The sequence below is a fragment of the Neovison vison genome, chromosome 2 (assembly GCF_020171115.1).
Source record: "Neovison vison isolate M4711 chromosome 2, ASM_NN_V1, whole genome shotgun sequence".
Lineage (NCBI taxonomy): Eukaryota > Metazoa > Chordata > Mammalia > Carnivora > Mustelidae > Neogale > Neogale vison.
This window is the reverse complement of record NC_058092.1, coordinates 212,923,713-212,991,494: the sequence shown is the minus strand read 5'-3', so window position 1 is coordinate 212,991,494 and position 67,782 is coordinate 212,923,713. Positions and strand designations below refer to the sequence as shown.

Below are 67,782 nucleotides of genomic sequence, written 5' to 3'. Positions count from 1 at the left end.
GCGCGCGCGCACACACACACCCCAGCGGCAGCACCACAGACCATCCAGCTCTAAAGCTTCCTGCCCTAGAGGAGGATGAGAATTGATGGCCCCAGAACTAAGGAATTGTTAATAAGGGTGAGAATGGGGAAGAAGTAATGCTCCCGGGCCCAGAGCACTCACCTAGTGTCCAGGACTAAGCCCTTCAAAACAGCCGTTTCTCCGGTGGGAAAAAGCAGGCGGTGGAAAGAAAGCAGAGGCCAACAATCCGCTGGGCCTGCCAGCCACCTCTGCTCCGGCTTGAGGATCTGAGAGAGCCCACGGACTTGGACTCAGAGAGCACCTCCTCCGCTCCTCTCCCCGCCTCTCAACGTCGCACACAACCCCCTCCCTCCAGTTCTGAAGCTGCCAATTTCATGCAGCCGCACGGGACCCTCCTGGGCCACTTCCCCTAGCTGGGCCAAAGTCACAGTGAAAAGTGAGGAGCCCGTAACCGGACACCGAAGCTGGGAGAAGACAAGGGGCAGGGTGGGGTGGGGGTTGGGAGTAGGGGATATGAGGGTGGCTGGGAAACTGGAAGGGTTCAGTGAAGGTCGAGGGCTTGTGCCATCGGACTTTACAGTCCCTGGTGTCTGCCAGAGCAGCTGCACAATAGGGAGGCAGTAGGAGCTCAGCTGCCAAGTCGCGCGCCAACCAACGTAGTCGCCCCGAAGCCCAGGGCTGGTTTCCCGGGGCCTATTGCAGTCTTGCCCATCCAGCTTCCCTACCACGGCGCTGACCAGAGACTTGGCGCTTCCATCCGCCACGCCACAACTGGTCTCCTCCTCCCTCCCCACATCCGGCAGGTGCTTTAGAGCGACAGATTATAGAGGTCCCAGCTGACCAGCAGCCGCAGGGAGAGGTGGGCGGGGCGCCTCCCGCGCGGACCTCGCTCCGGGTCGGGATTACAGGTTACATTTGCAAGGCCGCCAAGGCTGGAGGCGTTCGGTCTCACGGCCGCCACCAGCGCCACCGTGGCACTCTGGGCTGGGGGTGGGGAGGAGAGCGTTCCTGGAGGCCCGCCCGCCTTACCGGGGGTCTGCCAGGCCCCGCCCTAGCCTGCCCCAAGCGGCTTACAGAAGCCGTGCTGCAGTACAGTTTGCAGGGAGCTGAAACTGAACTTTGCAGTCGGGGAGGTGATGGTATTTAGACGGTATTTACTCGTCCCAGAAGAACCTGGCCCCCGGCCTAGCGGCCTGGACCTGGGCCTCCTGACCAGCCCCGAAGTTCAAGGCGGGCGAAGGCCTCCACACCACCCAGGGGGATCGGCTCCGCATGCGTATTGAAGGCCTGGAGATTCAAAACTCCCGGATGCTGCCCAGGACTCTCCCTCTGGACCTGAACTCGGCCAAACCCTTTCACTTAGGGGTTCCCTAGCCGCATGCACGTCACTCCTGGCCAGGGTGGGGGTGGGGCTCTGACGAGGTGGGCGAAAGCAGAGAAACTGTACACCCCATCTCCAAAACTCCAGCAGGACAGGAGCACACTTCACGCGATGCCTCGAAACTGTCGCGAGAATCAGAACAGGAAGTCTAGGAATTCAAAGCAGGAAAGGCCCGCGGGTTTCAAACAGGAAAAAAGAGTGGGCGGAGCCAGCGGTGGCTGATCGTTGTGGGTAATCCCTTATCTTAGGTCCTGGGTCCAACTGGAACTGTTGACCTAGAGCAGAAGTGGACTGTAAGAGAACTGCAGAAAGCCCCGAACAATAAAACGAGGGAGGGGGTAGGAAGGGACTTAAAATTGCGGAGCTGACTAATGGAGCAGCTCAAGCTGGTCTGTGGCTCTGAATTACAAAATGCCTTGAGGGTGGAGATACTCCCAGTGTATCCAGCGGAAGCCGTTGGGGATCCCAAAATGAATTGTTACCGGCTTCTAAGACTTGGAGCCAGTATTTAAACAACAAACTCAGGGGCGCCTGGGTGGCTCAGTCCTTAAGCGTCAGCCTTCGGCTCAGGTCACCATCCAGGGGGATTGAGACCCATTGCTGGGCTCCCTGCTCACTGGGGAGCCTGCTTCTCCCTCTCCCACTCCCCCTGCTTGTGTTCCCTCTCTTAGTGTCTCTCTTTGTCAAATAAGTAAATAAAATCTTAAAAGACAAATACAACTCCCCAGACCTAGAAACTCTTCACTTACCCTACTTAATTGTACCCAGTTGTTTACTTTTGAGTCTTCGCTGCTCTCTAAGTGTTTGGTATTAGGAATCGTGCCTAATTCTTCATTGTATCCTGTGCACCTAGCCCTGCACCTGGCAGCACAGTAAATTCTCGGTAAATATTTGTGTGGATTAAATATGAAAGACTTCCCGTGTGTGAAAATCAAGTTTAATTTGGATTTTCTGAGTCGCTGATTGAAGGCTAGATAGACGGGGAACGAGCGCCCTCTGGTGGGCTTGCTGTTGGTGACAATAACATGACCGTGCACACAGTAGGCACCGAAGATGGCGACTTATACAGATCTGCTTTTATTAAGTAAAGATTTATTGCACATATTGTAAAAACATTTTTTAAATATGTAAAAACACCACATATTGTAAGAATGTTTTTAGAAGGGATTTTTTTACAGAAGACAATTTGAAAGTCTAGATATGTTCCCAGATCCCCCATTATCTGACACTATCCATTCAGACTGCAAAACACATTCAATACATCTATTCCCATACAATTACAGCATATCCATACTTTGAAAATGTTGGCTCAGTTTGGGTCATGCAAAACTGTTGGGCCACAAGAAAAGGATTCTCTAGTTTAGATAATGTGAGTACTACAAGGAGAGGAGCCAGGTGGCCCCATCTTTGCATCTAGATGAGAGAGACTAGATTCAGATGAGGAGAGTGAAGTTAAAATTCTTGAAGAACAGATAGTCCTGCCTCTTTCTCCTCCCCACCCTTGACTGTAGATGCCTGGACTGGAGAGAGAATGACAACTAGAATCTAGTTTGCTTTCCACTGTGAATCATAGCCTATACTTCACAGGCTATCAGATCTTCATTTTCTTTCAGCCACTGACCCATGAAATAATTGTTAAGTATAATGACAGAATGAAATGCGTCTTACACAGATGAACAGCATAAGATGAAACAAGGTGTAAAGGATCAGTGTGTATCTTGTAAGAAACTACTTGGGAAGGGGACGCCTGGGTGGCTCAGGCCCAGGTAACGATTCCAGGGTCCTGGGATCGAGCCCCACATCGGGTTCCCTGCAGAGCAGGAAGCCTGTTTCTCCCTCCTGCTCTGCCTGCTGCTCCCGCTGCGTGTGCACACTCTCTTTCTGTCAAATAAATAAGTAAAATCTTTTTAGAAATTACTTGGGAGAACCCCACATTCTAACCTGTTACTTCATGAACACTGTTTTGACACAGCTGGTGAAAATAGTGGGGTTGCAATTTTGATGAAGAAGCAGAAATGAAACAAATGATCCAAACTGACCCATTAGAGATGGATACAGAGGTATTGTGCTTCCTGTGGACATTAGAATTACTTAAGTCAAAAAAGGCTCAACATAGATAATTAAGATGGAATAGCTTGTCTACACCTACTGTAAGGGCCTATTCAGCCCGAGCGGCCCCATCCTGGTTGAACTGCCCTTTTGTTATAAAACTTAAATTGACCTTGCCCCCCGCCAAGGGAACTTTTTAAAAAAGCAAGTCCAGGAAACCAGTCCCAGGTAACAAAGTCCAAATACAAGGGTGGGTCAGGTCAGGTGGAGGTATTCAATCAGTGGGGGCGCATACTGTCTCCTAGCTACCAAGGAGTATGGGCCCCCGCCCTTTGGGCACCTTTTGGGCACCAATTCTGAACTAGGTGATAGGCTGATTCAAATGTCTACTAGGGTAAATTGTAATTCAATTGGTCGCCTAGCATCACTGTGGAGTTTCCTGTGTGTGTTACAATCTCAATGGCCACCTGTGTGTGGCCAGGCCCAACCACATGGCCTTTGCTCTATAAAAGTTAGTCAGGAAAGCAGGGAGGGGTGGCTACGACCGGTCTGTTTGATGGTCGGTTTGATTCCTGATGCTTGGCGCGAAATAAAGCTTTGCTTGACTTTCGCTTTGTTATCAGTCTCGCTCCTTTAATCACGGACCCATTATTGGGGTACCCAATTTTGGGGGGACCCAACACTACTATAGGTGAACTTTGTCAAAGTGAAAAATACGTATAGGAAGATAAGTTTAAGTGAAAAGGAGAAGTATATGGATACTGTTTATCATATATGTCATCAATAAACACCTGAAGACAGGGGTGTCTTGGAGGCTCAGTTAAGAGTCTGACTTTGGCTCAGGTCATAATCTCAGAGCCCTGTGATCTAGCCAGCTTGGCAGGGAATCTACTTGCCCCTCTCCCTTCCCCTCTGCCCCTGCTTGTCACCCCGCCCTCCTGGCTCATGTTCACTCTCAGAAAAAATAAAAGTAAGTAGGGGCACCTGGGTGGCTCAGCCATTGGGCGTCTGCCTTTGGCTCAGTCATGATCCTGGGACCCTGGGATGGAGCCCTACATGGGGCTCTCTGCTCGGCGGGAGGCCTGCTTCTCCCTCTCCCACTCCCCCCTGCTTGTGTTCCCTCTCTCACTGTGTCTCTGTCAAATAAATAAATAGAACCTTTTTAAAAAAATAATAAATATATAGAATCTTTTTTAAAAAGACACCCAAAGACAACTTGAAATGAGGCAAATGGTTGTGTATAATGCTCACTATTTCTTTGTTTTGTAAAATTATTTTCCATAATAAAAAAGAAGAGTCTATTTTTATAGGTAAATTAGGATGCTGAGATAAATTTAGAAACATGGGACAGCCAGGTGGAAAGAGAAACATAATTCAGCTACAAATAATGTTACCAAAGAAAGCTGGAATACCCAGGAGACTAGCTGTCTGGAATAGCTAGAGGCATTAAGTCAGATTAAATGAGCTTTAAGACATGCAGAGAAAGATCAGGTGAAAATTTCTTTAATTTACTTTTCCTATATCCAAAGAGGCAACTCTCCCCACCCCACCCCCAGTGTCCCACCCACCTTTGAAATGGAGAATGTAGCTCCATCTGACCTGATGACTTGGCCACCTTAAGTATTAATAAACTTAGAAAGGAAGTTTAAATCATTTAGACTCTTTCTACACTTCTTGTTCTCTTTTTAACTGCCCCCCCATTTTGAAGTATAACAGAAAAGTGCATGAAATAGAGATAGAGTTTAATTAATTATTACAAAATAAATACTCATGTGATCACCATCTGGATCAAGAAATAGAACATTGTTAACTTCTAGAAACCCCCATCATGTCCCATCACAACCATTAATCCCTCCTTTCCCCCCTAGACAATGATTTCTAATGCCACATTTAAATTTTATCTGATTTTGACACCTATGTAAATTGCAATACATCTAGGAATGGAATTGCTGCATCCTGTGATATACATGCGTTCAACATTAGTAGTTATTACCAAACCATTTTTCCAAAGTGACTCTATCAAGTCACACAGTCCCCAGCAATTAATGAGAGCTCCCACTGCGCCACATCCTTGGCAACACTTGGTATTGTCAGTCTTTTAAATTTTAGCCATTAAGTAAATATTTTAGAGCTTAAGATTCTAAGATGGCCAGTCCACAAGGATTCCTTCCCTGGATTTTTTTTTTAATACTATATTTTGAAATAATTTAACATTTGCCTAGAATTTCCAAAAATAGCACAGAAAGTTCCCACCTACCCTTTACCCATCCTAACCCAGTAATAACATTTTATGTAACCATAGTATGATTATCAGAACCGAGACACGGACATTGCTACGATACTATTTTTTTAAACAGATTATTTATTTTTGGGGTGGGTGCGTGGGACAAAGGGGCAGAAGGAGAGGGAGACAGAGAATCTCAAGCAGACTTACCACTGAGCCCAGTATGGGGCTTGATCCCACCACCCTGAGGTCATGACCTGAGCCAAAATCACCAGTTGAATGCTTAACCAACTGAACCATCCAGGTGCCAATAAGTTGCTTTATAAATTACTATCAAAAGTCATTGAAGGGAGGGGCCCCTGGCTGGCTCAGTCAGTGGAGTGTGCAGCTCCCAGGGTTGTTTGATCCCCACATTGGACGTAGAGATTACTTAAAAAATAAAATCTTTAAGAAAAATGTCATTGAAGGGAAAGGAGGTTAGCTGTCAGGAAAGCTAATTACATATTTTCATGGTCTACATCTACCTGTTGGGGCAGCTGTGGGCAAGGCTGGAGCTCCAGGGTCACTGGTTGAGGTCCACTGTTCATTACGACACACTCAGAAGGAATGATGTGGTGTTGACAAGTGATGTTCTCCGAAGTAGCAGGCTCTTCAGTCTCGCCTTACTTTTTATTTGAAGACAATTTTCTGTAAGCGAGGCCAATGAGATAGCTTTCAGTTGGCATCTCTACAGTGATTCTTCCTTCCTTCCACCATGATTGTTTATGTCCAGATGATTCCCAGATTTCCATCTCTGCCCTAGACTTCTCTCCTGAATGTCACACCAGTATGTTCAAACTGATGAATCCACTTCTAATATTTTCTTCCAAGCCGCCAGGGAAGAAGGCCATAAACAGCTTCTGCCTGCATAAACTTATGGCTTCCAGAAAAAAAATCAATATATCAAATCACAGGGTAACATTTTATTGACTCTGCTTGAGTGATATGCTCGACAAGAATTAATGTCATGGCCAAGGCCTGGCCATTCTGGAGCATGAGTCTCCCCCTGTAGCAGACGCAGTCAGTACCCCAGCCATTTACCCTTGGCCACACCAAAGCTTACCTGCAGATGGTTCCTGTATAAGCTCCTGGGTCCCTCTGCCTGAGGGAGGCCTCCAGCCCCTAGAGGAAGCTTGGGTAGCAGTGCACGCTAAAAATGCCCGAGTTTACTCAAAAGCAAGCCACGTCTGATGAGGGCCAGGAGTTGAAGGATAAATACCTCTGCTTCCTTTCCTTCCAGTGGCATAATTCTGAGGTGTGTTCTGTCAGGTCTTCAAGGTGGCTCAGTGGAATTGAGCCCCGGTTACCCTCAGTGGTAACTTGCTCCCTGATGCACTCTTTGCTTTTCCTCCCTTCCCTCCCTTCTGTCTCGCTCGTTCTGTTTTCTGGGAGGGTTCCCAAATAAACATCTTATACTCAATCCTTGTCTCAGGATGTGCTTTCTTTTTTTTTTTTTTTTAAAGATTTTTATTTATTTATTTGACAGACAGAGATCACAAGTAGGCAGAGAGGCAGGCAGAGAGAGGAGGAAACAGGCTCCCCGCTGAGCAGAGAGCCCGATGCGGGCCTCGATCCCAGGACCCTGAGATCATGACCTGAGCCGAAGGCAGAGGCTTTAACCCACTGAGCCACCCAGGCGCCCTCAGGATGTGCTTTCTGAGGAACCAAAACTAAGACAGCTCCTGAAAGGCCATCTGTCTGGGAGCCCCATCAAGACCCTATGACCAGGAAAAGGTCTCAGATTCCAAACTACATGTATTTGTGACAGTATCCTTGCTCACATCCCACTCTCAACCTTTGCTTTTAGGGTACAACAGTTCAGTAATGGCTTCTGTGAGGAGTTGGGCAAGAGGTTAACATCCAAGATCCCTCTGAACTGGCTATTTCCCTGAAACCAAGGAAGAATCTGGAAAACGTATGCTTAAAACTCCAAGGAAGAAATGGTGGGATGTTTTCTCAAGGGTTGAGGTAAGATAAAGAGCACTATTAGGCAGGAACTACTCAACTTTTATTTATTTATATATATATATATATATATATTTTATATTATATATTTATATTATATATATTTATATTATTTATTTATTTGACAGAGATCACAAGTAGTCAGAGAGGCAGGCAGAGAGAGGAGGAAACAGGCTCCCCACTGAGCAGGAAGCCCAATGCTGGGCTCGATCCCAGGACCCCAAGATCATGACCCGAGCCGAAGGCAGAGGCTTCAGCCCACTGAGCCACCCAGGCACCAGGAACTACTCAGCTTTTAAAGAACCACACGACAGGGGCACCTGGGTGGCTCAGTGGGTTAAAGCCTCTGCCTTCCGCTTGGGTCGTGATCCCAGGGGCCTGGGATCAAGCCCCGCATCGGACTCTCTGCTCAGTGGGGAGCCTGCTTCCTCCTCTCTCTCCACCTGCCTCTCTGCTTACTTATGATCTTTGTCTGTCAAATAAATGAATAAAATCTTAAAAAAAAAAAAAAAAAAAGAACCACACCACATAGAGAACCTTGGGCCCTAGGCAAGCATCAAAATATGGTAAGGACAATCCTGACCAGAAAACAGCTGTCCTCTCTGGTCAGTGTGGGCAACTCAGCACTAACTGAACAAACATGTTAGAATAAGCTGGGGCGGGAGACCTGGGTGGCTCAGTGGGTTAAAGCCTCTGCCTTCCGCTTGGGTCGTGATCCCAGGGGCCTGGGATCAAGCCCCACATCGGGCTCTCTGCTTAGCGGGGAGCCTGCCCCCCCCACCGCCTGCCTCTCTGCCTACTTGTGCTCTCTCTTTATTAAAAAAAAAAAAAGAATAGGCTGGGGCGCCTGGTGGCTCAGCCAGTTGTGTGTTTGCCTTCAGCTCAGGTCAGGATCCCAGGATCCCAGGATCCAGGCCTGGGATTGAGCCCCGTGGGCTCCCTGCTAGGCGGGGAGTCTGCTTCTCCCTCTGCCTCTGCCCCTCCCCCACCTGGCTCATGTTCTCCCATGTGTGTGCTCTCTTTCAAATAAATAAAATTTTTAAGCAAAATAGGAAAGAAAAGGCTATAAAGAACAAACATGAGGGGCACCTGGGGTGGCTCAGTGGGTTAAGCCTCTGCCTTTGGCTCAGGTCATGATCTCAGGGTCCTGAGATTGAGTCCCGAGTCAGGCTCTCTGCTCAGCGAGGAGGCTGCTTCCCCCTCTCTCTCTGCCTGCCTCTCTGCCTACCTGTGATCTCTCTGTGTGTGTCAAATAAATAAATAAAATCTTTAAAAAAAAAAAAAAAGAACAAACACAAGGCTCAGCATGAACCTCTGAGCATATTCAGAACCCTATAAGCTGGGACGCCTGGGTGGCTCAGTCGATTCAACATCTGCCTCTGGCTCAGGTCATGAATCCTGGGTCCTGGGATCGAGTCTTACAACGGTCTCCTTGCTGGGTGGGGAAACTGCTTCTCCCTCTGCCTGTTGCCCCCCCCAGCTTGTGCTCTTTCTCTCTGACAAACAAATAAATAAAATCTTAAAAAAAGAAAAAACCCTTAAGCCTCACATGTCAAAATGCTCAGGCATATGAACCCCCAGATGCCTTTGTGCATTTTCTACCCTTTTCCCCAACAGTAAGGTATAGGAAGAGAGGTACCAAGAGGTAACAATCAGGAGAACTGTGCCTAGCAAGCCTCCTGCTGGCTCTGTCCCCATTGAGAGAGACCAAAATGGGGAATTTTTTTTTTTTAATTTGACAGAGAGAGAGATCACAAGTAGGCAGAGAGAAAGGGAGAAGCAGGCTCCCCGCCGAGCAGAGAGCCCAACGTGGGGTTCGATCCCAGGACCCTGGGATCATGACCTGAGCTAAGGCAGAAGCTTTAACCCACTGAGCCACTCAGGCGTCCCAAAGTGGGTAATTTTTTGAGTAGAATCACACTGAAGTTGGGCTCAAGAAATGTGTAGAAAATAGCTCTTTAAACAAAATTGGTATCTCCAGGGTCCCAAGACTTGACTTAATGTCACACTGCCCTCTACAACATTTTTTAAAGAATTCGGGTTTCTCGGGGCGCCTGGGTGGCTCGGTGGGTTAAGCCGCTGCCTTCGGCTCAGGTCATGATCTCAGGGTCCTGGGATCGAGTCCCGCATCGGGCTCTCTGCTCGGCGGGGAGCCTGCTTCCTCCTCTCTCTCTCTCTCTCTCTGCCTGCCTCTCTGCCTACTTGTGATCTTTCTCTGTTAAAAAAAAAAAAAAAAGAATTCGGGTTTCTCACACAAGCGAAGACTGCTAGGACCCAGGTCCTGTGCCTCAGGAGCTGCCCGGGGCTAACCCTGGCCGCCTCTGCAGTGGGTGCAGCTGAAAAGGTCCCACAGGGTAGGAAGAGCCTCACGGAAGTTCTTACTTTGACTTCGAATCCAGGCTTCCAGTCAGCTTTGCCAGCAGCTGGGACCCATCTGAACCTCAGTTTCTTCTGAGAAACGAGGGTGAATTCAGCCTTCAGACATGTTGTATTTGGCACAGTGTTTTGGAGTTTTTATCTAATTGCCAATATTTCTGTAGTGAGGGTTTTTATATAGAAATCCAGAATTTGGAGGTCAGAGTCATCAGGCCAGGATGTTCAGAGAAGCAGGGGGGTAGGGGGAGAACTCCCAGCTGCTCTTAGTATGAGCCTGGAGTAAGAAAAGTCAGAGCTAATATCAAGCTGTTGGTGCGGCCAAAAAAAAAAAAAAAAAAGAAAAGAAAAGAAAAAGAAAGAAAGAAAGCAAAGCAAAGCTAGGGAATTTGTTCCATCCAGCAACCATTGAAGATAAGCACTGGCTGCCGTTTTCCGTGCGGCTGGCCTCTCCCGTTCCCCACATTCCTGATGACAGGACCAACTTCCCTCATTTAAGACTCCTGCCTGCCCCCAGGGGCTTTGCAGTTCTGATCCTTGAACCAGATGGTTCTTTGGTTCTTGTTCACAACAAAACAGCAATAGCGACCACTTAGTCAAAGGTTACCATGTGCCAGGCGCTGTAGCTGGCAATTTGCACACAGGAGCTTGTTTCAGACCTACAAAACCTTGCAAGGTAGGATTATTAACCTTAGTGTTTAAATAAGAACACCAAGGTTCAGACCTGTCCATAAGTTTGCCCGCTGTCACACTGACCAGAAAGCAACAGAGTCAAGACTTGAACCTGGGGCTGCCTAGGTCCCAGGCATGATTCCTGCCATCATGCTATCCTGACGCTATCACCGTTCTCTTTGTCAGCCTAACTTCAGGGCACCTGGAGCCGGAACTTCAGCGGGCGGTTTATGACTGTAAATGCCCCGTATGCCGAGCCAGGCCCTAGAGATGCGGGTGAGCGTGTGCCCAGTGAGCTGAAATCCAGGAGGTGGGAGGTGAAGCTGCATATCCTGGGTTATAGCATCTGGGCCCCTGAGGTCAAGGTGATTCACGGTGACTATCAAGAGAAGACAAGAGAGATGAGCTCGGGCTGGGCGGGGGAGGCACATCAGTCTCCCGGGAGAACAGGACCCTTGAGAGGCCTTGGGGAGAACTTCCAGATGCTCCAGCGCTGAGACAGGCAGGTAGAGGGTGAGAGAGCTTATGGCTCATACAGCAGCCGCTGCTGTTGGCTGTGGGTGCTTGGGGTGAGGGGTTGTGAGGGTGTCTAAGCTGGGGAGGTGGCGATGTGAGCCTCAGAGCCATGGGGCTGAGGGGTCCCACCCGTGCTGTCCTCCTTCCTGCCCCCTCCCCTCCTAGTCTGAGTGATCTGTGGTAACCAAACAGGTTCCTTCGCAGGAGGCAGCCCAGCTACCTTACAGGGGGAAATAGGATTGAAGCCTTTCTTAGGTGCAGCAATTTACCTAAAGCGTCTGGACCACCAACCCCCTGCAGTGCAGGGTCGTGAGAAGGGCCGGGAGGAAAGGACTAGCTCTGAAGCCCTTCACCTCGCGCGTGGGCTGACCCACGACTTACCTGGCGGGGTGGGTAGCAGGAGGGACGAGGCGCGGTCAGCGGGCGAGGGCACCGCACCGCGCGGTTCCATGGCTCAGTCAGGTGAACCGCGCGAACCCAGAACCCGGCGCATGGCCGGTGATCTCGCAGCCATGGCCTGGAGCGCCCCCTGCGGGGAGCCGAGAGCACCGCAGGCAGGTGGTGGCGCGGGGCGAGGAGGCTGGTGGAGGGAGCTCCAGCCCCGCCCGGGGAGCCCGGGGCGCCCCTAGCCCACCTGCGCGAGGGCACCCCGCCCGGGGGAGGAGGGGCGGGAGTCCGAGGCGGGTCGGATTCCCAGCCAGCTCTCTCCTCACAGGAGGCGGCCCATTATCCGGCGTCGTTAAAGAGCAATTAGATGGAAATTAAGCCGAGAACAAGTATTGATTATCTCATTAAGGCCGGGGGAGCCCGCTCTGTCGGTGAGAGTTTACCGCTGCTCACCCCATTATCTGCAAGGTGAAAGCCTGCGGTCATCAAAACCCACTGAAGTATCGATCTTACCCTTATCCCCAAACCCAGTCTGGGGCCCTCCCACTAGGTCCCACCTTTAAAGAAGTGACGGAGGGGGGGGGTTGTGACAGGTGAAGGAGGATCTCAGGTCCCCACTGTCTGGGTCTTAGCACTTCCTCTGAGGTTCCTTTCATTTTCTTCTTCTAAAGCATTATTTTACCCTGATGCTACGGTGGGTGAGGGGGCGCAAGATCAAAGATAGTTCACATCTCTCTAGGGTGGTAGAGGGGAGTCCCCTAGTTTTTACATCCATGGAAGATGAAATAAAGTTGAACTTAACCCCAAGTATTTGCCTCTGTCGGTACAGTGTTTAGGGCATCCCTGAGCCCCAAACTCCTTACCCTGCAGGGAGTGGGGGAAACCTAGCTCTGGATCACCACCATCTCCAAAGGAGGAGATACCTTGGATGGCCCCCAAGGCTCCCAAGTCCTAGAAACCTCGAGTTCAGAAGGGGCTTCCCCAGGGTCCCAGATGATGTGACCTTTGGAGAAAAATCACGGCGTTTTAGAAAAGTTGTTTTCATCCTAGTTTTTTTTTTTTAAAGATTTTATTAGTTATTTGACAGAGATCACAAGTAGGCAGAGAGGCAGGCAGAGAGAGAGGAAGGGAAGCAGGCTCCCCGCTGAGCAGAGAGCCCGACGCGGGGCTCGATCCCAGGACCCCGGAATCATGACCCGAGCGGAAGGCAGAGGCTTTAAACCACTGAGCCACCCTAGTTTTGCTTCTAGCTAGCTAGAGACAAGTCACTTGCCTGTTTAGGCCACAGAGTCCTTACAAGAATAGGGTTGGAAGAGCTCTAAAGCTTCTGTGCCCGCAGACACAACAATCTGTCAAAGTGCTGAGCTTAGGCTGGCAGGCCCCAGGGGTGCAGCCAGCCGTGTGCCCAGCCCTTGCCTGCCCCCAGGAGCTTATGCCCTCAAGGGGAAGAAGACTTTGAACAGATAATCATGGAAATAATTAATAAGTTACCATTGCGATATAAGCGGGAAGGAAGAGTGCAGGTGCTATGAGGCTGTTTAAGAAGGGAGCAAAGGGAGCTTGCACAGGAACCAGGTGTTTCAGTAAAAACATGGGGATCGCCTGTTGCCCACTAACTCATTCAACAGACAATTACTGAACTTGCTCCAGTGCCCATGGTGAGCAAAACGATGGTCCCTTCTCTCTGGAGCCCACAGCCAAGTGAGGGTGACAGATACCCATGATATAACCACAAATAAAGGCAGGAACACACATACGGTACGTATTCTGAAAAATATGACGGAGCAATGAGCGAGAATGAGGAGGAATCGACTCGGGGAAGAGAGGGTCAAGGAAGCGTCTCAGAGAAAGCAATAATCCGTCCATCATTAAAGATCCGAAATCCTCGGATCGAGTCTTTGGGAAAGCTGGGAGAGTGTCCTGGAGAGGGCGCACCTTCTTCCCCAACTCGCTTTGCCTTGGAACGCGCCCAGCGCAGAGACCACGCAGAGCATAGGTTTCGGGTCTCTGACACTCCCGACCCTATTGTGGGGCTCACCTGAGATAATTCCAGGGGAGCCCAGGGGAAGAGGGGAAGAAGGCGGAGGGGGCGGGCGCAGAGGGGGGAATGGCGGCTGCAGGTGGTACGCCCGGCGCTCACCAAGTTGGCCCGAGCTGAGCGTGCGGCGCCGCTGCGGTATCTGGGCTCCTCTCCCTGCCCCGGAGCCGGGCATCTATTAATCTTGGTTGATGGTTTCTAATGTCCTAATTGGGAAGTGGGGAGAGCGGCCCAGTCCGCCCTAAAGGTAGAAGCGGCTAATGGGCCTCTTCATCACCGCCAGGAGCGGGTCCCTGGCGGAGCGCGAGGGGCGCTGCAGCAGGTGAGACGCGGTGCTGGCGGAGGCCCTTAATGAAGTCGCGGGGCCCGGGCGGCCAGAGCTCCCGGGAGGGAGGCGGTTCCGGGGGCGAGAGGGCGGTGAGCTCAGCCGCGCGCGGGGGCTCACCTGGGCGCCCTCCACCTGAGGAGGCCTCCTGGGGGCGCGTGCGGGGATGGGGTGGAGGTGCTGGATTATACCTGAGTATACACGGATCTTATCAGAGGTGACAGGAGCTGGACGGGATGGGGCGGGGGTATCGCCCTGCAGTAAGCGAGACCCGGGCGCAAAGTGGGCGCTCCGCAATGTGGCGGGTCCACGAGGCGTGGGCCCGACGCGTGCTGGGCGGAGATCTTAGAAGCAAGTGTGCCTTCACAGGCTTCCTGGACCCTGCCTCCAGAGCGCCTTGTCTTTTCGTAGCCGGGGCCCTGCCCCTCTGAGACTCAGTTTCCCTTCTGGAGCGGGTTTGTGGTCTCCCAAGCCCTCCGCTTCTCATGTCGGTCCCCCCTACCCGCCCTTTCCAGGATATCCTAGCGGGACCTGCAGCCAAGCTAGACCCACCAATCCAGTTCCCCTCACCCACCCCGTGTGGCCCAAACCGCCGGGGAAGGGGTGGGGGGGCGCTTGGGCCCACCCAGCCGGGTTGGCGCCGCTCTCCCCCTCCCCTGGGAACCGCTGCATCCCGGAGCCGCGGCTTGTCTGCGGCTTTCGCTGTCTCTCGCTCTCTGTCAGCCTCTCTCTCTCCCGCCCCCTTCTCCCTCCAGCCGCCTCAGAAATATATTGTATTCTCACCTAATCCTGTTCAATTACAGCATAATAAAACACATAATAAAAACCTAATTCATTTTTCTCCCTCACCCCCCCCCCCATCTCCCGGCATCTTCTTGCTCGGGATTAAAAATTTGTCTTCATGCTTGTGGCACCGCAGTCCCGGCGCGTCCGCATCTTTAATGTATGAGCCCGGGAGCTAGGGACCCGCCAGTTCCGCCGTCTTCGCTCAAGGAAGGCGTCCGCTAGTCACCTGAGGATGCGGGTGCGGAAGGAGGGGAGAAGCGCAGACCTGAGTGGGGCCCCATTTGCAGCCACCCTTCCCTTCCACCGGATGGCTTGGGGCTCAAAGCCCCCCAGATTTCCAGTGGCGAGGCGTTAGCCTGTCGGTCCGAGTCAAAGGACCCAGTGTGGCCTCCAGAGGGCGCAGCGTGGGGCAGGTCTCGGGATGGAGTTTACTGAGGAGACTTGGCAACCCCATGCCGCCCCGTCCCGTGATGCAAGGCAGAGCCAGGCGGGAAGGAACCCCACTGTCCTTAACCTCCATTCTCTCCTTTGCTTCTGATCTCAGCTGGCCCGGCCAACGCGCCTCTGGCTTCCAAATTCCCATCACCATCCCCAGTCCCTAGGGACTCTCTACCACCCTCTGATCACATTGTGAACAACCTGGATCGCTGAAACAAGGTTAGAACTTCCCACAAAGAATTATTATGAATTCAATAAGAGAAAATTTCCTACAAAGCCACAGTGCCTGGAGTTTACAGAGGGCAGCTCTGAGACCCAATACACCCCAGTGATATTCCCTTCATTTCTTGAAGGGAATGCCTTCATTTCTTCATGCCTTCATTTCTTCCCTCATGCATTTAGGGCAAGGAGTCCCAACTTTCTAGAATTATGAACCCTTAGTTTTCCTGTAATTTTTAAAAAAATTTTTTTTAAAGATTTTTATTATTTATTTATTTGAAAAAGAGAGAGAGAGATCACAAGTAGGCAGAGAAGCCGGCAGAGAGAGGGGGTTGGGAAGCAGGCTCCCTGCTGAGCAGAGAGCTGGATGCTGGGATGGATCCTGTGACCCTGAGACCATGACCTGAGCCGAAGGCGGAGGCTTAACCCACTGAGCCACCCAGGCACCCCTAGTAATTTTTTCACAGTACCCTAGGCCAAAAGAAATATCTAGTAGTTCCCTGTAGGTACTTAGGTCCAAGCAATTTTGAACATATTTACGGCCTAACTCCTTTGTACTTTTTTGAAAAATGAATACTCATACGTTGGGGGGAATAAAGAATATATTTTTTAAAGATTTTATTTATTTATTTGAGAGAGAGAGTGAGTGGGAGGGAAAGGAAGAGAGAATCTGAAGCAGACTCCTGTGCTGAGTGCAGAGCCCAATGTGGGGCTCGATCCCACAAGAGCATGACCTTAGCTTGAACCAAGAGTCAAACGCTTAACTGACTGCAGCACCCAGGTGCCCCAGGTATTTTTTTATATAATTCTCTTTATTATTATTATCATTATTACTTTCTTTTTTTTTTAAAGATTTTATTTATTTATTTGATGGACAGAGATCACAGTAGGCAGAGAGGCAGGCAGAGAGAGGGGTAGCAGGCTCCCTGCTGAGCAGAGAGCCCGATGTGGGGCTCTATCCCAGGACCCTGAGATCATGACATGAACTGAAGGCAGAGGCTTTAACCCACTGAGCCACCCAAGCGCCCCTATCATTATTACTTACAAGTAGGATCCGCACTCAATGTGGGGCTTGAACTCACCACTCCAAGATCAAGATTTGCGTGTGCTACTCACTGAGCCAGCCAGGTGCCCCCGCTTTTTATGTAATTCTTAACCTTTGTTAGTTACTGATTGGACGTTGAGGATGCTGAGATCTGCATTACTTTTCAAAGCTTAGAATCAGCTTGGCTACTGCCATTCTCATTGCCTGTGCCACATCAATTCTTTTTGTCACAACAACCATCAAAAATCCAGTTTTGCAAAGACATTGAAAATAACGCAGCACGATCTAATTTTTGGAACCGTGAACTGGAGTTTGGAGTTTGTGCAATGTCCAGATGTGGAATATTGCTGGGTTCCTCTTGAAAACAGAAAATGTCCTGCAGCAGTCCTGCAAATTCACTGTGGCACTCTGGGATGTCTCCACACACAGTTTGGAAACCACAGATTTCCAAGGAGTCTGCCTGTTTCCTTTACACAACAATGGTCTTGGAAAGTTTAGGACAATTGGAAAGTTTAGGAAGTCATTTGATTTGGCCGAAGGAAAAGAACTTGAATTTCATCCACAACTCAGGGTCAGATATAAGCAGGGGAGTCTGACAGCTTGAGGTTTAGGTGTTGGAAGCCAGCTTGCAGATATGGGGCCTTGAAAGAAAATCACTAGCAGTGAGGAGCAAGTCCAGCCAAGAAGAGTCAGGCTCAGCAGAAGGCCTGAGTATCATAAAAAGGAATTCTTTTAGGTAGATTGTAGGAGGGATGCTTAATCTTACATCACTACTACCCAGTACCTCCCTACCCCATCGTGCCTTGGTGCCTTGGAAAACAGGCCATGAAAATGAAACCTTATGGCCAGAGGTCCAAGCAACTCTACCGTGGGACCACTCAATGGGAACTGGACAAGAGTAAGGCGAAGATGTCTCCTTTCCAGCATGCCTTAAATGATGGCAGCTCAGTGCCAACCCCAAGAAGCTACAGAGGTAGAGAGACGGTAGGTCAGCACCACAGGCCACAAACTACCACAGGAAAGAGGCACTGACTTGGTGCAGAGAAACAGACAACAGAATGGAAGACAGTGGCTCTGATTACATGTGAAACACTCTCCCTCACCCCCTTTCATTTGGGGCTCCTAGAGAGACACAGAAGAGATGGGGCTGAGCTCCTCTCCCTGGCCATGATATGTAGGGACATTTCTAGGGACAGTTTCACTTTGCCTGAAGGACTTTTCAAGCCCCTAGGTTCTTTTTTTTTTTTTTTTTTAAGATTTTATTTATTTATTTGACAGAGAGGTCACAAGCAGGCAGAGGGGCAGGCAGAAAGAGAGGGGGAAGCAGGCTCCCCGCTGAGCACAGAGCCCCACTGGGGGCTCGATCCCAGGACCCTGAAATCATGACTTGAGCCAAAGGCAGAGACTTCACCCACTGAGCCATCCAGGCGCCCCTAACCCCGAGGTTCTGATAAACCTCCCTGGGAGGATATGCTCTCTCATTCTCCAGGCTGAATGTCACTAAAGACGTGTGCCACTGTTTCCTTTGTAAATATGTGACATATTTTAGATTTGCTGAGGAGTAAAACAGATTGAGAACCACTGTGTTAGTGATCTTACCGAGGACCAATCTATAAGTGGGTTTAGGGCACTTTGCTTTCCATTCATTTATTCAGCAGACATGTATTCAGTACTTACTGTGAGTCAGGCAGCATTATAGGTGTCGCAGGCATGCAAAAGTAAAGATATGGGCTGTTGTTTAACAGTTTCAGATGTGCAAGAAGAAAAAGTTATGAAGATCTTTTTCCCAACAATGTGAATATACTTAACACTAGTGACTTGTACACTAATAAACAGTTAAGATGGTAAATTTTGTGTTCCGTGCTTTTCACATTTTTTTAAAAGATTTTATTTATTTATTTGAGAGACAGAAATCACAAGTAGGCAAAGAGGCAGCAGGAGGCAGGCACCCTGCAGAGCAGAGAGCCTGATGCGGGGCTTGATCCCAGGACCCTAGGATCATGACCTGAGCTGAAAGCAAAGGCTTTAACCACTGAGCCATCCAGGCACCCCTCCACATTTTTTTTTTTAAGGATAAGATATGGTGCCAGCCCTCAGGGAAGATTTCATTTGCGCTGGAGACAACTACAGATGCATGGAACCAGTAATAACACATTGTGTATTAAATATCAATCATGGGGGTGCCTGGGTGGCTCAGTGGGTTGAAGCCTCTGCCTTCAGCTCAGGTCTTGATCCGAGGGTCCAGGATGGGCCCGCATGGGGCTCTCTGCTCAGCAGGGAGCCTGCTTCCCTTCCTCTCTCTCTGCCTGCCTCTCTGCCTACTTGTGATCTCGGTCTGTTAAATAAATACATTTAAAAATATATATATATCAATCATGGCAATTCCCAGCTCACAGTTATTGCCCTACTCCCCAGTCATAGAGGTAGACCTGAACCAATGATGTCCACTGTCCTTGTAACTTGACCCTGACCTCTGGCCACCTCCTGGGAGGAGACAACTGATCTAACCTGCACAGATTTCTGAAACTTGAATGGGAGATCAGAAACTGGAGCTGTTGAAGCTGCTACCTGAATGGGGGTGTCTAGAAACTCCAGTTGCTGAGGCCCCAGAGCGGCCCAGCTTCCCGCTCTTTGCAAAGCCAGGCTGGCTAGTGCTGCCTCTGGTTCCGAGAGCTGCTGCGGAGTCCTTCCAATACATCTCTGTTGACTGAAGCTAGCCACAATCACTGTTGTTTTCCACAAAATAACTTGAATTAAAACCCAAACCAGAAGTGCTTCTTCTAGGAAATGAAAGTTGCAGTTGATTAAGGACTTGCTGGTGATAAGAGAAGGAAGATCTTTAGTTAGGTAATAATATAGGTGGTTGATTGGTTAGTTCATAGATTTACACAGCAAATCCTTGTTCCATAAACAAACACCTTACCTTGAAGAAACTGCTTATGGCTTGTTAACAGGAGCAGGTTACTCTTCTATTGGATGTACAGGGTCACAGGAGGAGGAAGGGACTGTGTGTGTGGCCCAAGCTATGCAGGGTTCCTCCCCCTTCTCCCCGTCCTTATTCAGTTGCAAAACTTTGCTAAGGGGCGCCTGTAGCTTAAGCCTCTGCCTTTGGCTCTGGTCATGACCCCAGAGTCCTGGGATGGAGCCCCGCATCGAGCCCTCATCGAGCCCCGCATCGAGCCCCGCATCGAGCCCCGCATCGAGCCCCGCATCGAGCCCCGCATCGAGCCGTGCATCGGGCTCTCTGCTCAGCGGGGAGACTGCTTCCCACCGCCCCCCTCCCCGCCTACTTGTAATCTCTGTCAAATAAATAAACAAAATCTTAAAAAAAAAAAAAAAAAACTTTGCTAAGATTAGAGGAAGAAGGAGAAGCGGGAGGAGGTTGGGATGCAAAGGTGGGGACTGCAGTTGTCCCTCTGGCAGCCCGGGGTGGGACGACTGCCCGGGAGGCAAAAGGTGTGTGTATTTAGAAAGAGAGGAGGGGGGCGCCTGGGTGGCGCCTGGGTGGCTCAGTGGGTTAAGCCGTGCCTTCGGCTCGGGTCATGATCTCAGGGTCCTGGGATCGAGTCCCGAATTGGGCGCTCTGCTCAGCAGAGGGCCTGCTTCCCTTCCTCTCTCTCTGCCTGCCTCTCTGCCTGCCTCTCTGCCTACTTGTGATCTCTCTGTCAAATAAATGAATAAAATCTTTAAAAAAAAAAAAAGGAGAAAGAGAGGAGGGAGCTGCCCAGGAAGCTCCCTTGGAGGGGATAATGCAACCCGGTTGCATCCCTCCCAGTTTCCTAGCAAAAGAATGCATCTGCATCGGGAGCCCGAGATCGTTGATGGGTAGAGAGACTGACGTGGAAGGGATGGAAAGAGGCTTAATGACTGCTGGGCATAGGCTGTGTCCCTGCAGCTGGGAAGGGCCTCGGTTCACTCAACAGGCCGTTTCTACCCAGCTTCGGCCACAGAGCCACTCTTAGCAGAGTTCAATAAACGTCTTCTGAACTGTGCGAGGCAGGTGCAAAAGGCAGGGCCGATAGCCTCGTAAGCCGCGAAAAAACCCGGGCTTGGGACCTAAGGAGGGAGAGGCCTCGCGCGATTCCTCGAAAACCTCGCCGATTTCCCGGCAGGAAGTCAAGGGGCGGGCGCAGAGGTGCTCTTGGGCTTCGAAACTGGAAAGGAGGGAGGCGATTTGGCGGATTTAAGGGTCCGGGACCGAGGTCACCCGGAAAGCGGATCTGAGCTCCGGATCTGAGCTCCTCGCTCAGACCCGGAAGATGAATCGCATTCCGGACCAGGGAGGATTTAAGCCGTTGCCTGGGAAACGGAAAGGAGGTGGAGCCGAGCCTGACTTTGACAGGGGCCGGAGCAGGGGAGGGACTCCGCGCCAGACTGGCTTTGCCCCCCCCAGGGGGCGTGGCCTACCTGTGACTGACAGGCACCCCCCAGGGCGGGGCTGGCTTGAGACCGACAGCCCGACTGAGGAAACGGGGCTTTGGCTGTGATTCGTCGGGCACCGCGAGGGGACAGGGGACTAGCCTAGTCTGGCTGGCATGCGCCCACAGCGCCGGAGCTGAAACTGGCCCCCACCACTGCCCCTAAGATGCCGGCCTCAGTGACCCTAGAAAAGAGTAGGGGACTCCAGAACAGAGCAGGATATACTGACTTGCTCCCTCCCTCTGGCCAGGCTAAGCCAGAGGGGAGCCCTTTTCCTCCTTAGAGCATGGGCTGGGAGAGAGGGAGGGTTGTGGTCTTCATAATGGGCAAGGTGGGGGCTCTGGAGCAGGTGAGGCCAGGCCAGGGGAAGAAGGCTGGGAGGAAGACCAAGGACGCAGATGTAGGCTCCCAAAGAAGGGTCCCAGAGTCTGAGCAGGAGGAGGAGAAAGGGAGGCCCAAGAATGGGGGAAATCGCTTTCCAGTGAGAAAAGGGCTGCCTCTGCCCAAATGCTGACTTGTGAGGAAAAAGTCCAAGAGTCTGGAAGCAGTTTGGAAAAGGTACCTGGCTAGGCTTTGCCCCTAGAGAGCCAGCTGGTGAAGTGAGCTGAAAGCAAACTTGCTCTGAGAAGCAGGTGTGGAACTAGGAAGGAAAGATGGCAAGAGAGCCTTCCTTCCTAACTGTTCCCCCCAGTGCCTTGGCTGGTCGTCTCTCTGATAGGGCTTGGTGTTATCTGCAGAGTGTAAATAAGTACATTATAAAATGTTCTTAGTGATTTTAACAGAGATTCCTGCACCTCACTCCCCAAGTAGGTTTATTTTACATGGATTTTCCAATAAAAGTTCAAGGCCGCTTTTCAAGGGGCTACCGAAGGCCAAAGCTGTACCTTCAGACAGAGGCTTGAAGAGTTGACCCAGGGCCCCATGGGCTTGGTGGGAGGCAGCACTCAAGACAGGCAGAACAGGATGGAATTGAAACGTGTCTTCTAAATGTCACCCCATATTTAAAAAAAAAATTTTTAAGTAAGCTCTGGGTCGAAGGTGGGGCTTGAATTCATGAGCCCAAGACCAGGAGTCACATGCTGGACTGACCGAGCCAGCTGGGGCCCCCTCTAAATGTTGCCACAAATTCAATCAAGAAAAAGATGGGTCAGGGCGCCTGGGTGGCTCAGTGCGTTAAAGCCTCTGCCTTCGGCTCAGATCATGATCCCAGGGTCCTAGAATTGAGCCCCGCATCGGGCTCTCTGCTTGACGGGGAGCCTGCTTCCCTCTCTCCCTCTCTGCCTACTTGTGATCTCTGTCTGTCAAATAAATAAATAAAATCTTAAAAAAAAAAAAAAAAGAGTAAGATGGGTCACCCAGTGAGGCTCAGTCGGTTAAGCAGCCTCTGCCTTCTGCTCAGGTCATGATCTCAGGGTCCTGGGATCCAGCCCTGCTTGGGGCTTCCTGCTCAGTGGGGAGTGTGCTTCTCCCTCCCCCTCCTCCCTGTTTGTGCTCTTTTATTCTCTCAAATAAATAAATTAAATATTAAAGAACAGGAATCTTTGCTCATGCTCCTTCAGCTATAAACCCCTCAATTCTTCTGTGGCTTTAGTAAAAGGTCTGAGTATACTGTGGGCCTCAGTTTTGCTGGACTGTAACCAAACTGGGCCCAGGGAGGAGACGCCCTGAAATGTCAAAGGGACCAGGAGAACTATTTCAAGTTTGGCTGGGGACTAGCAGGTCAGGAAGAAGCTTAGCGTCATGGCTTCAGAGTCACCAGGCTTGGCTTGAATCCTGGTTCCACCACTCCCTAGCTGTGTAGCTGTGGGCAACTTTTCACATGTCTTTAAGCCTGTGTTTTTGCTAAGAGTGGATATTAACATGTCTGGCCCCATGGTGGGTTGTGAAGATCATAAGAGATAATGGGCTTAAAGCACTGGGCTTTATTAAGCCTGGCATCACACATAGGGCTCAATAAGCAGTGGCTGCTGTCACCTCCACTGCCCATACGAGTGAATTTCTACGGCCCAAGACGCATAAGCGAGCCCAGGCCTACGTACCAGGTTCACTTCTGGCTACTGTGGGAACAAGTGGCCCTAAAGATTTTTCCCTAATCAAAAAAAAAAAAGATTTTTCCCTAATCACCTACTGTGAGAGGTTTGAGCTGACAAAGCGAAATAAAAGCTATGCCCTGCTTGGAGTAGACAATGGATTTTACTGTAGATTCATTCATGTTTATTCTTTTGCATCTTCCAAAGCCAAGACTTACGGTAAAAGATGCAGCTATAAACTGTTTAATAATAGCTCTCATCATCTATTCATAGACGTGAAATTTTGGTCTCAGTTTTCCCAGGAAAAAAAAAGGTGGGGGTTGCATAAGGAGGGATGGAGGGCCCTGGGATGGGGGTAGGGGGAATTAACCAGCAAATGGTCTGTGCCAGGCTTATTCCTGTGTTGTACTGATGGGGTGTGGAGGGGTATGGAGGGTGTGCTGGTGCCCTAACTTCTCTCTGATAGAGCTGGACAGTCCTTAGCCCTCTAGCCTTCCTCTCTCCAGAGGCTGCCCCGGGAACCAGAAGCTACCAACCCATGCCAAATGCCTGAAGGGAACCAAGAAGCCCAGAGTCTGGGTTGGCCTGTAGGTGTGTGATCAGCCTTCTTAGCAAAGAAGGAAATGGAAGGCATCTACATCCCTTCTAGGGTAGTTAGTACTCAGGGTGTGAATGGAGGACTGATTTTCTAATCTCACCGCGCCCTCTGCTGGGAGCTGAAGTTCCTTACAGAAGGGGAAGGAAGAGACTAAGACCTTCATTTCGTGGGGAGGAAAGGCAAGGCCACAGGCAGAAGGCTGGCTCTCCCTGGACCCGCAGGACATGGAATCAAGTGAAGATCAAGAAGTAGACAGGATGAAAAAAAAAAAAAAAAGAAGAAGAAGTAGACAGGGTTTCACTTTATTGAGTAACAATGGCATCATAGTTTTAGTTGCTGGTGGCAGATAGCTGGGAGAGAAGGAAAGTGCTCTTAGAGGATCCCATGGGGGCCTTCCTTCGTCGGCCAGAAGGCCCAACTCACTATTCTCACTGTACCACCCACTGCTTCGGCCACAGCTCATGGGAGTTGGAGTCAAGGTCCAGCCCTGTACCCTATGAATGTATCACCATATATTCCATTCCCAAGCCTACCTCTCCTTTGGACCCCCTGTGGATGCCCCGGCCCTTCTTCCTCTTGGGAGATGAGGGCAGGAGTAAGGGTAGGAGCAGGACTAAGCCTCACAAAAGAGGAGCTAAGGTCGGACTTCTGCTGAATGTCTAACAAGAGCCAACAGAACACAAAATGTCCTGTCTTAAGATTGTACACTCAGGGCCTAGTTGCCCTTGGGGGTGTCCTCGTCACATCCATCCACTCAGATACCTGAGCAGGGTAAGCACCATGTCCACAGCTGTGTCCCTCTGTAAGAGGGGGCAGTGGGAGCTCTTAAAGGGGAATGTTTGCTCTGCCTTCATGGCTTTTTGGTGTGAGGAAGGAGTTGGGACCGTAGCGTAGAGTCTATGATATCAGAGCAGACCAAGTACTCTGAAGGTCCCTAAAGACGCCCACACTGTGGCGTGGGGGAGATGGGAAGATGGCAGGGGTGCTACAGGATACTGACACTCCTTTGTTCTCAGAGAGGAGAGAGGATGAAGGTAATCTATTTCAGGATGTGGGGGATGCCTAAACTGCCTGTCTCCCTTAACCTGTCATGTCTTCCTCTGCCAGCCCAGTTCCCAGGTCAACTTTGGGAGCTAGGAACCAGAAGTCTGAAGAAGTCAGCCCAGTTTGGCTGGCTAGTGTCCCTCAGTCTCTGCACTGAGATCCCACGGCTCCTCCTGCATCTAGAAGGGGCGAGGTGCTGCTAGAAATGACTTGGCCAGTGGAACTGTTGAGGCAGGAAAGTCGTGTAGCCTGGCTGGCCGACAGGTGGCGAGAGGCCAAGAGAAGCCAGATAGCAGGATACCCTAGGACAGCATGTCTGTTCCTAGTTTCCAGAACAGCACGTACACACACACACACACACACACACTCTTACGCACATGTATCGCGTACGTACACACGTAGGCAGAGAAGCCCAGCAGAAAGGGATTGTGTGGCCCTGCTCTTTGAAACCAGAAAGGAGAGAAAAAGGCTGAATGGAGGCACCTCTCTCGGCCTAATGGACTGCTGGTCTCCCCGGCGGCTCCCCCACCCAGACCCCACCCAGTACCAGGCAGATGGGCAAGGGAAGGGGAGGGAGAGTGAGGCTCCAGGAAAGCAGCAGCCCTAGGAGGTGAGGGAAGGGGCCAGGGACTAACCCTCCCTCAAAGCCCCTTGTTGTAGTAAACCACTTCGATGTCAGGGTTTTGCTCACGGATCCGAGCTCTCAGCTCTGGCTCCAGCCTGCTCACAGGTAAGGAGCTGCAACAGAACAGCAGAGGTGGGCTGAGTATCCCCGGAACCCAGCCTGCATCAGGCCAAGCGATCACCGCCCTTCCTCCTCCCGGACTGAGGAATCTCCTTCGGCGGCCAGAAGGCCCAGCTCACTATCATTTCCCGGCCCCAGAATAAGTTTAGTGCCAGGCAGGCCAGCCCTCCTCCTGGAACACACTGAAGGCCCCTAAGGGCAGCTGCTTCCACAGATATGGAGACCCACCCAGAGTCCCCAGTCCAGCCGGGGGGCAGCACTTACCTTCTCTGGGGGAACAGGGCACAGCACAAGGGGGTGGCAAATACCAGGCTGGGGAGAAAAGCGTTGGAAAGGTTTGTGAAGTTTTGACCTAAGGCTGTTCCTTCCCTGCACCCCATGCCTTCTCTGGAGACAGCCCCCAGGGGTGGAGACTGATTAAAGCCAATGGTGACATTAGGTTCTGGCTGAGGGACGAGCCTCAGGGCAGCGACAGTGAGGGCCAGAACCAGCAGTTAAATGTGCATGAAACTCCTGGTTGGTACCAAAAGGTATATTTTCCTGCTTTCCTCTCACAAACGAAGACTAGAAATATCTCTTTGAGGGGCACCTGGATGGCTCAGTGGGTTAAGCCTCTGCCTTCAACTCAGGTCATGATCTCAGGATCCTGGGATCAAGCCCCACATTGGGCTCATTCTCTGCTCAGAAGAGAGCCTGCTTCCCCCACCCCCTCTCTCTCTCTGCCTGCCTCTCTGCCTACTTGTGATCTCTGTCTGTCAAATAAATAAATAAAATCTTTAAAAAAAAAAGAAGTATCTCTTCAACTAGACTCTTGGGCTTCAAGGATGAAGATCACCCACAGCACACCCTACAAATAAATGTCCCAAGACCCCCTACAAGCCAGATGTATGAATGAATGAAGTACATGAACATCTTAAAGTCAATAAATATCCACCACACCCACTGTGGAAAGGACACTCTCACACACCCTAGCTGAGTCTCCGCACACTTACCAGAAGCCCACCAGTCCCACCTGCAGGGGCGCCCCCAGCCAGGGGCGACGCTGTGGGGAAACAGAGACATTGGAATGGTTTGCAACCCCTCCTCCCCTCCCCTCCGCCAGGCCTGCTTGCGGACACCCTCCTTAGCAACCCATCACCCACTCCCCCCTCTCGGAATGGGTTCCACACCTCCTCTAATCCTCTACTCACTTCCTCCTGGCCTAGTGGCCTCCATGAACCTGTCCCTTCTCGATTCACTCCAGCCATAGGGACCACCATTCTGTTCCCCCCAATGGACCCAGTTGGTGCTCAATACTTGTGAATAAAAGATTCAGTGAAGGAGATTATATTCCTGTGTCCTGCTTCTCTGTTCTGTTCACGCATGTGTGAGCCCTTGTGTCTTACTGTTGTCCGTAGGTGACAGCATGAATATGCTGTCAGGTATGATAAGAGGTAATCCATCCCCGAGCCAGAGGCCTCGGGAGTGACACCGATTCTCTTCAGGACATAAACCATTTCCTTCCTTCCCTTATCTTTTCCTCCTGTCCCCTCAGGGTTCCTTCACCCCAGCCCAATCCCCTCTTGCTGAAGGAATGAAGGAGGAGGAGGCAGCGCAGGGGTGGGGCAAACAGGGGGCATGTCTCAGACTCAGGCCAAGCTGGAAACAGGCTCGGGGGCAGGTCACTTCTGCTTCCAGCCACCACCACTTCCAGGATGGGAAAGGTGAGAGTGACCTACCTTTAGGAAGTCTTTCTTCTCCAGAGTGTCCATGATCACGGGGGGAATGGCTGCAGGGAGAGTAGGGCAGCAAAGGAGGGAGTTAGTGACGTGAACATCGGGATGCCCGGGAGAGACGGATCACCCTTCACAGCTCCTCCCACTCCCCCCAGTGTCACAGCCCCCAGAGTGCTCAAAGCCCCTGGAGAAGCCCCCCGACACCCTCCCCCAGGCGCCTGTGCCTCACCCATGGCAGGAATGGCCATGCAGATTCTTGATATCACCACCTGGAAGATTCCTTGCTTGGCCGCAGCCACCGAGTGGCCAAGTCTCTGATTTTCCTCATCGGTCACTGGGATGCCCACTTGCAGTTCCCTGAAAAGGAAAGGGGGTGGGGTGGGGTCACACCACAAGCCCTAAATCTTACCAGCAATGCCCTCTTGGGCAGCTGTTCCCTGGGGTCCCCTCAGGTGTCAGAGAGTCAAAGGCTATTGTTCCCAGCCCAGGATCCCAGAGTCAGATTGAGACTATGCCCAGAAACTTCTGTTTGGGGAGGGAGAGGGCTGGGCCCACCTGTGTGGGCGCGCATGCCCAGAGCGGGAGCCACTCACCTTTGCCTCATCAGGGGGATGTTGATGCAGTTGGCAGCTGCCACCGCGGCGAAGGGCACAAATCTGCCGACCAAGGGGGGCAGGTGCTGGGGGAGGGAAGATATCACTTAGTGGCCCTAAGGGCCATGGGATAGGAGGAACTCTGGGGAGAGATGTGGGGAGCCTGTGGATTGGTGTGGACAAAAGACGAGGAAAAGGGAGATGAATAAAGGGCACGTGGAGGGCATTTACCTTGGTGAGTGATTTGAGCCCCAGGGCTGTGGCCACGGCGCCCGTGGTGGCACTCACATAAGCCGTCCCCAGCTGCCTGTGGTGACAAGAGTCAGGACACAATGTGCGAGGTGAGCAGTCCGGCCCGCGGTTCTTTCTCTCAGGGAAAGGCCAAATCCTCCATACGTGAGGTATGGAAGGCAAGAGAAATTCCTCCCCTGCCACAGTGTTGGCTTGTCTGGAAGCTCCGCTCCCTCCCTTTCGAGAGAAGAGAGGCCCCCATAGCGCATGCAAGGGGATGCCATGCCCTCAGGCCAGGAAAGTGGGGAGAGGCGCAGGCCTCGAGGAAGGCTTTGAGGCATCTGAGGAACAAGCACAAGCACTGGGGGAACAGTAGCAAACAAGAGAAAGCAACAGGAGGCCGGGGCGGAGTCGCTGGGTTCGAGCTCTCACCTCACAGTGATGGGAGCATCGCCACTGCGGTTGGAGTAGTTGACAACAGCATTGAAGGACTGATTCACCCACTGCCAGAACACCACGGTTGGGGTCTTCCTGAGGGAAAAAAGACGCTTACTTCTGCTCCCCTCCACGGTGTCCCTCATCCTCAAATTCCTGATAATGCAACCCCAGAGGTTATGCCCAAACCATCAGGAGGAGCCCAGCTGAGGACCCTAGGACTTGCTCTGGTGACCCCCGCACGACCCTCCCCACCTGCCCCACTTACACAACCACAAACCCTGTCTCTGGGGTGGGGGGTGGGTGCCTGAGGCTGAGTTCCTCACGGTGTCTGGGATTCGAACACCCACACACTATTTTCAGCCCACCCGGCCTTCGCCTCGTCATCAAGCTACACTCTGGCGTGCCTAAAGTACTCAGGGAGGGCACCCATGGGACAGGACCTGCCTGTAGAAGGTGAGCATGCAGCCAGTGATGGTCATGTTCATGGGCACCTGCGCTGACATACGGCCAATCAGGACCACCTTCTCCCCCGTGTCCGGATGGAAGGCCGAGTCATACACATACTTGGCCCTCCACAGCTGGTCCTCGGTGAGCCCAGGTGTCACCACACCAGCCCTGCAAAGAATGGCAGGGAGGAGACAGGTAACTAGAGGTGGCAGATCTGTCCCTGTAAGGCCTGACCACTCAGCTCAGGGGACGTCTGGGCAGAGGACCAGGAACTTTGACCCCTGATCTCAGAATAAAGGAGCTCCTTATCTCGGTGGGAGAACAACATCTTCCCAGAAGAGTAGGCAGGTTCCTATTTCTGTTTTCCTTGTAGCCACACAGAGAGGGGTCCCCTTCTCTTTCTGCCTCAGTGCCTGGTCGTGGGTGATGGTGGTTCCCAGTGGAGTGAAATGGCTAGGGGCATCACAGGGGCTTTTTCTCCTGGAAACAAGGGGGAAGCTCTCCTTCTCCCTGGGCTCCACTTTGAGACCCTCTGTTCTTGTAGAGGGACACGCCTCTTTAGAGGGTTTGTGAAATAGACAGCAGTCCCCTGCCCACCAATATCCATGCCACCTCTTCAACCCAAACACCCTCAGATCTCTGGATTAAAGCTCTGTGCCATAGCTGTCTGTGAGTCCAACACATAAGGCCAGGGAAGAAAAGGTTGAGGAGTGGGGCAGGGTCACTCTCAAGCTTGGGGAGATAGATGCAAAAGGTACTGTAGTCATGGCAGGGAATGAGGCTCTGGGCTAGGGTCAGACGGGGGATTGGTCTACCTATAGTTCTGCATGATGTTCCGGGAAGCTTCCAGCTGTGCTCCAGACAGCAGCAGATTTCGGGGGTCGGTCACAGTGAAGAAGTGCCGGGCTCTGCCCAGGAAAGTGCTTTGGTCCCAGCGAGGTTCCTGGATATTGATATCCAAGGGCAACTCACCCATTTTCTGCAGGGCAAACACCAGCGTTGGGAGGACTCCAAGGAGGGGGTCCAAGAGCTCTGCCGGTGGGAACCTCTGGTGGGCCCTGCCCTAGTTCCTGGGCCGCTCGCCAATCCCTTCCAGAGCTCAAGGTGACTCCAGATAGGTTAGCAGGGTTGTGGGGGAGGAGCTGTTTTCCAGGCAATGTTCTGCCTCGGAGACTTGCAGCCACGGGAGAAGGGGGCAGGGGAAAACAGAACCAGAAAAACAGATCTCCTTTGCACTCTGGCCTGGTGCAGATTTTCACCAGAGAGGGCTGACACGTGTATGGTTGACGCAAGAGCAGCAGCTAATCCTGTGTAGTTACTCTCGGGCTCTCTATGCACAAAAATACATATTATATGCATTATATATCCATGTTCACGTCAGCTTTAAGGCCCAGCTGCCTGGAGACCTAGATGCAAACTTCCAAGGCTGCTGGGGAAGATGGCATAAGCCATCCAAAACCCCAGCCCCTGATTGGAGGAGAGCAAGGGCTCAATGGCCACCCCAGGGGCTTATCTATTCCAGATCTCAAGTCAGGGACGCTGATGCCGGTCACGGTCACGCATGCGTGCTAGTGGGCACGCCCCAGTCTCCTTTCCAGGGGCATCTTCCTCAACCCACACTGAATGGCCCCAGGCCCTCCTTGTTCCCCAGCTGGGCGGGGCTGGCACAGACACCCATCCACCTCTCCCCAACACACCTACGGCCCAAAAGGATTCAGTAAGTGCCCTCTCCACCCAGTACAGAGAGGAAAACCTGAAGCAGCATCTGGCCGTGTTAGGCAAAATCCTACAATATGACTAATCCTCTCCACACTTCCTCCCTCCCTGGAGACACACCCTCCCCTCTCCCGTGCACTCACACGAACATACCCACACACATACATACATGCCCTACACAGACACACGGAGGACACGCCCTGCATACCCTAGCCCACAAAGACCGTTATCTGCACGCTCACACATGCACGCACAAACCATGGCCATCAGCTGCAGACGCCTGAATGTACAGCCCCATGAGGCCCCACCCTGACATTCCTCCCCGCAAGCCGCCTCCCCTCGCGCCCCAAGGATTCCTAGAACCAAAGATACTGAGTCCGGAGAGGACAGGGAGCACACTTCAAGGCAGGCTTCCGTCCCTCTTAGCCCCCCCCCATCTTCTATTCCCCTGACCGCCGAACCCCGCCCGGGACAGCAGACACTCACGCTTTCTTGAGCTCCGGGGCTTCTGGCCTCTGCAGCTCCCAGACCCGCCTTCCTCTAGGCGCCGCGCCCCTGCTCCTGCCCTCCCACCCATCACGCGTAACGTCACGCGTGACGCTAACCGGCAGGAGGGGCAGGGGCTCTCCGCCTCCGCGCGTTCGCCGAGCGTGCCCAGGGATTGGCAGAGCCTGGGGGCGGTGGGTGCCATTTGGGGAGACGCCCCCAGCCCGGGCTCCCGGGACCTGGCCCAGCGCCGCCTCCCAGAGCCAATCAGGGCTCGGGAATCAGTTCTGGCCAGTCCCCAACCAGAGAGAGGAGGGGAGGGATGGCGGAGCGCTGCCCCTTTGCTTGCAGTCCCCTAGCTGGCCTCTTGGGGGACCTGGCCTCGGGCCCCAACGTGTCTAGGTTCCCCCGGCGAAGGCTCGCAGCGCTTTCCACGGCGCGGAGGGGCCATCCTCTGATGGTGCGCTCCGAGGGCCTCGGATTACCGCCCGGCTTGTTGCCAGATGGCCGCCTGGGCAAGCGGCCTCTGCCTCCTTGGCCCCCAGGGCTCCTACCCCAGTCCCCACAAGCTCTTGTCGCAGCACTCCACAGTCTCCCTCCTGCCTGTGTCCTCTCTATGTCCCCACCCTTTTCCTCCTCCAGCCCCCTCCTTATCCGCCTCTTGTAACCCCTAGCTCCACTGGGTCCCCAGTTTCCTTCTGCCCCCAATCCCTATGCCTGCACCGCAGACCTTAGCCCTAGTCCCTGCCCTGGGATGTGTAGGGGCAGAAGGCTCAAGATACCTCTGTCTGCATCAAGCAAGTGGATCAGAACGATTCTTCCTCCCCATAGTGTCGTGGAACCAGCGGCTCCACCCTGTGCCCTTTCCAGAACTGAATGGCCGGAGACACAGCGACACAGAAGGAGGATGCAAGTGAAAGAAGGCAGTACACACACACACACACACACACACACACACTTCACAACTCACCCGGTCACCTCAGAGAACACGCCTGCCCCGTACCCAGGCGCCAGCCCACGCTGTGCCAACCGAATGCTTACACCCTCTCTGCCCAGGTGCCTTTCCCTCACTGAGGCCTTGGGGGTGGCAATTCCAAGAGCCCTAGTGTCTGGCTTGGCCTGGAGAAGAAGCGGTTCTGGGCTCCCCTGCACTGAACCCGTAGCGGGAGGGGACCAGGCGTGACCCAAACCCTAAGTTCATGGGGGCGGGGTAAGGCGTCAGAACTCGAACTGCAGCGGGCAGAGCCCAGAGACCTCAGCCCAGGTGACAAACTGCTGTCCTGCGTGCCCAAGGGAGGGGACAGAGGCAGTGACTGGCGGCTGTCGCAGCCAATGGGAGCCTGCACCTACGCAGGCCGGCCTTATTCCCGTAGTCTGGGCGGAGCGCGGGCGAGGTTTCCCCCGGTTGCTGTGCACGCTGGCGCCCACGGGCGGGAGAGGCCGCCGGCGGCCGCACCAGCGAGCAGGTGAGGGGAGCCAAGCTGGAGAGGTGGGGGCCGAGAGGACCGACCCGAGGGTGGGATGCTGTGTTCTGAGTTCCAGAGCTGCTTTGGGGGACTTGGCTCCGGGTTTTGTGCGCACTGTTGTGGGGCTCTAGCCTGTAGGTCCTCCGCCAAAGCCTGGGAGAGGTTCAGGCCACCTCTTTAGAGGAGAGAGGAGGGGGACGGAGGGGACAGCAGCATGGGACCAAGGAAGCTATGGTGGTTGGGGAATCTCTGGGACCCTTGGCTGCAGCTGTCCCAGGTCCTGAAACCCTGCCCTAGAGATCCAAGCCCCCTACCCACAAACACAAGGAGAGGTGTGCAGGGAATTGTCCTGGCCCCAATTTCCTTCACACCATCTGAAGCCCTAGGGCCCGCAAGAATCCATCTCCACTCTACCCAGGACTGGGCACTGGGGTAGATGACTCCGCTGAGAGCCGGAATGAAGAGTGAATGAGAGGCTCCCACTGGCCTTGTAGAAATGGCTCCGAAAGTCTTGCGGTGGTGCCTGGACTGGGCCAGGGCCGGAGAGGAGAGGAGCCTAAGGCATGGGACGACAGGATGCTCAAATTAGGGCCAGGGTGGAAGTTCTAGGGGCAGCGAGGGCAGCGATTACACCATTGTCCCCATCCCTGCTCTCCATCCGCAGGCCTGGAGTGCACACTCCCGAGAAGCAGCCGAGGTGGGGCGCTCCCAGTACTGAGACCCCTGCCCCGCACAGAAGGCTCATGGAGCTGGGGGGCACGCAGGGCCCTTTTCGCAAGGGCTAGCAGGTTCCTTCTGGACTTGGAGGGCGCCGGCCCAGGCTAGCCACAATGGCGCAGGGTTTTGCAGTGGGCTTTGACCCACTGGGCCTCAGAGACCTCAGCTCGGGCTCCCTGAGCTCCCTCTCCTCCCGCGGCCACCTGGGCAGCGACTCGGGCTCCGCAACGCGATACCTGCTGAAGAGGCAGCAGCGGCTGCTGAACGGGCCCCCCCGCGGAATCCGAGCCTCATCGCCCATGGGCCGCGTCATCCTCATCAACTCCCCCATTGAAGGTGCGAGCAGGGCCCACCTCGGGCCTGGCGCTGAGGGTGGGGGTAAGGGCCCCGCTGGGAGGAGGAGCTGGAGAGATGCGAGGCTTAGAGCAGTGGGGCGTGGAGGGCCCCTGTTTAGCCACACACCCCTCCCCATCAGCCCTTTCCTCCGGTTCAGGCCAACCCTATAGGGTTGCAGGATTGTAGAGAGGTGGGAGGAGGGAGCTAGGAGTGTGGAGGCAGGGACAGGTGTGTGTGATGTGCTAGCTCCCCAGCCAGCAAGGTAGGCTATGGAATGGGCAGCTCCATCCTAAGGACTCTGCTTTTCTCCTTTCCCTTGGTGTTCGCCCCTCGGCCTGGGGGGAGCAGGATGGAGAAGGCGCTATCCATCAACCAACCAGTGTGTGACCAGCTCCATGCTGGGCTGTGAGGCCTCAGTGACCACTGGGGAGACAGAATTAAAGATTTCAGGTGCAGGGGTGCCTGGCTGGCTCAGTTCAAAGAGCTCGTGACTCTGGATCTCAGGACATGAGTTCAAGTCCCAAGTGGGTGTAGAGATTATGTAAAATAAGTAAATAATTTAAAAAAAAAAGATTTCAGATGCAGAAGAAAAAAAAAAAGAGGTAGGGTAGCAAATGTTCCAAAGAGAGGGGAGAGGAGGAGGGTTGAGGGTCCAGAAGGGAGCCCCAGGCCTGGGCCCCGAACCAGGGGTTTACCTGATCTGACACAGTTGCTTCACGCTGTTACATTGCACACCTGCTCTACACCAGGTCCTGCGGGGGACCTGGAGAAAAACGAGGGTCAATCTTCACCTTCCAGAAATGTACAGTGTAGTGGGGCTTAGAGACAGAGCGATGAGAGCAGTTGGTGCTGGGATAGAGGTTTCCCAGACAGGGCTGGAAGTGGAAACCGAGAGCACAGGGTGGAGGCCCTGATGGGGGTGGGGTGGGGGGGCTCAATTAGGAGCCAGTCTGGCTGCAGTGACAGATGTGAGGCGACAAAGAGGCAGTGAACAAGGCAGGACCTTGAGTGTCAGCAGGGGTGGGGAGCAGAATGGGCACCCCCTGGGGCTAGGTTTTCTGTGGGACAGATGTGATAAATATCTCCAGCTCCCCTTCTGTTTCCCAGCCAGCAGAACTCCTCTGGCTGGATCCCAGAGTGGACTTTTCAGACCCGTCTCCTCCCCTCTGACCCAGCTGGCATCACTGTCCCCTACCCAGCTGCTGGGGTGCTCAGGGTGCAGGCCTTCCTGCACCAGTGGCCCGGGCCTGCTCACTCCCATCATCTACCGTGCTGGGTCTCCCCCACCCCAATGAGCACCAAGGCACTCAGAGTTACCACTGTCACTCGGGTCACAGAGCAAAAGTCCGCAGAGGAGCTAAGGGACATGGTAGGGGACAGGGAAGGGATTGGGGCATGACCTTTCTAGGTCCCATTGTATTTTTTTTTTAATCTTTTTTTTTTTTTTAAGATTTTATTTATCCATTTGACAGACAGAGATCACAAGTAGGCAGAGAGCCCGATGCAGGACTCGATCCCAGGACCCTGAGATCATGACCCGAGCTGCAGGCAGAGGCTTTAACCCACTGAGCCACCCAGGCGCCCAGGTCCCATTGTATTAAAAGAACATATACATCCCCCTCAGACAGCCCCCCAGACAATGCCCCAACTATGGTGTGACGGCTCTGTGCGCTTTCCCCCTAAAGATGCTCTTGCAGAAGTTCCAGGATGGCTCTATCCAACTGCCTCGCCCTCGAGCCCTGCTTCTGCAACTAAGGGGAGGGCCAGACAGACTTCCACCAGCCAGCCCCTACCCTTTCTGGGCTGGGAGCCCCTGAGCTCAGAATTTTCCCTTCCACCTGAGCACAAACATCTCTCCAGTCACTGCATCCCGGAACCTTTCCTCCTTGTTACTATTTAGACCATTCCAGAGGCCTAAAGTAACTGATAAGGGAGACACAGTGGGGAGGGAGAAACCATGACCCACCTCCCCCCCATGACTTCCCACCAGCTCGTCAAACTCAGGTGGTCCCAGAGAAAATTCATTCTCTGATCCAAACCAGCCCTTCCTCCCCTCTCTCCTTCATCCATTTATTCTTCTACTTACTCAAAAAATCCTTGGCAGATACCAAGTCCTGTGCAATATACTGGAGATACATTACATTGGCAGAAAAGGATTACAAAGTCCCTACCATGGGTGAATTTATAATCTAGTGAAAGGTGACAGACAATAAATAATATGTGAGCAAGCCAGTCATGAGAAAGCATGGTAAGACCCTTGGAGGCACTAATTTGCATGGTAGGAGAGAGTAGTGGCTCGCAAACTTGGGAGGACATCAGAATTGCCTGAGGGGCCTGGAAAAAGATAAGCTGCTGGGGTCCCACACCCAGAACCTCTGATTCAGGGCACCTGCAGCGAAGCCCAAGAATACACATTTTTTAAAAATATACTTTTCTTGGGGCGCCTGGGTGGCTCAGTGGGTTAAAGCCTCTGCCTTCGGCTCAGGTCATGATCTCAGGGTCCTGGGATCGAGCCCCGCATCGGGCTCTCTGCTCCGCGGGGACCCTGCTTCCTCCTCTCTCTCTCTCTGCCTGCCTCTCTGCCTGCTTGTGGTCTCTGCCTGTCAAATAAATAAATAAAATATTTAAAAGTATATATATATATATATATATATATATATATATATATATATACTTTTCTTTTAAAGATTTTATTTTTGAGTAATCTCTACCCCAATGTGGGGCTCAAACTCACAACCCTGAAATCAAGAGTCACATGCTCTACTGACTGAGCCAGCCAGGTGTCCCAAGAATACACTTAAAAAAAGGTATTGGGGGGGCGCATGGGTGGTTCAGTGGGTTAAAGCCTCTGCCTTCGGCTCAGATCATGATCCCAGCGTCCTGGGATCAAGTCCCACATCGGGCTCTCTGCTTAGCAGGGAGCCTGGCTCCCTCTCTCTCTCTGCCTGCCTCTCTGCCTGCTTGTGATCTCTGTCTGTCAAATAAATAAATAAATAAAAAGTCTTTTAAAAAATTGTATTGGGGCACCTGGGTGGCTCAGTGGGTTAAAGCCTCTGACTTTGGCTTGGGTCATGGTCCCAGGGTCCTAGGATCAAGCCCCACATCGGGGTCTCTGCTCAACGGAGAGCCTGTCAAATACATAAACAAAAAAAAATTTTTAAATGTATTTATTTGAGAGGCAGCAGGGGGAGGAGCAGAGGGAGAGGGACAAGCAGACTCCATGCTGAACTCAGAGCCTGTTGCAGGGCTCAATCCCAGGATCCTGAGATCATGACCTGAGCTGAAATCAAGAGTCAGTTGATTAACCAACTGAGCCACCCAGGTACCCCAAGAATACACATTTTTAATAAGTTCCTAAGTACTGCTGGTGACCTGGTGGGCACGGTTTGAGAATCACTCTAATAGAGGTCTCCTGGGAGGAAAGGAAGGGACTTTAGGGAGGGTAGGCCAGGAAAGCTTCTCAGAGAAAGTGCTGTGTGGGCCAGGAGGGGCTGCAGATGGGGAGCTGGCTTTATGAAGGTCTGGGCAAGAGTTTCACAGATTGAGGGAACACTGAAATGATTAGTCTGTGAGAGGAATAGGAGAGAGGTCAGTGTAGCCAAAGCTCAATGAGGTTGGGATGGCGGCCAGAGGTGAAGGGAGAGAGGTGGGCTGAGGATAGCCCATGGAGGGCCTTACTGGGCCTAGGGGACTGTGGAATTCCTTGTAGAAGCAGGAGCATGCGCTGAAGTTTTTAATAAGCAGGCCTGATCTGTAAAAGCTGGCTGTGGCCATTGTGTAGAGAATGGTCCAAAGGGGGCAAGACTGCACTTGATCTTAGCCAAAAGGCCGAGGAGCGATAAAGGGGGCAAGACTGGGAGTGAAGAGACAGTGAGGAGGCTGTGAGTTCCTGGAGGGGGTGGTCAGTGGGCAGGGGTAGGCCAGTGAAGGTAGAGAAGTTTCTATCCTCAGAGGCCCCAAGCTCCTATGCTCAACACTAGAGATTGGCAGCCCACTGGCCCAGGGCCCTAGGAAGGGCCCAGGGAGGAACTGAGAAGAAAGAGGGTTGGGGGACAGGAGAGCCACAGACTCCTGTGCTGGGTTGAGATGTGTGCAGACAGAATCAGGCAGGAAGCCTCAGGATGCCACACATATCTGTCTTGCACCATCCCCTACCCACAGGCTGCCCTTGGAGATTTCTTCCAGAGCTGCTCTGGTCATGTATTGTAACCTGATTTCTCATACATCAAGCAGAAGAGTGTGTGTGTGTGTGTGTGTGTGTGTGTGTGTGTGTGTCAGAGAGACAGACAGAGACAGAGACAGAGATAGAGATAGAGAGAGTTCTCCCTCTCAAATACCTCTAGAGTAAGCCTTGCCCAAGAAAAAATCTCACCTTCTCACCTGGGACCCAGCTTCCCTCTCCTGTCTTCTTAACTTTTCTAACTGAAAACGTTCTCAAGGACCCACCTCAAAGCCTTTGCTCACTCCATCTCCTCCCTCTCGGCGCCCTCCCTTTCTCCTCCACCCATTGAAATCCCACCCATCTTGTCTTCCCAAACACCTTCCCTGGCAACTGCAGCTCCTGGGAAGCCTGCTTCTCTGATGTTCCCCAGTGCTGATGGAGAGGACCACTCTGGGGGCTCTGGGCATATACTGCAGCAGAGTGGTGTTTTGGGTTTCCCTCCTCATCTAGTCAAGTAGCTCCTTGAGCCCTTACCTCCAGAATCATAGAGTCCAAGAGACAGAAGGGGCCTCAGAGATCCTTCTACAACACCCCAGACAGGGATTTATCAAGTGCCAACTTGTATACCTCCAAAGATGGGGAACTCACTATCTCCCTTGGAAAACTCATTCCATTGTCTGACAGCTGAAGGTTTTAGAAAGTTTTTCCCTACTAAATTGGCCTCCATTGAAGTCCAATATTGAGCTTGGTTCTGCCATCTGGGTTACACAGACAAAAACATCCAATGCCTTTCACAGAATAGCTCTTCAACTATTTGAAGCCAGAGCTTGAATATTCCTTTCTGCTCAAGATGAAGAGCTCAAACTTGGCTCAACTCTGCCCCATAGAATGGAATCTTGAATTTCTTTTCTATCCATCTGACCCTCAGAGTGGCAGGGGTTTTAGGAATTTGTTCTATCCCAGGCTTGTGGGAGTGAGAAGCTTAGTTAGCACTAGAAACACACACACCCCTATACAATCAGGGAAGGAGAAGAGCATCTTCTAATATGGAGCCCTGTCCTGCTTGTTCCCATACTCTCTCCCTGACCCATACTCTCAAAGGCCCGATAGGGAACTCAGAAATTGGCTGCCCTTAGGCCTTAGGTATATGTGCCTAATAAACCAGCCCAAACTGGGAAATCCAGGGGCCCTCTGTGCCCAGACTGGACATGGGAGTCATGCCCGTGTCCCTCCCTGCTCCCGCCACCACACAGCCAACAGTAATGAGAGTGATATCATCCGCGCTGTCCGGGTGGAGAAGAGTCCAGCAGGGAGACTGGGTTTCAGTGTGCGGGGCGGCTCTGAGCACGGCCTGGGCATCTTCGTCAGCAAGGTGGAGGAGGGGAGCAGTGCAGGTGAGCAGGGCCCCCTGAAGGGAGGTGCTGGCTGAGGGTATGAGCCCCCACCTCACTGGGGTTCTGGAGTCCTATTTTCAGGGATGACATGAAAGGGTCCTCAGCTTTGGAGGGACTGATCTAACGGGGAAATGGGGCCGCCTCCCCGGATGGAGTGGGCTAATGGACAAGTCCCTAGTCTAATGAGGAATACCCAGACCTCATCTGGGGACCCCAAATCGCGTGGAAGGAAGCCTGGTTGCGGGGGGGGGGGCAGTGTAAGGTTTAGTTTTGCCCTGGGGGAATTGTCCCAAGAGGCCCATGCCAGCTTACCCCCTCCCCTGGTGCAGAGCGGGCTGGCCTGTGCGTGGGGGACAAGATCACGGAGGTGAATGGGCTGAGCCTGGAAAGCACCACCATGGGCAGCGCCGTGAAAGTGCTCACAGGCAGCAGCCGTTTGCACCTGACGGTGAGACGCATGGGCCGAGTGCCGGGCATCAGGTTCTCCAAGGAGAAGACCACATGGTGAGAAGGCCTGGTCCCGGCCCTGACCTTGCCCCACCCTGTCCAGCCCACCCAGCCCCTGGCAGGAGGGGGCAGGAGACAAAGGGCTCTGCGTGGGACTTGGCTATCCCTGGCTCCCGCTCTTTAGTTAGTCCCCCTGGTGCTGGAAACACAGCGATCCCAAGGCCTGACACTGCAATGAGACAAGGCCATGTCTGTCCCCCAACCCTCCTCCCAGCTCTGTCTCAGATGCCAGCGGTCCTGCCCCCAGTGCTGCCATCGCTCCCAGGAGCCTGGGCATAGTAACAGCTCCTCACCCTCAGGGCTCTTGTGGGGATGTGAGAGGGGCCCTGGCACAATGAGCTGCTCCAAAGAGAGAGGAAATTGGGGCAGTTTCGCTACCTGATGGAGAGGACTTCCCACTGAAGGGCTCAGGACTGGGGAGTCCCCCAAGGCAACCTCCCCTTACCTGTGCAGTCGTCGGGGATGCTGGGAGGAGAGGGGGTGCCTGGTGGTGGCCTGGGGGAGCCCAGACTGATGGCTGCTTGCTGCTGTCCCAGGGTGGACGTGGTGAATCGGCGGCTGGTGGTGGAGAAGTGCAGCTCGACGCCGTCAGACAGCGGCTCGGAGGATGGCGTGCGCCGCATTGTCCACCTCTACACCACGTCGGACGACTTCTGTCTGGGCTTCAACATCCGCGGGGGCAAGGAGTTTGGCCTGGGCATCTATGTGTCCAAGTGAGGGCTGGGGCAGGGTGTGCAGTGGGGACGGGTTGGCAAAGGAGGCTCAGCCAAACCGCATGATCCAAGGAAAGCCTAGGTCAGGGGTGGGGCCTGTGTAGGGGTGGGGGGCTCCAGGAGGAGGGTCAAGGATTTTGGCTGGGGCGTTCCTGTATCTAAGTGAGGGAGGGCAGGCCAGGTGGCCTCTCAGACTGCCTCCTGTCTGACCCCAGAGTGGATCGTGGTGGGCTGGCCGAGGAGAATGGCATCAAGGTGGGGGACCAGGTCCTGGCGGCCAACGGCGTCAGGTTCGATGACATCAGCCACAGCCAGGCCGTGGAGGTGCTGAAGGGCCAAACACACATCATGCTGACCATCAAGGTGGGCAGGACTGTGGGTGTCAGGGAGAGGCCAGACTGTAGGAAGGACTTCCCAGACCTCTCTAGTACTTAATATCTGTTGCCCTACAACTTAGGACTTTTCCATAGCCATTTGTGAGGGCCAGACATTGTGCTCATCCCTACTGCACAGAAGAAGAAACCGAGGCTCAGAGAGGCAGAGTTAGTCAGGAATCACGGTCACTTCCTCAGCTGGCCACCTGCTTGCAGTCCTGCTCCCCAGACATGGAGGGCAGTGCCCTTTCCGATGAGTGGTGGAGGTGCAGGTGTGGAAGGAGAAAGCGTCCTGCCCAGAGGGTGGGCACTAGCTGTGGCTTTGGGAGGGGCCTGGGCACAGGGCAAGGAGGCTGGGCTGGGGCCAGAGATTGGATTTCAGGGGAGGCACCTGCATTCATGATTCATGTGGGTCTCACACTTGCCCGAGGATCATGTCATTCTCACTCTGGATGCAGGGGCAGGGACGGCTCGCTCTCCACTGGAACCCACTCCGGCCCCACTCTAGCCCCGCTCTGCTCTCCTCCCTTCCCTAGCCTTCACCCATCTCGCTCTTCAGAACCTCCTCTGCCATTCCTCCGCCTTCTGCCACTTGATTTCCTATCCCGCAACACCCTCCCCCATCCCGTTTCTCCCTTTCCTTCCTCTCACATGATCCCAAACACTCCTCCTCTCTCCTACTCTGTCCCTCGTTCATTCATTCAACATTTTTGAATAGGTACCACATGACAGCCTCTCTGCCAGGTGCTGGAGCTACGACAGTGAGCAAGACAGAAGAAGTCTCTGCTACGAGGGGTGGGGGTCCTGAGGTGGGGGGAGCCAGGCCAACAGGATGCATGCTGACTGACAAATGCTGTAAGGAAATTAATAGAGAAAGGGGAGGGGTCATTGAGGAAGGTGCTTTTAGCCTGGGGGTCAGGGCAGGTCTCTCTAGGGGACTGACACCTGCAGAGGGAGAAGGAGCTAGCCAGAAGATGAGGGGAAGGAGGAAGGAAGAGAATCCAGACCGAAGGGGCAGCAAATACAAAGCCCTGAGTTACAGAGGAGTTTGGCATGTTCAGACACAAAGTAGCCCATTTGTCTCGAGCGTGATGAACTTGGAGGAGAGAGATGGAGTTGGAAAGTTTACTCCTATCCCGTCACTCCCCCTTCTCACCCACCCCCTTCTCACCTACTCCCCCATGCCCTCCTATGCCCACCACGATCTTCCCAGGAGACTGGCCGGTATCCTGCCTACAAAGAGATGGTTTCTGAGTACTGCTGGCTGGACCGATGTAAGTGGCTCAGGCCCTGGGCTGGAGGGAAAGGGCTGAGGCCCGACAGTGGGTCAGAGTCTCTGAGGACTAATTGGGCAGGAGGAGCAACCTGCGTAGGACTTCCTCACTGCCTGGAGCCATTTCTGGGCTCCCCTCTGGAAGTTGCAGGTTCAGTTCCCGGCTCCCCTGGCTCTGGAGTCCCAGGTGGGGTGGGGGTGGGGGGTTGCCGTGAATGGAGGAGAAGGGACTTGCCTAAGGTCTCTCAACAAGTCAGGGGCAGGACTGCTGAGCCACCAGTTCCCCAGAGCCCGTGCTTCCAGCCTCTGCGGCTACCCAACACTCACCCACCCCCATACCCAAGGTGGTCTGCAACCCTGGCAGGGCCCTGAAGCCGTCCGGCCTTCCCCTGAGATGCCCCTGCCTTCCCCACTGCCTGCAGTGAGCAACGGGGTGCTGCAGCAGCTGTCCCCCGCCTCTGAGAGCAGCTCCAGCGTCTCCTCCTATGCCTCCAGTGCCCCCTACAGCTCCGCTGAAGGCTCGGGCTCCCTGCCCTCCGACCGCATGGATGTCTGCCTGGGGCCCGACGAGCCGGGCAGCTGGGGCCCAGGCTGGGGGCGGGCAGACACAGCCATGCAGACAGAGCCTGACGTGGGGGGCCACGTGGAGACCTGGTGCAGCGTGAGGCCCACCGTCATCCTCAGGGACACTGCCATCCGCTCCAACGGACCCTGGCCTGCCCACCGCCTGGATTCTGCCCTCTCCGAGTCCCCGAAGACTGCTCTGCTGCTGGCCCTGAGCCGGCCGCGGCCCCCTATCACGAGGTCCCAGAGCCACCTGACCTTGTGGGGTATGTAGGGAAGGGGCGGCTGATGCTCTCTCCTGAGCTCCCAGTAAAACGCTTGCCGCACATCCAGCCCTGGGCCCTCCCTTGGCTCTAGGCCTTGACTCGGTCTCATTTCCAGCCCCAGAATGCACTCAGATGCCACTCTGGGCCCCATTTTCAACTGGTCCTGGGCCCCAAACCCACCCTCAGATCTAGTCCCAGCTCCGGTCAGCTTTGGGCCCCAAACCAGCCCTAATCCATCCCTGCCACCCTACACACACACAGGCACAGACACACACACCCCGGCCTTCTCAGAGAGTCCTCACAGAGCTGGAGCCATAGGGGCGGGAGAGGTGGAATGTGAAGGAGGAAGCCCACCTATATCCATCCCCACCTCCCCATAAGGCTGGGGGTCCTGTCTGCCCCTCCTGTCCCTCCTCTCTGCCCCTCTTCATACCCCTGCCCCTCGGCCTTCTGTTCTGCCCACCACCCCAGCACCCTGGGTGCTCCCTCATGTCCGCAGAGGAGAAGAAGCAGCGGAAGAAGAAATTGGGGTCCTCTGGGGAAAAGGGGGCCCTGCAGCGCTCCAAGACACTGATGAACCTCTTCTTCAAGGGAGGGCGGCAGGGGCGGCTGGCAGGTGATGGGCACAGAGAAGCCTGGACGCTGGATGGAGGGAGCCCAGCCAAGCCCCGCCCTCGCCTAGACCCGGAAAAAGGTAAGCAAGCAGGATGAGAGACGGGGAGGAAGGCTGTACAGCCCACTTTGGCATCCAGCAGCTCTGGGCTGAACTCCTGCACTGCCTTCTACCAGCTGGGAGTCGCTACCTGCCCCCATAAGCCTGTTTGCTTATGAGTCGTGTGAGAGTAATGATTACCTATTTCTTCAGGAATGGTGAGGAATAAGTGAATGGTTGTATGTATATCACTTAAGGACATTGTCTGGCATACAGAAGGTCCTCAGAAAACGCAGTGGTCATTGTTAAACTGTCTCATCTCCCCACTTTACAGAAAGGAAAACTGATAGAGCCACAGCCTAGCCAGGAAGTTGAAGGGCTTGGGTCAGGTCTCTGTGCTCTTGGTGCTGAGGTGGGTAGGGCACGCCTCTCCTGGAATATTTGTCTTCACTTCCCCTGGCCAGAGCTCCACAGACCCTACCTACCCAGTTCTAGAATCATCCCTGGGCAAGGCTGTTTCCAGTTCAGGGCTCAAGTGGAAGGGCCTGGGCAGGCTTCACTTAAGACAGGGGCTTCCAATGGACCCTCAGAGAGGCCTCTTGTCTCTCAGGAGAGGCTCCAAGACTGGACCACAAGTGGATGAGTAAGACTCTCAGGGTTGTATAAGACAGAAACCCAACTCAAATTAGGTTTAAAAGCACTTCTCAGCTCAGCTACTGATATAAGGAGGTCTAAAGGTTTAAACAGTCTCATCAGAGACTGTTTTTCCCCTTCATCTTTGGTTTCCCTTTCCCCTGGGTTGGCTTCATTATCCTGCAGGTTTTGCCCACTCAGAAGGAAGATGGCACTGCCGCTAGCAACCCAGGGACAGAGGAGAGCTTCTTAAAGAGGTCCCGCTGAAGTTCTAGGCTCTCATTGGCCCTGCTGGGCCACATGCCCAATGGGGCAGGTCCATGGTGCTTTCATGGGCCTTCCTCGGTCTCAGACCCACTCTGAAGCCCATGGACTAAGAATGGAGGTCCCCAGATGAAACTGTGGTGCTGTTTGTGGAGGGAGACTGGAGGTTGGGTAGGCAAAAACAATGATGGGATGAGGATCTGGACCCCGCCCCTACTGGGGGGTGGGGCTAAGGTGAGAGTCCCACGGAAGAGACAAGCTTTTCAGATCTGGCCAGGCCAGCCCCACTTCCTCAACCCGCCTCTTTTTTCCACAGCCCCCCAGGCCCTGCTCTCACCTGATGCTTCTCCTATCCCTCTGGATACCCCTCTCTCCTCCGAAGGCTCCTCTTTTTTTCTCTGTCCCCTGAAGGTGGGTGCTCCCTCAAGCTTTGTTCTTTGCTTCTCAATGAATTTCCACAAGCAGAACCCAGACTGTACCCTCTCTTGATCTCCAACTTTCACTGATTCCTCACGGCCTATGAATGAAGTCCCTAGGGGACCGTGGTCCCTGAAGACCTCAGTGGCCTGGACTCTTGCCTCCCCATTCTACCTCCTTTCAGCCTGAGTTCTTCATTTCAGCCAGTGATCCAGCCACCCCTGAGCCCCACCAAGCCCTGTGTTCAGATTGGGAGCCAGGGCCCACCACTGAGCCTTTCTTCTCCACAGCAGGGGCAGTGGGGCCCGTGCAGAAGTTTGTTACCTGGAGACTGAGACGCGGTAATTCATGCATCTCTTTTCCCAGGCCTGGTTGACATCAGAGCCGCAAATGGGGTGCATGTTGGGGGCAATTAACGGGCTTTGGGCTGAACTCAGTTGGAGACATGCATGAGGGATTGAGTGCATACTGGAGGCAACTAAAGAATTAGGCTAAGCTTACCAGGAGAGACAGGGCTGCAGAGAGATATTGGGGTGCATTTTTGAGAACTGGGTACACGGAGGGACTCCTAAAGACAGGTTTTGGGGAATGAGGGAGCCTGGGCCAGAACTCCATTGAGTACTGTGACAGTGACTCTTCATAGGACACCAGCAAGGGACAGACTAGTTTAGGGGTCTGTGTTGGGGGCCAAAGGGTCTGGATTGGAGCTCCCTTGCTGGGCAGATCGTTACGGGAGACCACGGTGGGGAGATCTGGGGCTAGGCTGGGATTCTGTCAGCAGTACCTAGGCCTCTCAGCTGACCTGTTTCTGGGGTCTGACCCCACTGAGAGAAGCCCCTGTCTCTTCCCCTGAGGGTTCCTGGCTCCATCATCACATGCCTTTGCTCCTTCCCTGCAGAGCGGGAGAGGGGCCGGGCCCTGCTCTCTGCCAGGTCAGGGAGCCCCTCCAGCCAGCTGCCCAGCATGGATGAGCAGGTGCAAGCCTGGGAGAGCCGGCGGCCTCTTATTCAGGACCTGGCCCGACGGCTGCTGACTGACGATGAAGTGCTGGCCATCACCCGCCACTGCTCCCGGGTGAGCTTCCGGCCTACCCCCAGCTCCAGCCCGCGGTCACCCAGTCACCCAGTCCCTCATTCATTCAGGCCACAGTCTCTGGTCAGTATCTGGGCTTGATGCCATGAGGCCAGTGGTCGGTAAAAGCAGAAGTCACTCCTGTTGTGCACGTGCACACGCGTACGCGCACACACACACACACACACACACTGAGCTCACAGACAGGAAGGGGAGATACAATAATTAGAACCTAAATACCCATAGTGACAAATCACATCAAGTGCTAGGAAAGGAAAGAACAGGAGAAAATAACCCAAAAGGTACAAATTAGGTGGTGTGGTCTAGGAGGGCCTCCTTGAGCAGGTGATGTTTCAGCTAAGGAGAGAAAGAACTGGACAGGTGATGAGTCGGAGGACACGAGTCTATGTGGTCACTGCCTTCGAGCTCCTCAAAAGCCCAGCCTTCTCCCGGAACCCCTGCCTCCCTCTATACCTGGGTCAGCCCACAGGCTGACTTGATGCCACGCCCCCGCCCCTGTTACCCAAATAAGTAATCCTTTGTCAACTCCCCATACACACCTCAAGCCTCCCCCAGCATCTGCACTGTTGTTCTGTTTTCTTCTACTTCAAACAGAAAGTGGGGCTCCAGGGTGGAGTGCAAGTTAGATGTGAGGGAGTCCTTGTGGCCTGGATGTTGGGGAGGCTGTGGGAGGCACAGCCTCCCCCTCCAGGGGGATCAGAAAGGCCCTCTGCTCTTGTCCTGTCTCAGAGTCCCCGGGTTTCTTGTCCTGATGTCCCCATGAGGTGGCAGCATCAGCGCACATTAAGCCTGCACGCAAGAACAAGCTCCAGGGGCTCCAGGAAGTCGCTTCTGATTCCCCCCACGCCCTCAGCCTGGTCGGAGTGGGGCTGTCTTGTTTGTCTGTGTGATGTGCACAATTGTGTGTTTGTGGGGTACCTAGGTTTGCGTGCGACTGTGTTTGTGTCTAGCTAAGGCAGGTGCATATCAACTGGAGACTGAGACACGATAATTCATGCATCCCTTTCCCGAGGCCTGGTTGACAGCAGAGCCACAGGTGGGGTGCATGTTGGGGGGCACCTAGGGCCTTTGGGCTAAACTCTTGTCACCACCCTCAATTCAGTGCTGAGTGGGAACCCAAGCACCAACTTCTGTGAGCTTGCACCTCTGGCTCTGGCCATTAGGTGGCGCGCTGTGTCCATTTCTTGGCTCAGCTCCTTTTCCATCAGCCCTCGGTTCCTCCCACCCTCTCCAAGCCAGGACCACCTCTCACTGCACCCCCACAGCACCTGCATACCCCCCAAACCTGACCCATGCCTCACCAAAGCAATCAGACCCTCTGGGGTGGAGCTCTGCTCGGAATGATTAGTAAATCTCCCCTAAAGACTCGAAAGTGTGGCCTCAAACCCTAGGCCTCCCTTCTCTCTCCTCTGTGCCAGCTCTCCATGGCCACCAGGCCAGACTTTAGAAACCCCATCTTGGATCACTTGACACTCCCCAAGTCCCCTTGCAATCTCTTACCTTTGGTGGAACAGAGAAAGTTTCTCAGGCTCACATTCAAGGCCTTCCCTGCTTTGACTCCCCAGCCACGAACCTCAGCGTTCCCATGGTTGCCATGTCACCACCTCGTCATCTTCTGTTGGCCACTGCCTAGGATTTACACATGTGATGAGCCGCACAACTCTGGGCCACCACTCACCCCGCAGTCCCAACCTATGCAGCCTACATGGAGGCCCTTCTTGTACCCCGCAGTCAAGCTAAACTTCCTTCTATCCATTATTCCACCCCACCCTTATGGCACTTTCCTCTGAGAATTCATGCTGTTCCCTGCACGTATCCTTAAGAGTAAATGTAAATGAAACAAACCTACCAAGAGGGGTCAGGGTAAAGGTCGCTGCCTCCAGGAAGCCAAACCCGACTTCACACGCTCCTCTGAGATTCCCTCTGCCCCACTGCCAGTGTTGTGTCGTCCACTGGGGCACTTGGCTCCTTCTGCCCCACGTTTCCTGCTGGACTGACTTCTGAAGGCTTTGGATCAGGGTCTTCATCGTGTGCCCCCACTGCCAGCACAGGGTGTGACATTTAGTAGGAGCTGAATGCAGATTTGTGGCCTTGAAGTGTGTACCTATGTGACAGATTCTGTGCAATCATAGATCTCTCTCTCCAGACATAAGGAGTGTATTTTGGACACGTGTATGTGTGAGTCCCTGTAACTTTGTGTGTGTTTAGGACCACATAGTTTATATTTTATTTCCTGAAATTTATAATGTCTCACTATGACCACCAGGGCTTGCTGTGTTTATTACTTTCCAGGATGAAGAGAGACAGAGAGAGAGAGAGAGAAATGTGTGTGTGTCCCTCTGAATCAGTACTTGTCTCCATTCCACCACTAGGGGGCAGTGTGTTGTCAAAAAGGGAGGCTCCCAGTGTTCCGTTTGCCAGTTTGTCTGCGTTGGTGGGGTGTGGCTGGTGGCATCGGGCAGTGCCAGGCAGAAGGGCTTCCACCCCCCGCCCCCGCCGGGGACTGATTGGAGAGGCTTTCTGTCGAGCCACCCCTTCCCCAAGGTCCCTATTCCAGCACTGAACAAAGCCTAATTGGTAGGTCACTGCGCAGACACAGGCTGGGCCCAACGGGCCCAGAGCCTAGCGTTTGGCCCCGGTTCCTTCCTTCTGCCTGGAAGGTGGGGGCGGGGAGGAGAGTCCACAGCCCGCACATCCTTTTCCGGCACCGAAGCTGGCAGGAGCCCGACTTCTCAGGTTCCAATCGCTCTTCACACTTCCTTATCTGTGTGGCCTTGGGCAAAGTCCTTCTCTCTGAGCCTCAGTTTCCTCAGTCTGTAAAATGAGAATAATTCATGTTATCTCTCAGCGTCACTAAATGAGAGACCAGATGGAAAAGGGCCTGTCCCAAAGCCGTTGCTGCCCCCCTCCCGCCCCCCCCACCAGCTATTATAGGTCTGTTAGCTCACTTGCAGGCTTCCCCCTAGTCACCAACACTGCCCTGTCCCGCGGAAAGCCTGCGGATGGGGAGCAGCTTTCCTAAACATGGGGAACCCCACAGGCCCACGCAGCCCCTCCCCCCAGCTCTGGATGTCCCGGCCGCTGGGTGACCTGCGGCACCTCTCTCTGCAGTACGTGCATGAGGGCGGCGTGGAGGACCTCGTGAGGCCCCTGCTGGCCATTCTGGACAGACCCGCGAAGCTGCTGCTACTGAGGGACATCAGGTGGGGTGGAGGCTGTGGGGAGGGCTTGGGGGCGGAAAGGAGACCCCAGAGAACTCCCCCTACTGTACCCCACCAGAACTGTGCCCCTGCCCACCTCTCATCTCTCGCCCTCCCCCAGGAGCGTGGTGGCCCCCACCGACCTCGGCCGCTTCGACAGCATGGTGATGCCCGTGGAGCTGGAGGCTTTTGAAGCACTTAAGAGCCGGGCAGGTCAGCAGCTGGGGGTAGGACGCACAGATTCCGGGCCCCAGCTGGGGATGGCAAGAGGGCCTCCCAGGGGAGAGGAGGCAGACATGACCTTCAGCTGTGTCCATCATGGAGCCTGGCAGGGGCCCAGGCCTCTGAGGGGATCTCCTTTCCCAGCAGTGCGGCCTCCTGCCTTGAGACCAGCCCGGCAGGACACACCGCCCAAGCGTCACCTCATCACACCTGTGCCTGGTCAGTCGGAGTCCCAGCGCTGGGGGAGGGGGCACATCCCTGGGGTACTGGGGAAGGGAGAATGGGTCTTCCATCCCTGCCCCCACATAGGCTGTCATGGCTTCAGAACACCGTCTGGTCCCCTGAAGGAAATCCCTTGTCCCCCCAGAGTCACATTCATCACTGCCACTCACCACCTGTACTATTATTTACTTAATAATTGGTTTTAAACCCACTCACTTTTTAAATCTAGTCTCCTTCTACGTAATAATCTCTGAGAAATGACCAGTTTGGTGTGCGAGTCATGTTTTTTCTAAGACATAGACTGTGATAGAAAGCTTTAAAGTACTGGGTTAGCCGGGAACCTAGGCAGAGTCCCTCCCTGTGGGAACACTACTGGAGGGCCTGAGCCGACCAAGTCAGGGTCTCACGTGCCCTCCACCAGCAAAGGCAAGAACTGGAGCCTGGCAGGGTGGCCTGGGCTGGTGAGGAGGGGCAGCCTGACCTTGGCCCTCTTCCCCAGACAGTCGTGGAGGTTTCTACCTGCTGCCTGTGAACGGCTTCTCAGAGGAGGATGACAATGGGGAACTGAGGGAGCAGCTGGGGGGCCTCCAGCTCTCCCTGGGGGCCTCTGCTCCCCACCATCCTCATACAGGGATCCCCCCTCTCCAAGATGTGCCAGTAGATGCTTTCGCCCCACACCGAAGCACCAGCACCCCCCCTCCCCAGCCACCTCCTGTCACTCCCCGGCCCCCAAGGCCTAACTGGTTGCTGACGGAACCCCTGACCCCAGAGGACCCGCGGCAGAGTCAGAGCCAGGGCCTGGCTCAGAGCCGCAGCCGCAGTCGCAGCCGCAGCCGCAGCCGGTGCCGAGGCAAGTCCCCGGGACGCAGGCGCTCCCCATCCCCAGCACCTATCCCCACCCTGAGTGCCGCTGACGGGCGCTACCACAAGCCTCGCAAGGCCAGGCCCTCTCTTCCACGACCTGTGGATGAGCAAGCAGCCAAGGCAGGGAGCCGTCAAGGCCACTCTGAGAATGGAACTGGCAGGACAGCCAGGGAGGCTGCGGAGAAGGCCCCTGGCGGGGAGCTGAGGACAGTCACGCTGTCCAAGATGAAGCAGTCCTTGGGTGAGTCCACATGGGACTGGGCCTGGCAGACGGGGCTCTTGGGTCTGGATGAGGTTCCTGGCCTTGGTTTTGGGGTACAACTCGGGGGTCTGGTATTAAGATTTGGATATGGGGGTCTATTGGGGAGATTTGAGATTGGAGGGGTTGGGGACTGGAGGACTTTTGGAGTCAAAGACTGAGTGGGAACCGAATCTGGGGATTTGGGAGAAGTTGGGGTCAAGACTTGGTGCTGGGGTGCTGGGTTTCTGCCGGGAGCTCTGGGGTGAGGGGAGTGGCCGCACACTCACCCAGTGCTTCTCTCTCAATAGGCATCAGCATTTCTGGGGGCATTGAGTCCAAGGTGCAGCCCATGGTGAAGATAGAGAAGATCTTCCCTGGGGGGGCTGCCTTCCTCAGTGGGGCCCTGCAGGTGGGTGAAGAGTACCCAAGCCCACTCCCAAGGTCCAGAGCTGAATTGGGGAATGGGGGGGTGGGCAGAACCTGCTCATCTTCCAGCCAGACAGGTTTAAACCAGGTCACAGGAGGCGGCTTAGGTGCAGGGGGTGGAGGGGTGAAGGGGTGGGGGTGGGGGAGTGGGGGTGGTGGTCAGGCCGGCAAGATGAACAAGCCCAGGGAGAAATCTGTCCCCTCATGCCAGCCTGGGCCTGAGGGTGGCCCATCCTGTTCCACCCCATCCCCAAGGGACAAAGGGCTATTGTCTGTGCCTCACCCTGCCCCCCACGGCCCCAGGCACAAAAGTCCCATTGTCCATCCTCTCCACCCAGATGGGGAGGAGTGTCCTAGCTGCTGGAGGTGAGAGGTTGGATGGTGGGATGACCTGAGAAGGGAGGGCTGTGATTTCCCCACCCCCATCCCAGGCTGGCTTCGAGCTCGTGGCAGTGGATGGAGAGAGCCTGGAGCAGGTGACCCACCAGCGAGCAGTAGATACCATCCGCCGGGCTTATCGAAACAAGGCTCGGGAGCCCATGGAGCTTGTGGTCAGGGTCCCTAGGACCAGCCCACTACCCTTACCCCCCTGACTTGTCAGCCCTCACTGATCAGTGCCTTCCTGTTGACCATTCCCCTGCCCACTGACCCCTTGATGGTACTCCTTCCCTCCCACTGCCTCCTAGAACCTCCCATTAATGCTCTGCTCACCAGAATCCAGATTCCTCCCACCGATGCCAGGCTCCTCCTTCAGACGGCCAGCCCAGTCCCTTCTCTAGGCCTCCAGACTCCTGATGCTAATCCCAGACTCTCCCCACCTGTGCCATGACTCTTCCCACTAACTTCAGATCCTCCCACTGACTCCCAGGACCCTCCTGCTATCTCCCAGACCCCACCTACCAACCTCCTTGGGACTCAGGAACCTCCCACTCTTGCTTGACTTGGCTCCTCCCAAAGCTCCCCCCACCTTCTTCCCTCTCCAGCTATCACTAAGGCTCTGCCCTTTCCAGATAAACTTGGTGTCAAGGACAAGGTGCTGCTGGGTAGCCTGTGTCACTCGCTCACTGCCCACAAACTCCCAGGATGGGAAGAGGTTGGGAGAAAGCCAAGGTCTGGAGTTTGGGATTCATGGGCACTTTCTCCTGATGTTCCTTTTAATGCCCCCAAGCACTGAGGAACATGGGCTCTCAGGGCTTTGAAGGGTCATAGCATCCATCCCCCAGCCCCAAGTAGTGTTCTGTGCAAGGGACAGGACGGAAGGCCTTTCTAGTTTCTCAAACTCTGAGAGACCGTTTCATGTCGTAGTCCACTAGGACCCCACACTTTCTACTGGATTTGTCCTCCCCTAATCCCCCTCTCTCCCCATGACCTCTATGAGGAGTAGGGGAATAGCCAGCAAATTGGAGGGGGAGCTGGGAGTAGGGGTCAAAGAAGCTCCCATCTCTACCTAGCACACTCGTCTTTTTTTAAAAACAAAAAAAATTTTTTAATTTTTTTCTTTGGGTTTGTACAAGAAATTTACAGTGTGGAAAAATATACAAGTGAAAACGAGGCCATAAACCTGGGTGTGGGGAGGGGCCCCTTGGTCACAAACACAAATAAACAAGACAATTCTGAGTTCTTCCTTTGGTCTGACTACAGCCCCCTCGCCCCAGGAGAGAGGCTGCAGGGCTGGAGCATGGGGGTCAGACCCCAGTCCCAGCCCTGGCCCCCCACCCCCGACATAGGCAGAGAGGGGGCAGGCACATCTGGAGCAGCTGGTGCTATCTGGCTCTCTCTGGCTTTGGGGTAGGGGAGAGTGTGGAAAGGAGGGACCCCCCTCCTCCTCCCAGCCCCCCTACTCCCTCGTCAGGGACAAATGCGGTTGGCAGAGTGGCAATGGCAGCAGCAGGAGGGGTGGGATGGGTCAAGTGAGTAGGAGCCTCTATGAGACAGTGAAACGGGGACCTTCAAGGGGGCTAATCTTGCTCAACCAAGTCAGAGGGCTGCCCCCAGGGCCCTGGCAGAGGCCCAGAAACCTGGATCCCGGGGCACGAGCGGCTCTGGGGCCCTCAGACCTGGGGGACCTCCGTGGCCCCAAGGTTCCCACCCCACTGCAGTCAAGCTCCCTGCTGCTCCAGGATGCCAAGGGCCCTAGATCTCGGTGGCAGTGATCTCCTCCAGGCAGATGCAGGGGGCCGGCTCGGCCAGGCCCAGGTCAGCGAGCTCCCGGGCCTCCAGCTCCAGGCTGAGCTGCTGCAGCTCCTGCTCCAGCTGCCGGTTACGCCGGTACATCTGGACGTAGTTGTGCTGCAGCTGCTTCTGGTAGCGGATCACCTGCTCCTTCTCCGCCTGCCAGGCCAGCCGCTCCCCCTCAAAGCTGTCCCGCTGCTCCTCCCCCCGCCGCCGCTCCCGTTGCAACTCTGCCCGCAGCCGTTCCACCTGGGCCCGCAGGCTGCCCCCGACCCCCGAGGCTGCCCGCTGTGCCTTGGCCTCATCACTCTCTGCCAGGAGGAAAGGGTCCGTGGCGGTAGGTGGCCCAGGGGGTTCCCGGAGTCCGGCTGCCTCGGTGTCCAATTGGCCAGCTTTCTCCCGGAGCCGCTCGGCCTCCTGGCGGTGCCGCTGCAGCTCCTGGGAACAGGCCTCCAGCTCCAGCTCCCGGGCCCGGGCGGCCTCCTGCAGGCCCCGAGCGCGGCCCTCGCTGACCCGCAGTGCAGCTCGGGCCTCTCGCAGCGCCACCCGCAGGGCCACCAGCTCACTGCCCTTCTGCACCAGCTCTGCCTGGGACTCCTTCAGCTGCTGCTTCAGCAGGGAGATCTCACCTGACTTCTGGCACACCTAGGAGTGGGAGGGGGTTGGGAAGCCTAGTGAGAAGTTTTCTCCCACAGGCTTGGGCCCCGAGATCACGCAGGCTCTCCGGGGACAGTTTGATCCTGACACCCACTACATGGACAGAGACACTGAGGCGAGCCTAGTGACATGTCCAAGGTCATATGGTTAGTAAGTGGCAGAAGTAAAATGCAGACCCAGATCTTTTTCCTTCAAAGCAGGTGACTTCCAACCATCATGATGCACTGCAGAGCCCCAGGGACTGGCTGGCGGCAGGTTGTGCAGGCGTGGGAGCCACCAAGAGGCACCCCAGAATTTTGGGGAAATGCGCAGACGCTGGAGCCACACGGCCCGGGTTGCGATCTCAACTCTGCCACTGACTAGCAATCATTCCGGGCTCCAGTCCTTCTCAGCTCAGAAATGGAGATGAACAACAGCCACCTCACAGGGCTGCTCTGAGGATCACAAGATCCACTCTAAGTAACAGCTAGAAAGTTCTGGGTGCAGAGCAGGCTACATTCCTATTCTTACTGGTTGGGAGGCAGTGGACGGAATTGGCTATGTGAGCACTCGACCTGACCCGAGGACACCTACAATGGTGGCACGAGGAGACCCTCCCCCTACCCAGAAAGGGAAGCCCAAGGGGGGGATCTTCCATCTCCCGGAGGTGAGGATGGGGAGGATCTCTGGGAGTAGCAGGCTGGAGGGGGAGTGGTATGGCTGGACCCTTTGAGCCCCGCTCCCCGCCCCTCCTGGCCTGGCCCACCTCCCACTTGGTCTCCTCGAGCCGTGGCCCAAGCTCCCGCTGTTCCCGCTCAAAGGTGGCACAGCGCCGCTCCAGCTGCTCCCGCTCCTGCAACAGCTGCGCGAAGTCGTCCTGCAGCTGCCGCTTCTCCTGCTGTAGCTGGAACACCTGCAGCTGGAGCAGCTGTTGGGCCCGCTGTGCCCGCTGTGCCTGGGCGGTGCTGTCGTCCCGCAGCGTCTCGCGTTCCCGTGGCCAGTGCCGCTGCCGCTCCTCGTAGGCCTGGGGACAGAAGGCAGACCTGGGTCCCAGCAGCTCCCCTCCACATCCAGCACCCACCCCGCCATGGCTTTCCACCACTCCCGGGTGCTCTAGCAGCCTATGGCTGGGCTCAGGGACAGGAGACCCCACTCAGCCATGAGAAAAATTAGGGTAACTCTAGTCATGACCACTTCTAAGATTCTAGAAACGTCCAGAATAGCAAACGCTTCTGCAGGAATTCCTAGGTGCCAGGCGTCATTCCTAAGCACTCCACAGCCTTTGCCTGACTTAATCCTCATAATAACCCTAGGAGGCCAGAAATCTCCCCATCTATAGCTGAGGGAAACTAGGCTCAGCACCGTGAAGTGTCTCGCTCAAGTCTGAAAGACAATCAATGGTGGTGCTGGCTGGGCATCCTCACCCCCCTGCAGGTGAAGCCCGACAGCTGGGCGGAGGACTCCCCAACGCCTCACCGGCACCCCCCGACACCCCCCCCACCGTGTCCCCCCAGCACACACAGAAATGCTCCTGGGACTCCCAGCTCCTGTGGATGTCCTGCCACACCACCCCCGTTATCGCTGCTGGCCACACCTGGCACATGGTCACCTCACTCTCGTCCAGACTGTCCCGAAGCTGCTGCAGCTCTGCCTCACGGTCGTGGAGCTTTCCTTCCAGGACACAGTGCAGCAGGGCCTCATCCGAAGGGGGGGGTGGGGGTGGGGGTGGGGGTGGGGAACGCTCCCCACAGGAGCTGCTGTCAGGGGAGGCCCGGGTGCCACTGCCCAAGAGCCCCCCAGCCACACGGCCTCCCAGGGAGCCTGTGCTCTTGCTGGAGGAAGATCGACCACTGTCCGAGTGGGAGGGCCCAGTCGGGGCCCCTCGGGCTGGTCCGGGCAGCGCCCCCCGCCCCGGGCCGTGGGAGGGCAGGTGCCCACCAGGGGAGTGGCTGGCTGGCTCGGCACCCCCGGTGCTGTAGGTGGGCAGGCTGGACAGTGAGTTTCGGCCCGAGTCAGACAGTGTCCCCGATGGGCAGCCGCTGGCCCAGCCACTCAGTGCCAAGGGTTTGTCAGCAGCCGAGGAGGAGGAGGAAGAGGAGGACGAGGCAGGGCCCCCAAACAGCTGTGTTAGGCTGCCCTGGCTCCCAGACAGTCCGGCGGCCCGAGGACCCAGGAAGCTAGGTAGGGATGGTGCCCCTCGAGGTTTGGGTAGCACTGGCTTGAAGGCTGTTGGGCGGATCAGGATTTTCTCCATGTTCTGAAATGAGGTGCCACGTGACACTGGGGATGAGCTGTCCGATCTTTCAAAACCCTTGTCATACTCCCTGCCCTCCCATCTGGGGTACCCGATCCCCACGCATTAATACTAACTGCTACCAACAGCTGACGGCCTCCTGACATCCCTTGTATCAAGCCATTTAAAAGGCTCGTCTCCGATCATCCCAAGAGCCATACGAGTAAGATATGATCACTACGCCCATATTACAGATGAGCAAGTGGAGTTGAAGGCCTTATTAAGGAGGCAAAGTTAAAGGCCTTATTCACAGTCAGATTCACAGCTGTTGCATTTGCAGGAGTCGGAGCAGCTCGCCTCTGAGCACACGTCGTGTGACAGGGACCAGGCTCAACACTGACATACGTCATGTGATGGAATGCTCTCCACCATCACTGGAGAGCTGACATTGTGTGTCCACATTACAAATACAGAACCTAGGGCTCAGAAAGGTCAAGTGACTTCCCTGAGGTCATGCAGCCAAAACGAGGCCAAGCTGGGATTAGAACCCAGGTCTGGTGACTCTGCAGCCCATGTCTCTCCTCTAAATCGGCCCCCAAATTCCAGCTTCTTCAGGGGGCTCCTGATTCCACCCTGGCCCCAAAGAAAAGGCTGGTCCTCACCTTCTCCAGCTTTCCAGAGACAGGGATGAGCTTGGGTGGGGGGCCGCGGAGATGGGCACTGCGCGCCCGCTGTTCTCGGGCATCCTCAATGTCACTGCTTGGGCTGGGGGGTGACTCTGCCCGGAAGTCCTCGTTGATGTAGGTGAAGCTGGTGGCAGGGACAGCCTTCCTAGGGGGCACAGCTGGGCACAGTGGCTCCTGTGCCTCATAGCCACCCCGTAGCAGGCCATCCTGCTGGCGGAAGAAGGTAGGCCCAGGGGGGCCGTGGTGGCGGGGAGGCGCTGGCCCCCCGGGGCAGGGCCGGCCTGAGATGAGGCTGCTCACGCTGCCCATGGCTGGAGCTTGTGGGGCAGTGGTGGCCTCAGGAGCGGGCTCCAGTGGCACTGGCAGAGTCTGTACAATGGCCATGGCGACAGAGGCTCAGGCCTGGCCAAGGGCCTCCAGGGGAACCTGTGAGCAGGGCAGCGGTGTCAGAGTCCTTTCACCTTGAGCCCCTCCCTATACAAGTCCCTCAGTCCCTCTCCTGACCCCTTGTCCCACATCAAACAGCTTCCTGACATCAGTCCATGATGCCCTGATCCCCCAGGGCTCCTTCTCCAAGCACTGGCAGGAAACTCAGATCTTCCTGGGATCCAGATCACGCCCAGCTCTGGCCTGAATAGGGCTAAGGGCTGACCCTACCAAGCAAAGACGATGAGGGGAAGGTAGGCCTGGTGGTTATGCAGGGCCCCAGCCCAAACCTGCATCCCTCCCAGAGGCTGGGACGCCAAGTTTAGGAGGGAGTTCTCTACCAACGCCCAGCACAGGTTCCCAGTCCCCTGGGACAGGTGGCCTCATTAGAGGATACTTGGGGCAGAAGCAACCTCAGGGACACAGCAACTCAGATGGTAATTAGCGAATAAAGAGCCAAGGCCAGGCAGTGCCCAGCCTCCCCCGAGCTGGGCCTCAGTTTATCCCAGACAGAGAGGCGGCAAGGGTGGAGCTGGCCAAATGAGTAACCCAGAGCTTTTAGGGAGCCCACAGGTGCCCTCTGGGGTCTCCTGCCTTCTAGAGGTGGATGCAGGCTCATGCTTGCTTCCATGCCAACTCCTAGCCTAACCACACCTAATGAGTCTGGCCTACAAGAGCCCACACAGGCCTGCCGCCAACCTCTGGTTCTGTGAAACCATCCAGCTTTAGACATTTCTCTGAGAAGCCCCTAGGGGATGAGGATGGACACCCCACCACCACCCACCATCACAGCAGCTGTTCGCAGATCTCCCTTCCCTGGAACCCAGGGAAGAGCGCTCCACCTCCCCAGGCTCTGCTCCTTCCCGGAAGGGGACAGCAAGCCTCCACCCGGAACTCCCTCCCCAGTCCGGAGGCCGAAGACCAGGACTCTGGCATCTGCTGAAGTCATCATGCAGAGCGGGGACCAAGAAGTGGACAGAGAATCGCGCAGGAACAGGAGTTTGTATTTGTACTTATCTGTGTGTGTGAGACCATGCATGAGTACTTAACAATGTGTGGATGTGAAAAGTGAAAATGTCAGGAATTAGTGTGTGTTATGTGCCTGTTTGAGCAGCCGTATCAATACATTCCTATTATTCATATGTGCAAATTAACATGTCATATGAGAGTACAAGTGTGCATCGGGATCCCTCAGAAAATATGTAAAAGTAATAACTGTGTCTATGATACATGAATTTGTGGTGTATGAGCTCAACTATCTTGAGTGTCTTTGGATGGATGTCCCTTTAGGTACACATGAGTTTGTATGTAAAAATCCCTGTATCTTACATGAGCATACGAAGAGGAAAGTGAGGGTGCACAAGTATGTGCAGAGGAGTGTGTGTGTGCGTATGTACAGAGCATGTGTGAGAGTGGGTAGGAGCCTGGGTGAAAGCAGGGCCAACTGCGTGAGCAGGAGCCTGGTTCTTGTCACTCACTGGAGTGTGGGGAAAGGAGACACACATTATCTGACTCCTTTGCCTGGTCTGGCCTCCTTTCGGGCTGGTACTCCCATAGGCCTACCCTCCACCTCCCTACCAAGTCAAAGGACCCTGAGAACCAGGAAGGTATCCAGACTGAAGGCGGAGGAGCTATGGGTTTGGACCTGGGGAAGAGTAGAGCCCACTACCAAGGGCCAGACCTGGGCTAAGCAGATGGCTCCTGCCATCTCCTGCCCTCTCCCGCACCACTCCAGGGCACAGAGAAAGCTGTGGGGAAGGGGATTCTTAGGGGGCAAAGGAGGTCAGCACCTCTGTCCACATTTGCCCACTTCAGTGAGCCCTAAGAAAGTGAGAAATAAGGGCAGGAGAGAGACAGAGAAAGACAGAGACCCCAAAGACAAGAGACAAAGACTCAGAGAGGCCCCAGGGTCAGGCAGACAAGGAGACAAGCTGACCCAGTGAGCCTGGGTCCCTGAATCCCATCCCACAGAGCCAGGGGCCCCTAAACCCAGAAAAGATATAAAAACTGGAACCTAAGAGCCAGACACCCAGGAAGCCAGGGCCAGGCCTCTGGAAAGCCAGGCCCAGCCAGCCCGGCTCCAAGAGCGGGAGCCCGAGAGAGAAGGAGGGGCAAGTGGAGGCTCCATTTTGAGAAATGCGTTGCGGCTGTGGGAAAGGGAACCCCTGGCTCCCCCCAGCACTCCCTGAGTAATCACTCTGGCCCAGCACACGCACACACACCCCCTTGGGCTGGGGGCACCGAGCGCTGGGTTCAGCCAGTGCCCGAGGCAGGTCTGGCTAAGCTGAACTCCCACAAACCTGTTTTGGGGGCTGAAGAGTTGGGGAAAGTCTCCCCCTACCAAACTCCAAAGACCGGTCAAGCGGGATCAAGTCTGGGATCACGAGTTCCCATTCCGCGACGGGAAGCCAGAGCCCCCAACCCACCCTCTAAAGCCTCCCCCCCTTCCCCCGCTTCATTAAGTGGGGGCGGCTGGGGGCTGCCGCCTCCCCACCCGCCCTCCGCCGCGCAGAAGTTGGGGGCGCCCCCAGGTCGCCTCCCAGCCCCGGCCCCCCCTCACCTCCGCCGCGCCGCTCCATGCTCAGTCCCGGGCCGCCCCCAGCGCTCCACAGGCGCGCCGCCCGGCTCCAGCCCGCGCGCGGCCACTCGGAGCCGCCCGGCCCGGCCCGGCCCCGCCTCCGCGGCGCCCCCCGGCCCGACCGGCCCCCGTCCGGCCCGAGTGGGCGGCGCAGCGCGGGGGAGGGGTCCGAGGGGCGTCCCCGCCCCGGGCGCGGACACGCGCAGGCACCCCGCGTCACGCGAGGCTGGCGGGACGCACGCGGGGCCCGCGCCGCGGGACTCAGGATCACCCCCCAACAACCTCCTTAGCCCGGTCGGCTCAGGACTCGGTAGCGGCGGCGGGTCACCCTCTACCCCTACCCAGGCCCCGGGGCCAGCGGCAGCTGGTCATTGTTCGAGCACAAAGGACCAGGCGCCACGGCGGCCGCCCTTCCCCCTCCGTTCCTCCGGTCGAAGCCTGCCCCACAAGACACTCTGCGGCTTCAGAATCCAGAGCGGGGCGCCGAGGGTCAGCTGCCCCCCCCCACCCCCGCCTCGGCTGCTGGAACCCTGCTCCCCAGGACAGGTCGGGGACCCAGGCTCGGGCCCTGCCTGCCCCACCCCCAGCGGTTGATGGAGGCATATTCGGACTTGCGGAGGCGGCGCCACCTGGCGACACATTCGGAGAATACACCGTCATCACCCCAGCTTTGGGGGCCCCTACCTGGCTCCCCAGCACTGTACCCTCTCGACCCCGCGAGCCCAGGCCTGCCCCGGGCGCGGCTGTCTGCTCCCCAGCCTTCCTTCAGAACCATTTGTTAAGAGAGAGGTCACTGATGGGAGAGAGAGGCAGCCCCTGCCCCCTCCCCCCATGACTGGGGTGAGGCGGTCCAAACCTACACCAGCCTCACAGCTGACAACACTCCTCTGTCTTCTCGGGTCACAGATATTCTCACCCTCTTGCAAACAACAGTCTTCATAACACCCACACGACCTTTCCCACATTCAGTCCCATGCAGCCACAACCACAGTCTCATCCATCACGTGGTTCCATGTTCCTTCTTTCCATAATCTTTCAGTCTAACTCACACACAGACATACCTGGGTGTCACACACCTTGCTGTGCACAGTCTTTCACATCGACTCAAAGCCCTTCCTACACAGACATAATTTTAAATGGGCTTCCTCTCCTAAGCCTCTTCCACACACCGGTGGTCTCCTTCAGTCAGACAACTTATATACACACACACACACACACACACACACGTGGTGTTTTACAAACATTTTACCACACAGACTTTCCTCCAGGGGTCTCTGTGCCCCAGTCAGGTCAGCTGACACCCACACCCCTGGGCAAGGAGCTCCTCCCACCCCCTACTTGCATCCCCACCCCCAAGGCCAAGGCCTGCCAGAACTCCTCTGCCCCAGGAAGGAGCATCCCCCCCTTCCAGGCCACAGCCCTGGCCGGCTCTCAGCTCTATTTTTAGCTCCATGGAAAGAGTTGTTTTTCTTTCTTTTTCCCTGGAAAGGGAGCCATAGCCCAACCACCCTCAGGCTCACCCCAGACCCTGATCCTCACAAGAACAGACTGAGCCCCTCTCCCCAGTAAAGACCCCCTCCTCTGGCCTTGCCCTGATCCCAGCCTCTTGGGGGACCAGGAGCCTCCTCCCCTTTCTGGCAGCCAGCCCAGAAGCTCAGGCAGCAGCTGGGCTCAGCATGTGTGGAGGGGTGGAGGGTGGGGCAGAGGAGGCGGCACAGGGCCGCTGCCCACTCCCTCATTCCCTGGGGGAGGGGGCTCATCCTCCCTTCTAGGCGAGGGACACAGGCCCACTCCCGTATTTAGGGGACATTTACCCTCATGCATTCTCCGGGAATGGAGGGCTTCCACTCTTGCATGAGTGGGCTTTCTGCTTCTACAGTGAGAGGAGGAGCTCTCCGTTCTGCAAGTTGGGGTGGTGGTAGGAAGGGGACCCACCGGCGCTCAGGCAGCTGCTCCCCAGACTGGAGGTATGATGCGGGGGCTGCTGTACAATGCCGTCCAGCGATACCTTCAGGGATGAGGGCACCATGAACACGTTGGGGTGAAGGAAGAAGAGGAGCCCAGGTAACCCCACCGAGCCCTACACTCTTTTTAGTCCTGTGCTACCCGGACTCCAGGGGGCGTTGTGCTCCCATTTCTGGGGGAAGGCTTAACGTTTCAAGGCGGAGAATGGAATACAGCCCGGCAGGAGATCTCGCAGACTCGCCCAGGACTGGGGAGGCCGGTCCTCGCCCAGCTGCGGGGGTGGGGGAGCACAGCCCACTTGTCTGCGGAGCGATCACGTGCTCAGCGCCTGTTTACGTCTTAGTCTTCACCTGTGGGCGGCCGGGAAGCAGGAACCTCCGGAGTTGTCCCACCCGGCCCGCCCCCGTCGGCGGTCGCCGGGCAGCCCTTTTCTCCCACCTCCGTCAAGTACGCGACAGCAGAGCACCCTGTCCGCTGGGGGTCCCTGTGGGCCCTTGGCGCTGCTCCAGGGACTGCAAGGGTAACCCACAGGGCGCGTCCTTTCCGGAGTGCACGTGTGTTCGTGTGTCCCAAGTGCGTGGGTCTGTGTGCGCGCGTGTATGGACCAGTCGGCGAGTTTCCGTGTCGATTCCCTGTTCAGGCTCCTCGCCTGTACCCCCCACCCCCAGCCCAGAGTGGGACCCCCTCCTCACTTTGACCCCCGGCTTCCCTAAACCGGGAAAGTTCGCTCGGGAGCCGGGATGTGCGGGAGGCTGGAGTTCCGACACCTCCACCGCCCCACCACTCACCCCGCGCCACCTGCGCCGCTGCTCCAGCTCCCGCCCAGCTCCTGCTCCAGCACGGGCACCTCCTCGCCGCAGATCCGCCGGCTCGCAGCCAGCTCCGGACTCCGGGCGCCCGCCTGGCCGGGCCTGGTAGGGCGGGGCGGCTGAGGCCGCGCCCCCGACCCAGGGAGGGGAGTGGTCTGCCCAGCACACCCCCTACCCCCCAACAGCCGACCTGGTACCCAGCCCCGCGGGAGTTCGGCGGTGGTGAGGCTGCGTCTCTGGCCTCCGACTTCACAGCTTTCTGGATTTGGTTTTCGACGTGGGGGAAGGGACGACCAGCACGTGACCGAGAACTACACTACCTGGCCGCCCTAACCCGGTCCGCGATAGGGATTTACTGCCACTGACTTGCCCGGTAGGGAATCAGGCCGGACCCACTCCGCGCATTCCCCAGGAGCAAGGAAAACCCCTAGGAAGCAGACAAAGACCGCTCGGGTTTCACCAAAACAGACCCCGCCCCGCCCTCCGGTCGGTCGGAACTGCCCTAGCAGAACCAGCACCTCCCCTCCCCCTGAGCAGGAGTCCGCCCAGGTGAGCCTGTTTGCCGGTCCTGGCCCCCCACAGAGCATGGCCAGGCTTCCCTTCTACTCCCGAAGTTCCACCCACACGCACAAACAGGAAGTTGCACGGTACTGCGGGGTGGCACCTAGGGCTCCCTCCGGCACCCAAGGCAGCCTGTGGCAAGGTACCTACAGCTTTCTGGGCCGTACTTGCAGCCTGAGTACTTGGGCAGCCGGAGTCCAGGTGAATTTAGTCTCTTCTCAAACCCATCTGTAGTAAAGAAGCTGCTAGAGGACCCAAGATGCCCCCTCACAAATATGACGCTAAATCTGAGGACAGGGCTGTAGATCCAGTTGGCCCCTTTGCAGCCGGGCCCTTCCTGATCTCTCAGGGAGATTATTAGTATCCAATCGGATATAGGCAGAGCCCAAGTAATTTGCCTAGATCCACTCTGGTTGGGCACAGGGACAGTGGCTCCCAAGGACCTTACACAGGACCCAGGGATCCCCCACTGCTTTCTAGGCTCCAGGGACTCCTGAACACACTTGAAGCTAATCTTGATGTGAGTTTAGGACAGGTGTGCAGTGGAATGTGTTTGCGTAGGGGGTGGGTGTGGGGGAGCATTAACTTCCCCTCCCATCATTCTGGTTTGTGCTGTGTGTGGGGAGTCTGCTAGGAGGGCTGGGCAAGACAAACAGGCAAGTTGTATCTACTCTTCTATCCCCAATTCACAGAGACCTCAAAAAGGTCCCCTAATGGAAATCCCTAAAGGATTTCCTGAGAGAGAACACACCAGGCATTCCCAGTAAACCAGAGTCCTCAGAGGTAGGAATGACCTGGTGGTGTACATCTGGAACACATGGCTGACGTTCAATGTTACAGACCCTGGGTGAGGCAGAGACCAGCCAGCGGCTGGGAATGATTACTGCGGGATTAGGAGGACTGGCTCCAGCCAGTCTGGGAGAGACCCCCAAGAAGGGAGGCCCTGGAGGAGCTACCCCCTCCCCCCTACCGCAGGTTCTTCCCCAGAGAGCAGCTTTGTTCCAGGGTCTGTTTCGGTAAACAGATGTAGCCACAGTTCTCACACACAACAGACCAGAGACCCAAGAGCCTTCCACAGGGCCCCAGAAGCAGCCCCCTTAGGTGGACTGGGAGGACTTGATAAGGCAACCCTGCTTCAAGGGAACAGGAAACCTCTGCCCACCCTTAAAAGTCTTCTCCCCAGTCCCCTCAGAACATCTTGCATTTTGACCATCCCTGCATGCAGATCTAAAGGGGAAAATGGGACTTAAAGGGTATCAGAGGAAGTGAGATGGGAAAGTGCCCTCATTTAAAACTATTTCTGACAAGGTCTCTAACTTTACAATCTCCTTCAGTACTTGTTAAAAAAGAGGAATCCTGCACCTTTCCTCAGACCTCCAAAATTAGAAACGTCTGTGCATGCTTACTGGAGAGTAGGCCCTAGGTTCTGCATTTTTAAAGAGCCCCAAGTTTTGACATATACGAACATAAGAGAAACATTTGAGCATACAAGGACGAGGAAAATGGACGGAGAGCCAGATAAGAAGCCACTGAGTATGAATCCACATTGAAAGGTCATTGAGTGGCTCGTATCACCTAGGGACAGCTGGTCAGGCAGGGCCCAGGCATGTGGCCCAGTGACCCACACCTCTGCCACAGATCACATGGATATCCTCAGGGGAGATAGGGATAAAGAGGCACCATCCTGTCATGCCTAAGCCAAGAAGAGGCATAAAGGGATGTGTGGGTCAAGGTCCTTTAACGCCTCTACTTCCTTGGGGGTGCACAGCTCAAAGATTCTCAATTCAAAGCAAGAGGAAAATCCAGTTATAGGCTGGGGAGACACCTGGTGGACAAACAAGAAAAAACACAGAAACAAAGACTATGGCAAAAAATTTTTTCAGTATAACTAGAAAAGGCTCTACAAAAAGTTATGACTGTGTCCACTCCAGTGGTCTGAGGCAGCATAACATGGTATCAGTGTCCAGGTGGCAGGCACTCTGGGCTCACAGCTTTCTTCTCTGGCCAGCTTCCACCTCTGGGGCCCTGATATTACAGGGCCAAGCACCTAGGATCCGATGGTAGCAAGTGCCACCTCCTGGCAGGGTTCAGAGTGGACCGCAGAGGCCACGATGTATGTCATCCTGTAGCTCCAAACCTAGGCTGGAGTTTTGGCAAGAAGTCCTCTATTCCCTTCCAGGTTCAGGGGGCCTGAACCCAGTGCTTTGAACTCAACTTGCTCATTCCCACCTCAGGGCCTGTGTCTAATTTTCCCTCTGCTTGGATCCCTCTTTCTCTAGATGTTCACATGGCTCAATCCTAGTTCTTTAGGCCCCATCTTCAATGTCCTCTGCTTAGATATACCTATTCAGACCTTAAACTAGCCTATAAGCATTACTGCATTACTGTTTTTTCTTCATAGCATATCTCGCTGTCTGAAACTGTTTTGTTCATTTTTTTTCTTGTCTCCCTTACCAGACTGCAGGTTCTAGAGAAGCAGGGACTTCATCCGTCTTGTCATTGTTGTACTCCCAGGACCTAGAACAAAGCTTGGCACACAGGAGGTTCTCAAATATTTGCTAAACTGAATTCTTCCGGTATGGAATTCTGCCCTAGGTAGGCCCCTCGGACTGAGGGGGGTCCCTAGCTTGAGACCACAGGACAGAGGTAGCCTAAGCAGAGGACTAAGAAAGTCTGTGTCTCAGCCTATGTCTTGTCAGGTTCATTTCAGAGTCCAGCTCTCCAGTGCCTTCACCTTGAGGGCTTGGAGGGGTTTGGCTGGTTGGAGTGATGGGCCTGACCCAAGCAAGTCTCAGAGTTCTGGGGCACAGCCCCCTTTCTGCCAGAAGAGGGCTTTTTGGTCACTAGCCCATTGTCATCCTTGACCTTCTTGAGCCGAGCCTTGCTCTTTGGTGGTATGGAGAAGGTAAGAGAGCTCTTGTTGAATTCCAGTGGGAAGACACCTACGTCTCCATCAAAGCGGTTCTTGGACACCTGCAGATACCGTTTCCCTGGACCAGTGACCAGCTTCCTGTCCTGTAGAATCAGAACGTTGTCTGCTTCCTGGCTTGCCTGGGGGATGGGGGCAGGAGAAGGAAGCAGCAGTGAGAAGACATGAGAAGAAGAAAGGAAGGCTGAACCTCCACGGAAGAATGGCAAAGCTCCCTGAACTACTGACCATGATGATGCAGCCACTTGAGTCTTTCAGTTGCTCGACTATCTCACTGCCCCAGATTCTGTAAATGCCGTTCCTTCTGCTTGTGACACTTCTCCTCCACAGCTCACCACCCCACTCTACCCCATCTTCTTGTCATTCAGGTCTCAGTCTAAATGTCACACTTCATCAGAGACCATTCCTGATTCCCATAAAGAACCACCATCTTTGCACTTTTGTGTCACTCTCTTCCCTAGCTCCAGGTTTGTTCCATTGTGGCACAGTTTGTGCTCCTCACCCTGGACTGCCTGTTCCCAGCCCAGGCCTAGCATGTAACAGGCACTCAGCATATCCCTGGAAGCTCCAGGATCGGGCTGGTCCTGCTGCCCACAAGGCCCTCCCATTTATTCAATTATTTAACACTTACTGTCTACCAGAACTCAACCCAACCTCTGTTGACACCTCCTCTTCCCAAATGGGCAAGAAGTCTCCCCAGATGTCCCAGGCCGACTCAGATGTCTTGTTGTTCCCCAAATACCTGTGTTGCCTATTGTAGCTCTTATCATACTGAGTTATAATCACTGTCTTACTATTTTCCCCACTGGATGATGTGAGCTCTTGGAGGGCAAAGAGGGCAAAGGACCAACTAACTATTATCAGCCTTTGTATTCCTAGCACACGTGTTCCTCATGTCATGGCCCCAGAGGCGGCTGTCTCCTGCCTCTTCCAGGTGGACAGTCAAGATGATTTAAGGCTGAATGAAGGCCATCCCTGGTCACACCTGTCCCCTCTACTATCCAAAGTTTAGGCTCCTCTAAAGGCCACTTACTTTGGCTGAACCAAAAATTGATGCTGTCTGCAGTTCCTTATCATCGTCCTCCTTCCGGGGATGAATGACCAGTGTCACATGGCAGCTATTGTCTGTTGCAAACTTTCGAAAGGCCCCAACGATGTAGTCTTGAGCCGCAATCCTGCCCCAACCCCAACAAAGTAAAGGCATATTCAGACAGAAGGATGAGAACATATCCATACTCTTGATTCATTTACAGCTCCCTGCAAACCTCCCACCCCACTGTACCCAAGGACTCACACTTAGGTCCCTATCCATCCTTCCCACTGCCACAACTCACACGTCTATGAAGACAGAAATACACATGGGGTGGTGTGTGCAAACACACATTTCAAGTAACGAAAGAGTACAGTGTGCTTGCCTAGGGGCCAACTGCCTGAGAAGACATGCATGTTCGAGTGGGTTTTCCAGTGAGACAAGAGGATGTCACCTGTCTGTGGACAGCTGCTCATGCCCCATCATGAACTGCAGATTGTCGATGACCACGTGACAAATGTCATAGACGTATACTGCATGTTGCATTGTGTCTATGACAGTCCTGGGAAGAGGAAGAGGCAAAGAATTCAAGAGTCAATTACAAGCAGTCTCTGTAAACCAGCCCAGCAGAAAAGCCAGCATTCCTGAAAATTCTGTTGGGGATCTGTTCTCCTGTTCTCCCATTCTTTGAAAACCCTAGGCCTCAGAATCTTACCTGATGCTCTGCTGCCCGTGGAAAGTCATGAAATAGAGAGGCAGGTCTTCAAAGCGGTCGGCCCACTCGTCGTATCTGTCCAATTGCTCTTCTAGCC

The 67,782-nt window shown here is 54.8% G+C and overlaps 5 protein-coding genes across 13 annotated transcripts in view; 1 reads left to right on the top strand and 4 right to left on the bottom strand.

Moving 5' to 3' along the window:
* The window catches only part of KAZALD1 (Kazal type serine peptidase inhibitor domain 1), a 5,068-nt gene extending 3,312 nt beyond the window's left edge, over positions 1 to 1,756 (bottom strand). The window contains exon 1 of the mRNA XM_044240337.1: positions 163 to 1,756. The gene's annotated coding sequence lies outside the window, so the exon portion shown is untranslated. The remainder of the gene's footprint in view (positions 1 to 162) is intronic.
* Positions 1,757 to 23,811: 22,055 nt separating this feature from the next.
* SFXN3 (sideroflexin 3) lies at positions 23,812 to 31,040 on the bottom strand. The gene is made up of 11 exons (XM_044240336.1): positions 30,941 to 31,040; positions 29,554 to 29,717; positions 28,736 to 28,906; positions 28,286 to 28,384; positions 27,854 to 27,929; positions 27,623 to 27,708; positions 27,259 to 27,386; positions 27,033 to 27,082; positions 26,307 to 26,356; positions 25,579 to 25,626; positions 23,812 to 25,307 (listed from the first exon to the last, which is right to left on the bottom strand). Exons 2-11 carry the CDS (start codon positions 29,712 to 29,714, stop codon positions 25,211 to 25,213), a joined length of 966 nt encoding a protein of 321 aa, XP_044096271.1. The 5' UTR covers positions 29,715 to 29,717; positions 30,941 to 31,040; the 3' UTR covers positions 23,812 to 25,210.
* Positions 31,041 to 33,236: 2,196 nt separating this feature from the next.
* On the top strand, positions 33,237 to 52,378 carry PDZD7 (PDZ domain containing 7). Its single transcript, XM_044240335.1, is given in 18 exon segments — positions 33,237 to 33,459; positions 38,875 to 39,015; positions 39,345 to 39,519; positions 40,059 to 40,235; positions 40,451 to 40,598; positions 41,823 to 41,883; positions 42,305 to 42,712; positions 43,212 to 43,406; positions 44,969 to 45,019; positions 45,577 to 45,752; positions 48,882 to 48,973; positions 49,092 to 49,183; positions 49,340 to 49,411; positions 49,914 to 50,519; positions 50,828 to 50,928; positions 51,377 to 51,508; positions 51,510 to 51,610; positions 51,612 to 52,378. Coding segments are annotated over 18 exon segments (3,114 nt in total). The 3' UTR covers positions 51,775 to 52,378.
* A 28-nt stretch (positions 52,379 to 52,406) lies between these two features.
* Positions 52,407 to 63,336, bottom strand: LZTS2 (leucine zipper tumor suppressor 2). 9 transcript variants are annotated; one of them, XM_044240326.1, is made up of 6 exons: positions 62,430 to 62,574; positions 61,491 to 61,684; positions 56,649 to 57,098; positions 55,348 to 56,010; positions 54,520 to 54,777; positions 52,407 to 53,762 (listed from the first exon to the last, which is right to left on the bottom strand). In XM_044240326.1, the coding sequence occupies exons 3-6, from the start codon at positions 57,054 to 57,056 to the stop codon at positions 53,079 to 53,081; spliced, it is 2,013 nt and encodes a 670-aa protein (XP_044096261.1). In that variant the 5' UTR covers positions 57,057 to 57,098; positions 61,491 to 61,684; positions 62,430 to 62,574; the 3' UTR covers positions 52,407 to 53,078. The 9 variants fall into 9 exon arrangements, with proteins under 9 accessions (XP_044096261.1, XP_044096265.1, XP_044096266.1 ...); XM_044240330.1 differs by lacking the exons at positions 61,491 to 61,684; positions 62,430 to 62,574 and adding an exon at positions 63,162 to 63,336; XM_044240331.1 differs by lacking the exons at positions 61,491 to 61,684; positions 62,430 to 62,574 and adding an exon at positions 62,771 to 62,912.
* A 1,537-nt stretch (positions 63,337 to 64,873) lies between these two features.
* The window catches only part of TWNK (twinkle mtDNA helicase), a 5,118-nt gene continuing 2,209 nt past the window's right edge, over positions 64,874 to 67,782 (bottom strand). Inside the window, exons 2-5 of the mRNA XM_044240324.1 lie at positions 67,686 to 67,782; positions 67,425 to 67,532; positions 66,974 to 67,115; positions 64,874 to 66,062 (exon numbers count right to left, since the gene is read on the bottom strand). The exon at positions 67,686 to 67,782 is cut by the window's right edge and continues 144 nt beyond it. Of these exons, the coding sequence (XP_044096259.1) occupies positions 65,742 to 66,062; positions 66,974 to 67,115; positions 67,425 to 67,532; positions 67,686 to 67,782 (668 nt within the window). The 3' untranslated portion in view covers positions 64,874 to 65,741. The remainder of the gene's footprint in view (positions 66,063 to 66,973; positions 67,116 to 67,424; positions 67,533 to 67,685) is intronic.

Bases quoted from the DNA above. Each gene is read 5' to 3' on its own strand.
- SFXN3 (XM_044240336.1), bottom strand. From the start codon at position 29,714: ATGGGTGAGTTGCCCTTGGATATCAATATCCAGGAACCTCGCTGGGAC. The intron at 28,907-29,553 runs GTAGACCAATCC...CATTCTTTGCAG, and splicing joins AACATCATGCAGAACTATAG to GGCTGGTGTGGTGACACCTG. The intron at 25,627-26,306 runs GTAAGTGTGCGG...TTTTCTCCCCAG, and splicing joins GTGGGACTGGTGGGCTTCTG to CCTGGTATTTGCCACCCCCT.
- LZTS2 (XM_044240330.1), bottom strand. From the start codon at position 57,056: ATGGCCATTGTACAGACTCTGCCAGTGCCACTGGAGCCCGCTCCTGAG. The intron at 54,778-55,347 runs GTGTGGCCAGCA...TTCTGTCCCCAG, and splicing joins GTGAGGTGACCATGTGCCAG to GCCTACGAGGAGCGGCAGCG. The intron at 53,763-54,519 runs GTGGGCCAGGCC...TCCCACTCCTAG, and splicing joins TCGAGGAGACCAAGTGGGAG to GTGTGCCAGAAGTCAGGTGA.